This window comes from Sapajus apella, unplaced genomic scaffold (genome assembly GCF_009761245.1).
Source record: "Sapajus apella isolate SASKATOON/1434 unplaced genomic scaffold, GSC_monkey_1.0 scaffold21, whole genome shotgun sequence".
NCBI lineage: Eukaryota > Metazoa > Chordata > Mammalia > Primates > Cebidae > Sapajus > Sapajus apella.
Window position 1 is genome coordinate 5907894 of NW_022436961.1, and position 64330 is coordinate 5972223.

General features: G+C 46.9%; 1 protein-coding gene and 1 long non-coding RNA gene across 3 annotated transcripts; both read left to right on the top strand.

Annotated features, from left to right (window-relative positions):
• The first annotated feature begins 15627 nt into the window (after window positions 1–15627).
• On the top strand, window positions 15628–55504 carry RAB11FIP1 (RAB11 family interacting protein 1). 2 transcript variants are annotated; one of them, XM_032288238.1, is made up of 6 exons: window positions 15628–16071; window positions 39713–40155; window positions 42141–42948; window positions 44556–46454; window positions 47190–47298; window positions 54587–55504. In XM_032288238.1, the coding sequence occupies exons 1-6, from the start codon at window positions 15701–15703 to the stop codon at window positions 54803–54805; spliced, it is 3849 nt and encodes a 1282-aa protein (XP_032144129.1). In that variant the 5' UTR covers window positions 15628–15700; the 3' UTR covers window positions 54806–55504. The 2 variants fall into 2 exon arrangements, with proteins under 2 accessions (XP_032144129.1, XP_032144130.1); XM_032288239.1 differs by lacking the exon at window positions 44556–46454 and having other exon boundaries at window positions 15632–16071.
• Window positions 55505–56212: 708 nt separating this feature from the next.
• Window positions 56213–59080, top strand: LOC116558336. Its single transcript, XR_004271959.1, has 2 exons — window positions 56213–58485; window positions 58527–59080. It is a non-coding gene; the product is annotated as an uncharacterized LOC116558336 (long non-coding RNA).
• Window positions 59081–64330: the final 5250 nt, after the last annotated feature.

The window sequence follows — 64330 nt, forward strand, 5'->3', positions numbered from 1 at the left end:
TCAACTCATAAAAGGCAGATTAGGAAAAGAAATGGCCTATAAATTTATTACCGTGAACAGGAATCTTATCAAAACATAAGATCCCGAGAAAGATATCATTGATGCTTTTATACTATCTTGAAGTTACAGAAAGAATAGGGGCTTGGATCATGGCAAAATAGATTATGGGAGGGAAAGAAGAAGGGGCTGGCTAGCAAAGGTGTCTTGTTATACTGAGGAGACCTCCCAGGTAGGAGCCTTCAGAGAAATAGGTGGTAAATGTTTATTTCAAACCTTTCAAGGTATCAGACTCTCAGGTCATTTGTCCTGGATCCAGGCAAGGAAGGACCTCAGATTTGTGTTTGGTAGACAATTGATAGCAATGCAAAATTCATAAAAGCAAATTGTCTAGTGGAGGAACACTGCCCCTCCTCCGGAAAAACCAGCTTTGCCTCCTTTTGCATATTCATTTCAATATTTCTAGTCTCTAATTGTGTCTTTTCTTTGGATTCACCTTTGAACAGGTTGTGACATCTTACTAGTTTTTCTTTTCTTTTTTTTTTTGAGACGGAGTTTCACTCTTGTTGCCCAGGCTGGAGTGCAGTGGCACCATCTCAGCTCACTGCAACCTCCACCTTCTAGATTCAAGCGATTCTCTTACCTCGGCCTCCTGAGTAGCTGGGATTACAGGCATGCACCGCCATGCCCAGCTAACTTTTTGTATCTTTAGTAGAGACAGGGTTTTTACTATGTTGGCCAAGCTGGTTTTGAACTCCTGACTTCAAGTGATACATCCACCTTGGCCTCCCAAAATGCTGGGATTACAGGCATGGGCCACAATGACTGGCATACTTTACTAGTTTTTCTTAATAATAAGTGAAATAAAATTTTAACATGCTCATTTTTTTGTCTGTATGAGAGTTCATGATATTATCTTTTTTAAAAAATTAACTTTTGGCCAGGCCCAGTGGCTCATGATGTAATCCCAACACTTTGGGAGCCCAAGGCAGGTAGATCCCTGGAGCTCAGGAGTTTGAGAGTAGCCTGGGCAACATGGAGAAACCCCATGCCTACAAAAACTACAAAAATTAGCCAAACATTGTGGCTCATGCCTGTAGCCCCAGTTATTAATACTTGGGAGGCTGAGGCAGGAGTCTTGCTTGAGCCTGGGAGGTTGAGGCTGCTGTGAGCCATGATCATGCAGCCTGGGTGACAGGGCAAGACCCTGTCTCAAAAAAATTAACTTTGAATAATACAAAAAATTAGGTGGATTGTTAATATAAATGTGGAAGGCAAAGCAAAATGCTTTTAGAAGATGATAAAGGAGAATATATTCACGGCTTTGGGGCGGCCACTATTTCTTAGACAGGACATAAAGCACTAACCAAAAAAGAAAAGATTGATCATTTGGGTGTCATTAAAATGAAGAACTGCTTTTCATCAAGAACCACCACCAAGAGAGTGAAAAGGCATGCCACAGCGTGGGGGAGGACACTTGCATCACATTATAGATTTGATATCTATATCTTCATAATGACAAATCAATACAAAGGCAGAAGAAAAATGGGTCAAAGATATGAATAAGCCATTCACGAGAAAACCATATCGAAATGGTGAAAAAGCTTAAGAAAAAGCATACAGCCTCATTAGTCACCAGGGAAATACAAATGAAAACTATTGCACAGCCGCCAGAAAGGTGAAATACAAAAGACTGACAATACTAAGTGGCTTCATCTGCTTGTGTTACTATAAGGAATACCCAAGGCTGGGTAATTCATAAGGAAAAGAGTTTTATTTGGCTGATGGTTCTGCTGGCCATACAAGAAGCATGGCACCAACATCTACTTCTGATGAGGGCCTCAGGCTGCTTCTACGCATGGCAGAAGTCAAAGGGAAGTGTGCGTGTGCAGAGACCGGAGGGAGAGAGAGAGCAAAAGAGAAAGAGAGGAGGTAGCAGTCATTTTTTTAAAAAAACCAGACCATGCCGGACATGGTGGTTCACGCCTGTAATTCCAGCACTTTGGGAATAAGAGGTAGGTGGATCACTTGAGGCCAGAAGCTGGAGACCATCCTGACCAACATGGCAAAACCCTGTCTCTACTAAAAAAACAAAAATTAGCTGGGCATGGTGGCATGCACCTGTAATCCCAGCTACTTGGGAGGCTGAAGCAGGAGAATTGCTTGAACCTGGGAGGAGGCATTTGCAGTGATTCGAGATCGTGCCTCCAATCCAGCCTGAACAACAAAGTGAGACTCTGTCTCTGAAAAACAAAAAAACAAAACAAAACAAAACAGCCCTCACAGGAACTAAGAGAGTGAGAACTTACTACTTCCAAGACTGCACCAAGCTGTCATGAAGTATTGAGGCATCCGCCCCCATGACCAAAACACCTCCTATTAGATCCCACCTCCGACATTGGGGATCACATTTCAACATGAGGTTTGGAGGGGTCAGATATTCAAACCACAGCACAGAGGTTGACAACAATGTGGAGAAACTGGATCTCAAACATTGGCAGGAGTATAAATTGCTATAACCTCTTTAGAAAATTGTTTAGCAATATCCCTTAGTGCTGAACATATACCTACCCTGTGATCCAGCAATTCCATTCTTGGGTGTGGGTGCACACTTATGTCCATGCACCAAAAGACAGAGGAGAATGTAGAACGATTTTATTCCTGATATCCCTGTATTTGCTTCCTGTGGCTGCTGTCACAAATTACCACTAACTGGGTGGCTTAAGACAACAGATGGCTGGGCGAGGTGGCTCACGCCTGTAATCCCAGGACTTTAGGAGGCTGAGGCGGGCAGATCACCTGAGGTTAGGAGTTTGAGATCAGCCTTGCCAACATGGTGAAACGCTGTCTCTACTAAAAATACAAAAATTAGCTGGGCGTGGTGGTGGGCGCCTGTAATCCCAGCCACTCAGGAGGCGGAGGCAGGAGAATTGCTTGAACCTGTGAGGCAGAGATTGCAGTGAGCTAAGATTGTGCCGTTGCAAGATCTCAAAAAAAAAAAGAAAAAGACAACAGATATTTATTCTCTCACTGTCTGTTCTGTGGGTTGAAAGTCCAGAATGAAGGTGCCAGCAGGGCTGAGCTCCATCTGAGGCTCTAGGGAGGTGCTGTCCCTCATGTCATCTGGCTGCTGGTGGCCATGGGCATTCCTTGCTTTGTGGATGCATCAGTCTCATTTCTGTCACCTCCTTCTCAGGGCTTTCTCCTCTTGTTTTTATAGTCTTGCCCTGCCTCGTTCTGTTAAGGACACTTATCACTGGAGTGAGGGTCCTTCTGGATAATCTGAGACGATTGTCTCATCTCAAGAGCCTTAATTTAATTACATTGGCAAAGACTTATTTCTTTTGTACATTATTTATTTATTTATTGTAGAGATGGGGTCTTGCTCTGTTGCCCAGGCTGGAGTGCTATGGCCGTTCATAGGTGTGATCCCACTACTGATCAGCACAGAAGTTTTGACCTGCTCTGTTTGCAACCTGGGATGGTTCACCCCTCCTTAGGCAACTGGTAGTCCCATGCCCCAGGAGCTCACCATATTGATGTGGACATATTGTGGACACCAAATCAGCCTAGTGCATTACAGCCCAGAACTCCTGGGCTCAAGCAATCTTCCAGCCTTAGACTCCTGAGTAGCTGGGACTACAAGTACACACCACCATGCCCCGTAAGACTCATTTCTGGAGAGAGATCCAAGATGGCTGAGCACTAGCAGCTCGGGATTGTAGCTCCCAGTGAAAGCGCAGAGAACGAGAGGACGCCACATATTCAGACGAATTTTTGTTGCTCACGCACCAGGAGATTCCCAGCAGAGGAGCCCCACGGGTCCCCAGCGCGACTCTTGTGGCCGGCGAGGCGGTTTTGCCGCTTCCTTGGTGCGGCAGTTCTTGGTGCAGAGTCAGAAAAGCACCATCAATCTTAACGCCGCTGTTTTGGCCGGAGCAGTGGGTTGCTCAGATTCTAGCGCCAGGAATCAACAAGTTGGACGTCCACTCAGAAACCCAATTATAAAGATGGTAATTATAAAGACCGCAGATGGATAAATCTATAAAGAAGGGAAGAAAACAGCCTAAAAAGGCTGAGAATACCCAAAATCAGAACGCCTCTCCCTCTACAGGGTGATCATAGTTCCTCATCAGCAACAGAACAAGGCCTGATGGAGAAAGACTGTGTTCCATTAGCAGAAGCTGGCTTCAAAAGGTGGATGATAAGAAACTTCTGTGAATTAAAAGAGCTTGTTCTAACCCAATGCAAAGAAACTAAGAACTTTGAAAAAAGGTTTGATGAAATGTTAATAAGAATGCACAATTTAGAGAGGAATATAAGTGAATTAATGGAGCTGAAAAACACGAGAACTTCACGAACTATGCACAAGTTTTAACAGCTGAATCGATCAAGCAGAAGAAAAGATATCAGAAGTCGAAGACCAACTTAATGAAATAAAATGAGAAGACAAGATTAGAGAAAAAAGGATAAAAAGGAACAAGCAAAGTCTCCAGGAAATATGGGACTATGTGAAAAGACCTAATCTACGCTTGATAGGTGTACCTGAATGTGACGAAGAGAATCAATCCAAGCTGGAAAATACGCTTCAGGATATTATTCAGAAAAACTTTCCCAACCTAGCAAGGCAGGACAATATTCAACTCCAGGTAATACAGAGAACACCACAAAGATATTCCTCAAGAAGACCAACCTCAAGGCACATAATCGCCAGATTCACCAGGGTTGAAATGAAGGAGAAAAATACTGAGGGCAGCCAGAGAGAAAGGTCGGGTTACCCATAAAGGGAAGCCCATCAGACTCACAGCAGATCTCTCAGCAGAAACCCTATAAGCCAGAAGAGAGTGGGGGCCAATATTCAACATCCTTAAAGAAAAGAACTTTCAACCCAGAATTTTACATCCAGCCAAACTAAGCTTCATAAGCGAAGGAAAAATAAAATCTTTTGTGAACAAGCAAGCACTCAGAGATTTCATCACCACCAGACCTGCTTTACAAGAGCTTCTGAAAGAACCACTACGCATAGAAAGGAACAACCAGTATCAGCCTTTCTAAAAAATACCAAAAAGTAAAGAGCATCAACATAATCAAGAATTTACATCAACTAATAGGCAAAACAGCCAGCTAACATTAAATGGCCGTATTAAACTCACATATATTATTATTAATTCTAAATTTAAATCGACTAAATCCCCCAATCCAAAGACACAGACAGGCAAAAAAAGCCAAAACCCATCGGTATGCTGCATCCAGACCCATCTCATATGCAAGTATACACAAAGACTCAAAACAAAGGGATGGAGAAAGATTTACCAAGCAAATGGAGAGCAAAAATAAATAAATAAATAGAAAGCAGGAGTTGCTTTAAAGCAACAAAGATCAAAAGTAGCAAAGAAGGATATTACATAATGATAAAAGGATCAATGCAACAAGAAGAGCAAAAGATCCTAAATATATACACACCTAATACAGGAATACCCAGATATATAAGACTTATAAAGAGACTTAGACTCCCACACAATAATAGTGGGAGACTTCAACATCAATATTAGACAGATCAATGAGACAGAAAATTAACAACGATATCCAGGATTTGAACTCAGATCCGGAGCAAGTAAACTTAACTAACATTTATAGAACTCTCCACTTTAAAGACACAAAATATACACTCTTATCAGTACCACATCACATCTATTTACAGGTTTCAATGAAATATTGGTTGGCTGCTTGTTTGTTATTTTCTTCCCTCATTTTTTTTTTCATGTCTCTACTATTAAGCACAATTATAGGCATACCCATTTTTAGACTGCATTCTAGCCCAGGCAATAAAGCAACACCCCCGTTCTCTCTCCATCTTCCTCTTTCTCTTTCTTCCTCTCCTTCATTCTTTTTTTCTTTTTCTTCTTTTTTTTTTTTTAGAAAAAAAAAAAAAAAAAAAGACTCATTTCTAAACAAGGTGGCATTCACAGGTCTGAGGATCAGGACATGGACATATCTTCTGGAGAGCAATTGTTCAGTCCACTGCAGGCCCCAGACTACAGACAACCTGAATGTCTATCAGCTTTAGAATGGAAAATAAATTGTGGTATATTCATACTATGAAATACTATAAACCAATATGAATGAACAAACTACTGCTACAAGAACAGCATTGGTGAATCTCATAAACAGTGCTGATTGAAAGAGGCCAGACTGGCTGGGCATGGTGGCTCACACCTGTAATCCCAGGTACTTGGGAGGCTGAAGTGGGAGGATCACTTGAGCCCAGGAATTTGAGGCTGCAGTGAGCTATGATTGTGCCACTGCACTCCAGCCTGGGTGACAGATGAGACCCTGTCTCTTGATAAATGAATAGCTGGGCGCTGTGGCTCACGCCTATAATCCCAGCACTTTGGGAGGCCGAGGCGGGTGGATTACCTGAGGTCGGGAGTTCAAGACCAGCCTGACCAACTTGGAGAAACCCTGTCTCTACTAAAAATACAAAATTAGCCAAGTGTGATGGCGGGTACCTGTAATCCCAGCTACTCAGGAGGCCGAGGCAGGAGAATCACTTGGACCTGGGAGGCAAAGGTTGCAGTGAGCAGAGATAGTGCCATTGGACTCCAGCCTAGGCAATAAGAGCAGAACTCTGTCTCAAAAAATTAAAAATAAATAAATAAAGCAAAACTAATGTATGGAGATAGAAATTAGGACACACAACTTTTGAAGAGAAGGGGGACTTGGAAGCACTCATAGGCAGATTTCTGTAGGTGCTGATACTATTTCTTTACCTGGGTGGTGAAAATTCACTAAAGTGAACATTTTGGTGGACTTTTTCTGCATAGGATGTCTATAATACATTTTTCTTTTGTCCTCTTTCCTTTATTATAGCTATGCTAGCTTTTAATAAAGAAGTTTGTTTTTAAAAAATTGTTACAGGCTGGGCATGGTGCCTCATGCCTGTGATCCCAGCACTTTGAGAGACCTAGGTGGGTGGACCGCGTGAGGTCAGGAGTTCGAGACCCAGCCTGGCCAACACAGTGAAATCCCGTCTCTACTAAAAATACAAAAATTAGCCAGGGATGGTGGTATGTGCCTGTAATCCCGGCTACTCAGGAGCTGAGACAGGAGAATCGCTTGAACCCAGGAGGCAGAGGTTGCAGTGAGCCAAGATTGTATCATTGCACTCCAGCCTATGCAACAGAGTGAGACTCTGTCTCAAAAAAAAAAAAAATTGTTACTATACAGGTGTGAGCCACCATGACTGACCTATGATGAACATCTGTATATCCATCTATCTATCTATCTAATCTGTATATATATGTACACAGATATATATGTGGAGAGAGAGACAGAGAGAGAGAGAGATGGAGTCTCAGTCTGTTGACCATGCTGTAGTACAGTGGCACAATCTTGGCTCACTGCAACCTCCACCTCCTGAGTTCAATTGGTCGTCGTGCCTCAGCCTCCTGAGTAGCTCAGATTACAGGCACTTACACCACATGTGGTCCACCCACCTAGGTCTGTCAAAGTGATGGGATCACAGGCATGAGACACCACACCCAGCCTGTAACAATTTTTTAAAAACAAACTTCTTTCTATTCTAATTTTTGTATTCTTTTTTAGTAGAGATGGGGTATTGCCATGTTGGCTAGGCTGATCTCAAACTCCCTCCTGACCTTAAACGATCCACCCTCCTCAGCCTCTCAATTGCTGAGATTACAGGTGTGAGCCACTGTACCCAGCCAAAAAATATTTTTTTAATTTAAAAATAGAGCGGGGGTGTCGCTATGTTACCCAGGCTGGTCTTGAACCTCTGAGCTCAAGGGTTCTTCCACCTCAGCCTCCCAAAGTGCTAGGATTACAGGCATGAGCCACCATGCCTGGCCTAAACCTTATATTTTAGAAAGATAATTTATACAGGGTGTAAGTGCTAAAGGTGGCAAGGATTGAATGGACAGATGCGGAAGCTTTGCAAGTCATTTATGTCTGTTCTTTTTTTTTTTTTTTTCTTTTTTTTCAAAGGGCCATGTCTGTTCTACTTAACTTGAACTGCCTTCTATTTATAAGGAATCAGGAGAGCTAGAAATGGTGACACAAAGGTGAAGTACTGGCCAGGTACAGTGGCTCATGCCTGCAAGTCACTGATTTGGGAGTCCCAGGTGGGAGGCTGGCCTGAGGCCAGGAGTTTGAGACCAGCCTGGGCAACACAGTGAGACCCCATCTCTACAAAAAATAAAAAAGTTAGCTGGGCATAGTGGCACACAGCCGTAGTCCCGGCTACTTGGGAGGCTGAGGCAGGAGGATCTCTTGAATCTAAGAGTTCAAGGTTGCAATTGAGGCAGGAGAATAGGGAATTAGGGTAAGTAAGGGTTAAGGTATAAGCAAAAGAACAACAGGTGCAGCCAGCTCTGGGTAAGATTAGGCAGCATCCAGGCCACACCCTGACTCTTGTGATAAGGCTTCAGACTCTGATTGGTTGCATGCCAATCTTTCATAGGGCGTAACCAATGGAGCACCTAGGGGGGTTACCAAATTATTTCAGCTTAATAAAAACCCTAAGGAACATTGCGATCGGGGCTCCTGAGCTGCTTGCTCGTGCCTGTTCCCCCTCTGCGGAGGACTGCACTTTTGCTTCTATAAATCTGCACTTTTGTTGCTTTTTCCTTTTGTTGCTTTGTTTGTGCTTTTTGTTCAATTCTTTATTCAATGCACCAAGAACCTGGACAACTCGCAGTAAAGACTACCCATCTGGCCAGGCGCGGCACGCCTGTAATCCCAGCGCTTTGGGAAGCCGTGGAGGGCGGATCACGAGGTTAAAAGGTGGGGACCATCATGGCCGACATGGTGAAACCCCGTCTCTACTAAAAATGCAAAAATTAGCTGGACGTGGTGGTGGGCACCTGTAGTCCCAGTTACTTGGGAGTCTGAGGCAGGAATATCACTTGAACCCTGGAGGTGGAGTTGCAGTGAGCCGAGATTGCGCTACTGCACTCCAGCTTGGCGACAGAGCGAGACTCCGTTTCAAAGAAAAGACTTCCCATCCGGTAACACAGTGAGCGATGATTGCGTCATTGTACTCCAGTTTGGGCAACAGAGCGAGACCCTGTCTCTAAAAACAAACAAACAAAAAAACAAAACAAGAAACAAAGGTGAGGCACCTATTTCCTGATTTCGAGATGATTCCAAGTGAATAAAGCAAGTCCTGAATAAAGCATAAGAAATAAGCTAGGAAACAGAAGTAATCTGACTAGGAGAGGCCTAAAGGAAGGCTTTGCGCAGTGCGAAGGGAAGGGAAGAGGTGCACATTTTCTACTACACTGTATTCGTGGGATCCAGGGGTCTTCTTTGAGGGGATATGACAAATTGGAAAGACAATACCTTTGCATTATCTGTAACACAAGCTTTGTTCAACAAAGCCGTGCTCTCAAAAAGGTTGCAGGGGAAACGGCTAGCCACGTGCCTGTTGAGATCATTTTCCGTACAGTTTTCTGTCCATGCCAAAGGCTTGCACGCCATTTATGTCTTTTATTTTTTGAGGCAGAGTCTCACTCTGTCGCCAGGCTGGAGTGCAGTGTCCGCAATCTTGGCTCACTGCAACCTCTGCCTCCCGGATTTAAGCGATTCTCCCGTCTCAGCCTCCCCAGTAGCTGGGACTACAGGCACGCACCACCACGCCCAGTTAATTTTTGTATTTTTACTAGAGATGGGTTTCACCACGTTGGCCAGGATGGTCTCAATCTCTTGACCTCGTGATTCCCCTGCCTTGGCCTCCCAACGTGTTGGGATTTTACAGGCGTGAGCCACTGCACCCACCCATTTATGTGTCTTCTGCTTACCTTGAAGACACATTTGCCAGCAATCAGGAGAGCCAGAAATGATGACACAGAGGGAAACTACTGGCTGGCGTGGTGGCTCGTGCCTACAAGCCACTGCTTTGGGAGGCCTAGGCAAGAGGATCGCTTGAGCTCAGGAGTTCAAGACCAGCCTGGGCAACATAACAAGACCCCTTCCTCTACAATAAAAGCTTAAAAAATTAGCCAGGCACGGTGGTGTGTGCCTGTAGTCTCAGCTACTTGGGAGGCTGAGGCGGGAGGATTGCTTGAACCCAAGAGTTTGAGGCTGCAGTGAACTGTGATTGCAGCGCTGCACTGACTGCAGTGAGTCCCGGGACAATCCACCTGGGCCATGGTGTCAACCTCCACATTGCCACAGCGACTGGGGCAAGGGAAAGAGAGCCCGATGTGAGGCACTTGGCCCTGCTTGCCTCTCACTGGCCCCACAAGGTAGGAAGGCCCTTGCTTCTCAAGCCTACACCTGGAAGGTGCCCACAGCCAATGAAGCGGGCAGGAGGCTGAGGCAGCTGGACATGGGGAAGCCCGACGGCTGTTTAGAGCCAGGTGAGTGAATCACCCCATGTGGACATTTGTCACCACAGCCCAGAGTCTGAGGCAAAGGAGAAGGTCAAGGAGCCATTTCCAGCCCCTTTCTACTCCTCCATGGGATAGCACAAGAGCCCACCTGGAGCCCCCAGAGATGGTTTCTGAGCTAGTGTCCCTGCAGGAGGGGGATTGGGGACACTGAAGGGCTCTGGGGAGTGACCGTCAGAAACCAGGGAGGTTTCTCTCCCTGGAACCTGTTTTCTCTGCTCCTCCATTGTGGCCCCAGGGACTCTCTTATGGAGGAGGGGCTTCCCACTGGCCTAGGCTCAGCCCTGCCTTCTCATCAGCTCTAACTGCACAGCTCGGCTGCCCAGGACCATCCAGGTGGCTGGGAGTCCTGGTACTCTCGGCTCTGATGATTTGAAGGAGGGCAGGTGTCTCATGTGTCCAGTCTAACCTGCCAGGCTTGTCCACGTGCTCAGGGCTGACTGAAACTCTTCCTCTTTCAGTTGGAGCTAGAGGCGGGGCAGGGTGGGAGGAAGGAGCAGCCGTCCTGTCCCGCCGCACCCTAGCTGCAGGAGGTATTTACAAACACTCCTGGAACTCAGTGACCCTGCGCTGGTTCAGCCGCCCAGCAAGGCCTGTTCTTTGGGAGCGGGGAGGGGCGGCCACGGTGGAGTCCTCCCAGAGCCAGTGGGGAGCCAGAGGCCTGCAGGGTGCCCACCTTGTAACTGCCCCTGCTGTTGTCCCTGTGCATCCCCCAGCTTGGACTCTGGGTCTGGAAAATGGGTGACTCCTGGGCAGGGAGTCGTGGGGACATTGTGCTCTGGGCTGGGGGAGGGGAAAAACAGCCACCACGGCAGCTGGGGGCAGCAAACCGGCTCTAAGGCATACCTGGTGCTGGAGCTCTGCCACTCCCTTTTCTGAAAAATTTCCAGTTCCTGCCTTGGGAAGCCCCATTCCTTCCAGCTAACCCCTGCCAGTGGTCAGTGTCCCATGAGAGCGGTCTGGATTCCTCCTGGGGAGGCAGCTGTGCCCTACTTCAAACTACCACCTCTGCCTTCACCAGAGTCTATTTGTGTCCCACAGAAACTCAAACACATGAGGTCACAGGTGCTTCCCCACCCTCTTTGTCTTCTAATTGTTTCCATGAGTGGAAGACACGCTTCGTTTCACACTCAGCTGGAGGAGGCTGTCCAGTTAAGATTCATGCCTTGTCGTCTTTATTGGGGGAGCGGCACTAAACCGTGAGTGCTGGAGAGGAGCAGGGACTAGAGCTGGAAAACACTCCCAGGGTGTTTGTTTTTTTTTTGAGACGGAGTCTCCTCTGTTGCCCAGGCTGGAGTGTGGTGGTGTGATCACGGCTCACTGCAACCTCCGCCTCCTGGCTTCAAGCAGTTCTCTGCCTCAGCCTCCTAAGTAGCTGGGCTTACAGGCGCTCGCTGCTGTGCCCGGCCAATTTTTGTATTTTTAGTAGAGACAGGGGTTTCACCATCTTGGCCTGGCTGGTTTTGAATTCCTGACCTCGTGATCCACCCACTTTGGCCTCCCAAAGTGCTAGGATTACAGGTGTGAGCCACCGCACCCGGCCTTGTTTGTTTGTTTTTAAAGACAGGGTCTCACTATTGCCGAGGCTGGAGTGCAGTGGTGCAGTGTATCTTACTGCAGCTCCTGGGCTTCGGCAATCCTCCCACCTCAGCCTCCCTAGTAGCTGGGACTACAGGTAGATACCACCACGCCCAACTAATTTTTGAAGTTTGTTTTATAGAGACGGAGTCTCGGTATGTTGCCCAGGCTAACCATGAACTCCTGGGCTCAAGAGATCCTCTAGCCTTGGCCTCTCAAAATGTTGGGGTTACAGGTGTGAGCTACTGTGCCCAGCCTCCCAAGGTCGGTTTTGAACTGAAACCTATGACTTTGTCCAGCTGGGGTGTAGCAGAACATTGGACTGGTAGGATAACCAAGAGGAAAGTATATACTCTCTGACTTAATTCAGTACCAACTTAGAAAAGACTCTAAGATGGGGAAGGGGTAGGCAGATTGGAGCAGAGGGCGAATAACTGCCAGGTGAAAACGAATGAAGGCATCTGGCTGTGACCTGCCTGCCAAGCTGTTGGCTGCTGGGCTCCTTCTGCTCATACCTGCCTTGCAATCTGAGAACAACCTAACCAGGTCACTGCGCAAAGTTCTCTGAAGCCTGGTTCCCCTGGTCTCACACTGTGGCATAAACTCCTTAGCCTGGTGTTCATGGTGTGATCCCAGCCTGTCTAATTTCTGTCTTATTTCTACTATTCATTCTCAGTGGTCTCCTAAAGGATCCTACACTCCAGCCACAATAGGGTATGTGAAACCCGGAAACGCCACGACTCTCTGGTCCCCATACCTTTGCTTAGGCTGTTCTCCTGTTCTCTCCTCCTGAAACACTCTTCTGATATGTTTCCTCCTTTTTCTGTCAAATCTGATATATCCTTCAGGGCCCAGCTGAGCCCCTCCTCCTGCACAAAAATCCACCTGCTTACAGAAATCGCTCTCTCCTCAAAACACTCAAAGCATCATATTAATCAGGACTTCCTTTAGATGATCATGGTGTGCCTTGGAACCGACTCTCTTTCAGCTTTGTGGCCTTGGTAGCACCTGGCACATGCCTGGCACAAAGTAAGTGCTCAATAAATCGTAACAGGGTCTTTCTCTGTTGCCCAGGGTAGAGTGCAGTGGCACAATCACACTGTAGCTTCAAACTCCTAGGCTCCAGCAATCCTGAGTAGCTGGGACTATAGGTGCACACCACCATGCCTGGGTAATTATTTGGTTTTATTTTTCATCTTTTTGTAGTAATGAGGTCTTGCGGTGTTGCCCAGGCTGGTCTTGAACTCTTGGCTTCAAGTGATCCTCTCACCCTTGCCTCCTAAAGCACTGGGATTTCAGGTGTGAGTCTCTGTATCTGGTCTCAAGAAGCCTTTATGGAAATGAATTGAGCCGTGAGGTTGAATGAGTATAATGGATTATCCAGAAGAGAAAATGGCACCAAAACAACACAGTTCTGTTAGGCTTTCCTGCCCCTTCTATGCCTGCTGGCTCCTTCCCTCCCTCCTCCCATCGCCTTTACATATTTCCAACATGGCCGGGTGCAGTGGCTCACACCTGTAATCCCAGCACCTTGGGAGGTTGAGGCAGGTGGATAACTTGAGGTCAGGAGTTCGAGACCAGCCTGGCCAACATGGTGAAACCCCATCTCTACTAAAAATACAAAAATTAGTGAGTGTGGTGGCTTGTGCCTGTAATCCCATCTACTCGGGAGGCGTGAGAATCGCTTGAACCTGGGAGGCAGATGTTGCAGTGAGCTGAGATTGCATCATTACACTCCAGCCTGGGTGACAGAGCAAGACTCTTTCCAAAAAAAAAAAAAGAAAAAAAAATTTCTGACATACTAAACAGGGCTTTCCCGAACTGCAGCTGCACCCAAGTTTGTGTGGAGGCTGTGAAGGAGACAAGTTGAATAATTTACCACCTGATCCCTGCCCTCAGCAGGGCATAAGAAGTCAAACCTTGGAGAAATATGCGTGAAGCCTTGCAGTGGGAGGTTGGCAAGGACAGTCAAGGGTACAACAGGAAGGCCTGGAGGTAAAAAGTGTCTGGGCTACAGGTTTGTTTGTTCGGGAGATAGAGAAGAATGAGGTAGGGTGGGGCCAAAATGGAATGCCTTGAAAATGTAAGTGTTGGTGAGGAGGGCGGACTAGTCTGTTCAGACCGAAGGTAACGCAGTAGCTGGTGAAGCAGCCAGCAGGTTAGTAAGGCAATGTGCAGTGTGGACCAGAGGAGAGCCTAGAGATCGGAGGGACACAAGTAGCTATCTATGACTGGGGTTCGCGGATCAGGAAGAATCAAGAGATGCACTGAACCCCTGATTGGGAGTCAGGACACTGGGATAGCAGTCCCAGCTCTGTGGAGGGACCTTGGACTTGTCACTTCTCTCGTCTGAGCTTTTCCTTAACTGTAAAACTTTAAAACCTTCCACGTGACCTTTCCAATCTGATGACTCAGTTGAACAGTTGAGCCTTTGAACTAGGACCTGGGAAATGAAGGGAAGCAGCCAATCTAATAGGCATTTAGAACAAGGAGGGGACTACCTGGGAGCCCAGGGATAGAGGCAGGGAAAGACTAAAGAGGGCCTGGCCAGGGAGAAATGGGGAACTGCGGGCTGGAGGCCTGCCTCTGTCCTGATGTTTGATTTGGCAATCCCACTTTCAGTTCCTTCTTTCTTTCCTTTTTCTAACTCAGCCTCACCTTATCTGGTGAGGGGAGGGCAAAATAGGACACTCCCACATTGAACTCATGCCCCCCAGAATACCTTCCCCTGCCCCCTAGAATACCTTCCCCTTTTCGGGTCCTCATAAGATCCTTACCTTCCTCTGCAGCCGCCTTCCTCCAGAGCAAGACTCCGCAGCAGAAGTAGAAAGCGCAGTGAATTGAGTGGGCACCTTCCTTAGCACCCTCATAGTTACCAACTTTTTTTTTTTGAGACAGAGTCTTGCTCTGTTGCCCAGGCTGGGATAGCAGTGTGGCACCATCTTGGCTCACTGCACCTCAAACTCCTGGGCTCCAGAGATCCTGCAGACTCAGCCTCCCAAGTACCTGAGACCACAGGCGCTTGCCACCACTCCCATCTAATTATTTTTAATTTTTTTGTAGAGACAGGGGTCTGGCTGTATTGCCCAGGCTGGTCTCGAACTCCTGGGCTCAGGAGATCCTCCTGTCTCAGCCTCCCAACGTGCTGGGCATGGTTATTTACTGACAACTCACCATAAGGCAGGCGCTGAGCCAAAAACTGTAATGCATTATTATTATTATTATTATTATTATTTTTACAGCAATCCTAGTAGATGATTGTCAGGTGAAGAAATTGAGGCTTGACATTAGGTAATCTGCACAAGGCCACGACTGGCGATGTGGCCCTGGAAATGATGTCTGCCTCCCAAGTCAGTGCTTCGGCCAACTCCTTCCAGCCATGTGACCTTTGGCAGCTGGGGGCCCCATCCTCACCGACCATCTCTCAGATTAGATTCTCCACGCGCCCGCCCCTGCCCACGTGATCCTCCGCCTGCCTGGCCCCGCCAGCCCCGCCCCCGGCGCCCTGGTGCCCCGAGCTGCCAGGGCCGCGGAGGCCGGCGGGGCGCGGCGCAGCAGGTGGGGCGGGCGGCGCGGGCAGGGGCGGGGCCTTGGCCTTGACGGGCGGGGCCTGGCGGGGGTGTGGCCGGAAGCCTTAAAGTGGCCTGGTCGCCTGGGCGTGCCATAGAGGCCGCCAGTCGCGGCGATCTTCTCGCGTCTGGGGTGGCGTCCTCACCATGTCCCTAACGGCCTCGGCGGGCCGGGGCCTGGGGGCCATGTGGTCCCCAACCCACGTGCAGGTGACGGTGCTGCAGGCGCGGGGCCTGCGGGCCAAGGGCCCCGGGGGCACGAGCGACGCGTATGCGGTGATCCAGGTGGGCAAGGAGAAGTACGCCACCTCGGTGTCGGAGCGCAGCCTGGGCGCGCCCGTGTGGCGCGAGGAGGCCACCTTCGAGCTGCCGCCGCTGCTGTCCTCCGGGCCCGCGGCCGCCGCCACCCTGCAGCTCACCGTGCTGCACCGCGCGCTGCTCGGCCTCGACAAGTTCCTGGGCCGCGCCGAGGTGGACCTGAGGGAGCTGCACCGTGACCAGGGCCGCAGGAAGACTCAGTGAGTGCAGGCAGGGAGAGGAGGGCCGGCCTGGGGCGCGGACCCGTCGGGCAGGGCGGCCTGGGCGCTGGACCCTTCGAGAGTAAGCCGGGCAGCAGCGGGGAGACGTTTCCGGACCGAGCCCTCGGCCGGTGCTGGTGTTCTCACCTGGCTTCCCCTTCTGGAGCTGTCCCGCCCGACTCTTTTAGCTTTGGGGCTTTTTGGAAGCAGGGGCCGTATTTGGGCGCGCGTGTGTGTGTGTGTGTGTGTGTGTGAGAGAGAGAGACAGTCTCTCCCTCTGTCGCCTGGGCTGGAGTGCAATGGCAATGGCACGATCTTGGCTCACTGCAACCTCAGCCTCCCAGGTTCAAGTGATTCTCCTGCCTCAGCCTCCCGAGTAGCTAGGATTACAGACGTGCACCACCACGCCCGGCTAATTTTTGTATTTTTAGTGGAGATGGGTTTCACCGTGTTGGCCAGGTTGGCCTCGAACTTCTGACCTCAGGTGATCTGCCCATCTCGGCCTCCCAAAGTGCTGGGATTACAGGTGTGAGTCACCGCGCCCGGCCTGGAGCGCTTTTGAATTTGCTGGACGCCCCTCAGCTTCTGACACACTGTAAGCGCCAAGCGAATTTTAGATGAATTGCAACTATAGGTGAGCAAGTGTTTTCTTACTAAGGTGGGTAGCCCGTGTCTCTGATACGCGCCTTCGCTTGCGTGGAAGGCCTCCGGGTATTTCACTGAATAGAAGAACACTTCGAGCCGAGAATGACTGGGCCAGGGCGCAGGACAGATAAACCGAAGGCTTGAAACCCGCCGACACCCCCGCCCTAAAGACTAACCCGCCTTTGCACTGCGGGTCGGGTCGGGTGGAGGTTGGGGGAGGGGAATGGCATGTGCCGACTGTCACGTGATTGCAACTCCCTTCCCCTACCACGTACTTGCCTAGGGGGTTGGTGAAGAGAATTTGCCCCTCCAGAAGGAATGCTACAGTTGTGTGGTGTGTCACCTGGGCCCGGCATTAGTAAAGATTTCCTAGGGTTGGAGGGAGCCTGCGTGGGCCCTTGGCTGAGCAGAACTGGGCATTGTTTCTCTTTGGAGTTGGTAGATCTCTTCTCTCTGGTCCTAATCCTGGTTGGTGTCTGCTCACCTGTAGCTCCCAAAGATTGTGTCAGGGTATTTCACTTCCGCAGTAAAAACTGGGCAAAAACCATTCACTCCAAGATATTACCAATTTATTTGTTCCTTTATACAGGTGTTTGGAAAGGGTAGTGATTGACCCAAAGGAACGTTTAATTATGTTCATCTAGTATACCAAAGTTAGCCTCGATTAGCTTAGCTGATTACTTTGCTAGACCTTAAATATGCCGGCCTGTCAGCTAGCACCGAAAGCCTACAGTTTAGGAAGCACACTGGTTCACTTTGTGTGTTTTAGATATACATAGCCTTTTAACTTTCCCTTGTGAGGGAGACAGGAAAAGCCAGAGCGAGTTGTCCAGAGGCTCCCTTTGCTGTGGGGTGGGTTCCATTTCAGCATGCAGGCTTGCAAACAGAATATCTGATGATGCACTTAGCTGGCCAAAGATGAATAGGTATTTCTGAACTCAGATAAAACTAGCCTTGATGTGAGGATGGATGGGGTATCTCACAGCATCAATTTACAAGCCATAAGGTGAGCAGTGTTTTCGCTAAGGAGGGGCTGCAACGATGCTGATCTTCATCTGATTAAACGACACTGGGGGTGTGGGCCGGCTTCCCTTCCAGCTGCAAATGGGTGCTGTCGGCCATCCATTGTCTTGTGCCATCCCAACATGTGTGTATTCACTTCCTTCTCTGCCACCTGTTTCTTATGTGGACATTTTATCCTCTTGAGAGGTGGATCACATCTCCCTGCCAGAGATGGAGATGCCAGAGTCCTGGGTCCAGAGCCCACGGCAGCCCTGACTCATTGTTGGGCTTCTCTGTCCCTAAACACCCAAGTTTCCCTATTTGTACAGAGAGCATGTTGCCAGACTTAATTGATGTTTGTAAGATGTGTCTGGGTTCCTGGATTAATGGGGCCAGTGTATTCAAGAGTGATTGAAAAGGTTCTGTAATGGCTTTGTGAGAGATTGAAACCTCCTTGAGCACTCTTTTTTCAGGAAGAGTTTAGCCTCTGCATCTTCATTTTTCTCATTTTCTGCAATGTAACCTTAAACCTACATGGTTACTCCCATCTGTTATGTGAACCGATTACCGCCTAGTCACAGTATTGACATGCAGGAAAATGGTGCTTAGTTGATTTTTTTTTTTTTTTTTTTTTTTTTCTTAAAATAACTGCAAAGGAAGGCTTCTTTGCACCTCTGTGAGTAGATGAAATTGCAAGCTTTCCATCTACAACTTTCTGGGGCTTTCCAAGGTGCTAAGGGTGCTGTCTGATGCCCTGGTGCCCAAGATAGCTGAGATTTAAAGAATAAGATATGCAGGCCAGGCGCAGTGGGTCATGCCTGTAATCTAGCACTTTGGGAGGCCGAGGCAAGTGGATCACAAGGTCAAGGGATCGAGACCAGCCTGGCCAAGATGGTGAAACCCCGTCTCTGCTAAAAATACAAAAATTAGCCGAGCATGGTGATAGGCACCTGTAATCCCAGCTACTTGGGAGGCTGAGACAGAGAATTGTTTGAACCTGGTGAGCTAAGATTAAACCACTGCATTCCAGCCTGGGCGACAGAGCGAGACTCCATCTAAAAAAATAAAGTAAAATAAAAAAATAAGAATAAGATAGGCATTGAAAAGGCGGAATTTTAACGGAAGGAAATGAGTTGTACTAGAAAAGTCATTTGAACTGGTTATTAATGGTTTGACTCCATTTCAGACACTAAAAACAAGAAACAAAAGGTAAAGTCTTAGTCTGTAGATATCTGTGTGTGTGTGTGTGTGTGTGTGTGTGTGTGTGTGTGTGTGTGTCTGTCTGTCTTTGTCTTAATCTCTAGCAAAGAAGAGTTGCTGCAACAGAGTATGACATTTGTTGTGGGTCCAGAAGCTGAAACTCAAGGCGTTAAGAGCTAACCGTGCAAATATTTTCATTTGTTTTCTTGATAAGGCCCCAGTGTCATTTATTCAGAGTCAAGATGTGATGACATATGCTTTTAAAACACCAAACAAAGGCTGACATATAGATAGGATGCATCTAATAGGGAAGAATGTGTGGCCCATTTGTTAGGGAAAATGGAAATGAATTGACTTTGCACTTACACATCTGTTAAGGGCCTGGGGTCTCAGTGGGTCTCAGGTAAATGGGAATTGGTTAAGTATTGTGACTGCAAAACAGACATGAATCTAAGAGGTAGAATCGGGTGACCAACATGAGGGATTCTCTGCTCAGCTCTCTAGTCTCACGTAGTTTGGGATCCTAGACTGATGGAAACCTTTTTAGGGAGCTAGACATGGTGGTTCCTACCTGTAATCCCAACACTTTGGGAGGTCGAGGCAGGAGGATCTCTTGAGCTCAGGAGTTCGAGACCAGCCTAGGTAATGTGAGACCCTCAACTCTACCAAAAAAAAAAAATTAGCCAGACATGTTGGCAGGCACCTGTAGTCCCAGCTATTCCAGAGGCTGAGGCTCATGAGAAGATCGCTTGAACTCAAGAGTTTAAGCTTAGGGTGAACTGTGATCAGGCTACTGTACTCCAGCCTGGGCGGCAGAGTGAGAGCCTGTCTCTAAAAAAAAAAAAAATCTCTGTATCTACCTACCTACCTATGTACCTAGCTGTCTAAATATATATGGCCGGGCGCGGTGGCTCACTCCTGCAATCACAGCAGTTTGGGAGGCCAAAACAGGTTGATCACCAGAGGTCAGGAGTTGGAGACCAGCCTGGCTAACATGGTGAAACCCCGTCTCTACTAAAAACACAAAAAATTAGCCAGGCATGGTGGCGGGTGCTGTAATCTCAGCTATTCGGGAGGTTGAGGCAGGAGAATCACTTGAACCCAGGAGGCAGAGGTTACTGTGAGCTGAGATTGCATCATTGCTCTCCAGACTGGGTGACAAGAACGATACTCTTTCTCAAAAAATAAATAAATAGGGCCGGGCACGGTGGCTCATGCCTGTAATCCCAACACATTGGGAGATGGAGGTGGGCGGATCACTTGAGGTCAGGAGTTCGAGACTAGCCTGACCAACATGGAGAAACCCTGTCTCAACTAAAAATACAAAATTAGCGGGGCATGGTGGTGCTTGCCTGTAATCCCAGCTATTTGGGAGGCTGAGGTAGGAGAATGCTTAAACCCAGAGGTGGAGGTTGCTGTTAGCTGAGATCACGCCACTGCACTCCACCCTGGGCAACAAGAGCGAAACTCTGTCTGCAAGAAAAATAAAATAAAATAAAATAAATAAAAATTCAAATGAAAAACCTTTTTAGAACACTAAGAGCAACAAAATTTGGGAAAATAATTTTTTTTTTTTTTTTTTTTTTTTTTTTTGAGTCAGAGTTTCACTCTTGTTACCCAGGCTGGAGTGCAATGGCGCGATCTCGGCTCACCGCAACCTCTGCCTCCTGGGTTCAGGCAATTCTCCTGCCTCAGCCTCCTGAGTAGCTGGGATTACAGGCATGCGCCACCATGCCCAGCTAATTTTTGTATTTTTAGTAGAGACGGGGTTTCACCATGTTGACCAGGATGGTCTTGATCTCTTGACCTCGTGATCCACCCGCCTCGGCCTCCCAAAGTGCTGGGATTACAGGCGTGAGCCACCGTGCCCGGCAATAATTTCTTAAGAATAGATTAAAACAAATATTTATGCAGCCTGCTGACTAGGCTGTTGTGTAACTAAATGCCATGAAACTTAATATTTCGAGTCTTCCCCACATGAAGAGAGTGGGTGATGAAGGGCCATGTTCTTATATCTATTAAGACTCGAGGGAATTTGGTTGCATATGAAAGGAGTTAGATATTATAAAGGCTTAGATACTTTGAAGAACTGCAAGTGTAATAAGATGCTGAAATAAATTGCCAACAGAAATGTGGGTTATATATATATAAAAAGCAAGGGCTAGACAGTTGTTTTTCTGGAAGAGTTGGATGCAGAGAAATGACATAGATGACCATAGGTGTCCATAATTCACATATTCTAAGCAATGGGTGTTTGTTTTTATACCTTTAGGTTTCCTAAGCACATTTAGATTTTGCTTAATAGGTTGGAAAATTCCAGTAATGTTATTACTGATTACATTTTTCTTTTCTTGGAATTTCCCCTAAAGATAATATTGAGCCTTACTGGAAAACTCCCCAGGTCTCACAAAGCCACAGTCCCCTCCCACTCCAGTGTAGGAAACTGAGATAGCTCAGTGCCCAAGCCTGAATTCTGTGTAACTTCTAGAATAAACAACCCTAACCTACTTATGACAAAGGAATGAAATGACTAAAAAGGATGAGAGTCCTTCAGAGTTGTTCTGGTGATGTGGAAGATATTCCATCATGTTTTTTAAATGGTATTGTTTATGATTTCGTTTGTAAGGCGTTCAGTTAGTATGGAGAAAGTTCTGCCTGCATTTTTTTCCCCGTTCTTGTTTATAAAGTTCGTCTTTTTTTTTTTTTGAGACAGGGTCTCACCCTTTCCCAGGCTGGGAGTGCAGTGGCGTGATCACAGCCTTGACCTCCTGGGTTCAAGCAATCCTTCCCCATTAGCTTCCTGAGTAGGTGGGACTACAGGCGTGTGCCACCATACAGAGCTAATTTATTTTTGTTTTCTTTGTAGAGATGGGATGTCACTGTGTTAGAGGCTTTGCTTGAACTCCTGGGCTCAAGCCATCCTCCTGCTGTAGCCTTCTGAAGTGCTAGGATTACAGGTGTGTGCCACTGCGTGTGGCCTTATCCATTCTTGTAGTCAATATTTTTTAATGCCTACTATGTGCCAGGTGCTGGGTATACAGTGTAAACAATGGTGAAGGAAACAGGGATGATTCCTGCTTTCAGGAAGCCCAGAGCCTTGTGGGTAGCGGGCACTAAACAAATGAACATGTAATCCCAGCACTTTGGGAGGCCGAAGTGGGAGGATCACCTACAAAAATTAGCCCAGCGTGGGGGTGTGCACCTGTAATCCTGGCTATTTGGGAGGCCAAGGCAGGCTTGAACCTGGGAGGCAGAGGTCGCAATGAGCCGAGATTACTCCTGCACTCCAGTGTGGAAGACAGAGTGACACTCCATTCTCAAAAAAAAAACGAAAACAGAAAAACAAATGAACTCACAAATAAATTACAGCTAGTGCTCGACTTACGACCACAATTGGTTCCAACAGACGGGTCGTAACACGATTTGGTCGTAAGTTGAGTAGGCTATATGTACAGTACTGTGAAATGATGTTATAAAAATCTTTAAGTCATATTTTATCATAATTTTCTTTCATTATTGTTATATGTCATAATTTTCTTTGTTCATTTTATGCCATTTGTATCATCTCTACACCATTTTGTTTCTTATTTTTACATTCGTCAGGTTTAAGTAAAACACTGCATTACCAGTACAACTGGCTTAAAATTTGCAAAACATACAAAATTACAAAATACAGGTGCATACAAAAATACAAAATACAGGTGTAAAAAATACCATAGGAAACATTTTCCCAATTGCAAAGCATATCAAAAGACATAAACATGTACGAAACATTTTATTGGCCGCTGGTGCTTGGCTGCGAATCGTTGATGTTGTCATCTGAGGCAGCAGTTGGGGTTACAGGAGTTGGTTTTTTCATAAACATGGTGAGCTTTGTCTGAATTGTATGTTTCTTTTTTTCTTCATAAATTTCACCATACGGATGAAACACATCATGCGCCATCCGTTCAATCCTTGCAAATCGTTCGATGTTTGGATCCATTGCTTCGAAATGTATAAGAAGTTTATTGGGAGGGGTTTGATGAAAAATATCCAAGACACAAAACACAGATTGCTGTACCGAGTCTGGGATAACAGTTGAAATGGTGCACGTGGAGATGGTAGTGCTGCCGGAAGCTGGTCTGCACTGTCGTACGCCCAGCTGGGCAACGTTTGCGCTGCCAGACGCGGAGCAGTCGTGGCTAGCGATTGTGGTCGTAAAGTCGAATGGTAGTAAGTTGCATAGGTCGTAAGTCGATCAATACCTGTATCACATATTGTGATAAGTACTGTGGAGGAAGAGGACAGGGAATTATAGAAGAAAAGGGAAGGAAGGACATGATTTAAAGGAGACTGCAGGTATCCTCTCTGAGGCAGACAGCTGAAAATGAAGAGGAATTTTCTAGTGAGGAGTGGAGGAAGGGGCCTGGTTGGGGAGGAGCAGACTGTGCAAAGGCCCTGAGGCAGGAATACCTGGGAAGTGGGGGAGTGCTTACGTAAGATGAGGCTGAAGAGGAAGGCAGGCTTTGCTTAGGAGGAATGGGAAGCCACTGAGTATTGAAATTAAAAGCAGTGGGGGCTCACGCCTGTAATCCTAGCATCTTGGGAGGCTGAGGCAGGTGAATCATGAAGTTAAGAGATAGAGACCATCCTGGCCAACATGGTGAAATGCCATCTCTACTAAAAACATAGAAATTAGCTGGGTGTGGTGGCACCTATAGTCTCAGTTACTCAGTAGGCTGAGGCAGGAGAATCACTTGAATGTGGGAGGCAGAGGTTGCAGTGAGCTGAGATAGTGCCACTGTGCTCTAGCCTAGCAACAGAGCAAGACTCCGTCTCAAAAAACAAACAAACAAAAACAGTGGGTTAGGCTGGGCATGGTGGCTCACACCTGTAATCCCAGTACTTTGGGAGGCCAAGGTGGGTGGATCACCTGAAGTCGGGAGTTCAAGACCAGCCTGGCCAACATGGTGAAACCCTGTCTCTACTAAAAATACAAAAATTAGTGGTGTGGTGGTGGGCACCTGTAATCCCAGCTACTCAGGCAGCTGAGGCAGGAGAATTGCTTGAACTTGGGAGGCAGAGGTTGCAGTGAGCTGGGACTGCGCTATTGCACTCTTGCCTGGTCTTGATAAATAAATAAATGCGATGGGTTGATGCGGTTCAATTTATTTGTCAGAGATCACCGTGGCTCTTGGGTAGAGAATGAATTTGAAGCTGGCCTAACTTAGAATTAGAGGAAATGGGAGGCTGTTGCAGTAATCTAGATGGTAGATGGTGGTGGCTTGAACTAGAATGATGGCTGTGGGGGTGGACAGAGGTGGGTGGATTTCAGAAATATCTTGGATTGGATATGGTAGGGAGGGAGGGAGAGGAAGTAATAAGAATGAACACGTAAAATCAGGAATGCTTGTTGAAAGTGAATCAGGAAGTGGCGTCTGTTTTCTTTCCCTTACAGTCACTGTGATACCAGGGTGATGTCACCATTACAAAGACAGCTTTGGGCTGTGACACCTGTGAGTAGAGTCTTCTGTTGGAGTGAATTAGTAGGAAATGCCATTGAAACCAGGGCGTGTATGTATGTGTCTGCCCGTGTTTACTGATTCAGTATGGCCAAGTCTTTGTCTTGTTACAGCAGAGCTGCTGTGATCTCATTGATGTGCTCTCACACCACAGATGAAGTCACTGCTTTATGGAATATAGGCGAACATAATATATAACAGTAGGAAAGCTAGACCCATAAATGAAAACAAATCCCAGTAAGTGAACCAGTTAAATGTTTTTTGGATTACGAAAGGTAAGTGTGGAAGAGAGTCCTGTGCCTTTTTCATTTTACTGAAACTGTCTTTGGTTACAAAGACTTCTATTGTATTTCTATAACTCCCATCAGAGGAAGGTTTTTATAAATAGTATCTGGTATGTGATTTTAATTGTAGTTATTAACTTAAAAAATGTTATAATTACATTACAAGCAATCCACATGCTTATTAAAACGCCATCAACTCCAACATGCATTTGCTGACACTACTCTTCCTCTCCATTAACGATAATCTTAGATATCCATTAAGATACTGTGGTTTTCATTGCTATACGCCCTGGAAAATTGTGCTTCTTACCCTATACTTTTGAAGGAGGGACAGCTAGCTCTGGCTTAGCTCCAGAAGGATTCAGAAGCTCTAGCTCTGAATAGACAGAGTGATGGGAGGTCCTTTTAGGACTTATCTTCATCTCAGAGCACTTCCCTAGGTGGCCTTTGGCACAGATCTCTAGACCTAAGGGTCTCTGAATTCCAACAAAATTAACACCCAGACCCTCGTATTGGCAAAGAGAGGGGTTCTGCTCTCCACAAGGTGTCCAGGCTCAGCTCTCAGGCGCCAGCTGGCTCAGGAGGAGGCCAGGCCTGACTTTGCCCTGTTTTCTTCTGGGACAAGGACCATGTCTGTCGTGTCCTTTGCTGTGTCACCCAGCACAGCAGGGGCTCAATAAACGTGTCTTTGAAGGAGGCAGTGGTTGTGGTTCCTGTAGGCGCAGGGCAGGCAGTAGATTGCCTGGGTGACCATGGAGAAGCGTTTAATCTTACATTTAATCAGGTAGATTATAGACTGGGGATGTCTGAAGTATGAAATCAAAGCTCTGCTTCTTTCAGTTTCCCAGTTTGGGGTATGGCTTCGTGGTCAGTGCCTCTTTCTTCCTTCCTTCTTTTTTTTTTTTTGTTGGAGTTTTGCTCTTGTTGCCCAAACTGGAGTGCAATGCCGCAATCTCGGCTTATTGCAACCTCCGCCTCCTGGATTCAAGCGATGATTCTCCTTCCTCAGCCTCCTGAGTACCCTTTTCTTAACACTGAAGAAGCAGGTTACCTTCTGCGGCTTGCTGGCTAATGATGCCTGTGGCAAAGGAGGCAGTTTTCACCACTAATGAGACAGAAATTCCTCTCCTGCAGGGAGACGCCTGTTGATAATCTGTTAGAGGAAAATCAAGGGCTTTAGTCTCCAGGGTGTTCCTGAGGGACACATTTAGGAATGCGCCTGCAGAGAGAAAAAAGGCAGTGGTAATTATCTTTTCCTGAATGCTGGCCTTTGAATGGAGTAGAGGGAAGGCATTTATAAGAAACCCCCCAAAAATATTTCTAGAGGTATGACTGCCACACACACTTCACTTTTTAAAAAGGACATGGCTAGCCTCTACGTAGAACAATGAAGGCCTCTAGAAAGCCTGGTCTAAAGAGGCCTCTGGTTCTTATAAAAGAATGGGCATCCTGTGTGAAATACAGTAGCAGCAGGCTGGGGCCCCGACGTTGCTTCAGACTGCCCCTTTTCCATTCAGAGACTGTGACATGTGGTTCACCAAAATAGAACTTTTCATTTTTACTAATCATTTGTTATTGAAACAGAATTTAGAAACGCTTTTGGTGTTACCGGGTGCAGTGACTCACACTTGTAATCCCACCAAGGTGGGCGGATCACTTGAGGTCAGCAGTTTGAGACCAGCGTGGCCAACATGTTGAAACCCCGTTTCTACTAAAAATACAAATATTAGCCAGGCGTGGTGGCATGCACCTGGTATCCCAGCTTCTCAGGAAGCTGAGGCAGGAAAATCACTTGAACCTGGGAGGCTGGGGTTGCAGTGAGCCGAGATCACGCCACTGCACTCCAGCCTGGGTGACAGAATGAGACTCTGTCTCAAAGGAAAAAAAAAAAAGAAATGCTTTTGGTGTAATTTTTTCCCCTTCCTTTGGACTTACCTTGCTTATGGAATAAATCACAGTACTCTGCTCCCTTGCCAGGAACTCTCATAGAAAGAAGTATGGGAGTTTGTGTGGTGAGGAGGGGCTGAGTGTTCTCTGATGTTGGTCATACTGAAGTTTGTTTTTCTTTTGTCCTGGTTAAGGGATGGTGAACCAAACTATTGCATTTTCTTTTGCCATTCTTTTTTTTTCTTTGAGACAGACTCACTCTGTCACCCAGGCTGGAGTGCAGTGGCGTGATCTTGGCTCACTGTAACCTCCACCTCCTGGGTTTAAGCAATTCTCCTGCCTCAGCCTCCCAAGTAGCTGAGATTACAGGTACATGCCACCACAACTGGCAATTTTTGTATTTTTAGTAGGGATTGGATTTTACTGTGTTGGTCAGGCTGGTCTTGAACTCCTGACCTCATTATCCACCCACCTCAGCCTCCCAAAGTGCTGGGATTACAGATGTGAGCAACTGAGCCCGGCTTCTTTTTCTATTCTTAAAGTCTCTTTGTGTGAGGACCCCCTGTTGCCACGAGACACTATTCTTTGACAGAACAAATAAATGCATCAGTGGCATTTACATTTGAGCAAGAGGTGAGATACTGGATTTGATGGTAGGAGAGTAACATGTGTGGCTTTTTGAGATTGGTAAGTCACAATGGTGAGTGTGGTAGACATGTTTAAAAATGAGTTAATTTTTCTAATTTTTAGAGAATTGTTAAAGATGCTTGGTATTTCCTTTAGTGTTCACCTACAAGAAATTTCATATTAGTTTACACTTAGAAAACCTGTCTTGATTCATAGACTTAATTATGCCATCTTGGCACATTTCCGAGAGTTCAAGAGCCCTCTGTTTCTTGTCTCTTTCTTCCCTGCATAGAAACCCTGAAGGGGTCCATGAGGATCATGACATTGCTCGATAAGTTCCAGAAAGTATACATTGAGGGGCCAGACGCAGTGGTGGCTCAGTCCTGTAATCCCAGTACTTTGGGAGGCCGAGGTGGGAGGATCACTTGAGTCTAGGAGTTTAAAACCAGCTTAAGCAAGATGGTGAGACCCTGTCTCTACAAAAAATAAAACATTAGCAGGATGTGGTGGCACACACCTGTAATCCTAGCTACTGATAGGCTGAGGTGGGAGGATTGCTTGAGCCTGGAAGGTCGAGGCTGCAGTGAGTCATGATGGCATCACTGTACTCCAGCTTGGGCAACAGAGCAAGATCCCATCTAAAAAAATTAAAAACAAATATATATATATATATATATATATATATATATATTTTAAAGTACACACTGATCATTTTTTATATATTTTTTAACTTTGGAAATTCAGCTGGGCGCAGTGGCTCATGCCTGTAATCCCAACACTTTGGGAGGCCAAGTGGAGGGGGTTGGATAACCTGAGGTCAGGAGTTTGAGACCAGCCTGGCCAACATGGTGTCTCTATTAAAGACACAAAAATTAGCCAGGTGAAGTGGTGGGCACCTATAACCCCAGTTACTCAGGAGGCTAAGGCAGAAGAATTGCTTCAACCCAGGAGGCAGAGGCTGCAGTGAGCTGAGATCACGCCACTAAACTCCAGCCTGGGCAATAGAATGAGACTCTGTCTCAAAAGATAGAGAAATAATTTTGGAAACTATATAATACAAACCAATTTTGGAAGTGAGTCTTTTCTGCTCCCTTCAAATGCAAATCATTGTTATTTACATTTGGTGGGTAAGTTAGGGTAGTTAGGAATATGGTCTGTCGAAACTGTTAATATCCTAAGTTCCCCTCTGATAACCTCTAAATGGGTAGATAAACTATGGCATATACCCACTTCACAGAATATCATTTAGCCATTCAAAATGATGTTTGTCAATTATAAAAGGCAATAATGTATAATGTACTACAAAGAAAATTGCATGTGTACAGCTAAGTAGTAATTATAGCTAAGACTTATGGCCAGGCACTGTTCTAAGCACTTTACATATATTAAACCACTTAATCTTCCTAGCATTCTTATGAGGTGGGTGGTCCTAACCTTGTTTCAGAAGAGGAGCCTGGCCCACAGAGAGGTTAAATATCTTGCCTAAGATTTCTCAGCTGATAGTTGTTAAAATGTATGGGGAAAAAAGACTTCAAGAAGATTTATAAAAAGGCAATAGTCAGATTAGCGTGGGACTGAGTCAATTTTTGCTCTTTTTTTTTTTTTGAGATGGCATCTCGCTCTGTTGCCCAGGCTGGAGTGCAGTGGCGTAATCTCGTCTCACTCCACCCTCCGCTTCCCAGGTTGAAGCAATTCTCGAGCCTCAGCCTCCCGAGTAGCTGGGATTACAGGCGCGTACCACCACACCAGCTATTTTTGTATTTTTAGTAGAAGTGGGTTGGCCAGACTGGTCTTGAACTCCTGACCTCAAGTGATCCGCCCACCTTGGCCACCCCAAAGTGCTGGGATTACAGGTGTGAGCCACTGCAGCTGGCTGTCATTTACCAGTTCTTAGAATTCAGTTTGGTGCCTACAAACAGCCTTTCCATGATGCTGAAGGGGCTGTTTTAGGGTTTCGGGCCAAAAAACGAGCCATGACCCATTTGCTACTCTCATGATTTACCAGTTTTTCCAAGTAGCTGACAATGGGCAGAGGGCAAGGTCTAGGTAGGCAAGGTTGGCTGATGGGTAATTCTGTGTTCAGAGTTAGATGATGATGACAAGCCACCTTGTTCAATACCAGCACTCATTAAACTGCGTAGCTTCTGGAAAGTACACAGCACAAACGTTTTATAGGTCATAAACATTTCTATCTGTTTGCTGTGCATTGCTTCTAGGTGACCAGAAGGAAAGACTGGACATTTTACCCATATGGAATAACTCCTTTTCAGACCCTTTTTAAAAGATGTTCTCAACTGCTAACCACATGATTTTTAGCCTAATTTTTTATTTCCCGGGGAAGACAGTTCATGAACTGCTTTTGAAACTACTTCATCTAAGAAAGATTGTGTCCTCTGTCCCACACTAGGTCCAGGGTGGTTCTGTTCTTCCTGCTTCTTTCCTCACTTGAAGCCATCATCCCCTGTGTCACGATGCCTGGTTAACGTGCAGATGACTCACTCTATAAGTCAGGGTTGGGATTTTGTACAGCAAAGGAAGTAGGCAGTCCTCACTGGATGTCCAGACTGGATGCAGAAACAACGATCCCTTGAAATGAACACTGATACATGTAAAGTGTGGAAGTAATCCAGAGAGCTGGTGATGCTCTTTGCCTGGCCTTTCCTGGAGACTCCTGTGTTTAATATGGGGATGCAGTATTTATTCACTTGCTGAACAGGCCCTCGATCGGTAGTTCTGAAACCTTATTTGTATGTGAATTGTTATTTGTGATGAATTGATACTTCAGCAGGAGTTTCAGCTAATTAATTTCTCTCATTGCCCCAATGTAACAAACGCTTTGTGATCTTGGGTGAGCCTGTTCTCTGTCCCATCGCAGGGTCAGCTTTTTAGTCCTCTTCATTCTCTGTATTTTCAGCGTCTGGTGTGTAAAAACATTGGAACTGAATCTCTGACGGCATCATTTCTCTGTGTGTGTCTGCTCTCCAGAATGTTTTAAAGGGAGAAAACATGCTCATTTCAGCTGCAGAAAGATTATTTTTAAGACATACCAGTCAGTCCTTTATCACAGTAATCGCGAATGCCTGCATGGGTGCACAGGAAGGCTTTTCATTTCCCAATAGCAAGAACCACACTGCCCTGACCCCGCCACATTCCCACAGAAGGCTCCTGGGATGGGATCAGCTCTGGGTGTGTTTGAGAAGCCAACTCTATGTTCTGAGGCACACGGCCCTCAGAATGGGGTATGTTGGATGGTCTTAGCTCTTCCAGAAGGACTGAAAATCCCGGGAGATGCTACAGCATGGATCCAGGCACCAGCTCCCAGCGGGCTACCCGGGAAGTGGGCGTGCCCTGCACCCTGCTCTTGTGTGTGGGCGTAGGCTTGTGTTTTTTCTGCGGGGTACTTAGTTCATTCTTTTTCTGTGTTCCCTTATTTCTCTTCATAAGACATCTTTTTGAAAGTGTCGAAAGTGTAAATGACTTTTTGTATACTTTTAGCTGTTGTCTTTTCTTGGGTTTGTCTAAAAAAATAAAATCCCCCAAAACAAAAACCGCAGAGTAGCCTGTCTGGATAATATGCAGTTCTGCTTGTCTATGGCGAGATCACCACTTGGGAGGGTGTTATAAAACTGATAATAGTGGTTGTCTCTGGCACGGAGACAGAGGGGCGTGGAATCAGGAGGGGTACGAAGATGGAATTTTTCATCCTATACCATTTTGTGGAATTTGAATTTTTACCCAATGCCTGTTATTACTTAAAAATATAGGCTGGGTTCAGTGGCTCACACCTGTAATCCCAGCACTATGAGAGACTGAGGTGAGAGGATCCCCTGTGGCCAGGAGTTTAAGACCAGTCTGGGCAGCATAGCCAGACCCTATTTCCAAACAAAACAAAACAAAAACTAGCTGGCCTAGCGGTTCACACCTGTAATCCTGGCACTTCGGGAGGCTGAGACAGGCAGATCACTTGAGGTCAGGAGTTCGAGACCAGTCTGGCCAACATGGTAAAACCCTGTCTCTACTAAAAATACAAAAGTTAAGGCCGGACGTGGTGGGTCACGCCTGTAAGCCAAGCACTTTGGAGGCCAAGGCGAGCGGCTCACCTGAGGTCAGGAGTTCAAGACCAGCCTGACCAACATGGTGAAACCCCGTCTTTAAAAAAAAAAAAAAAAAGGGCCGGGCCCGGTGGCTCAAGCCTGTAATCCCAGCACTTTGGGAGGCCGAGGCGGGTGGATCACGAGGTCAAGAGATCGAGACCATCCTGGTCAACATGGTGAAACCCCGTCTCTACTTAAAAAAAAAATACAAAAAATTAGCTGGGCATAGTGGCACGTGCCTGTAATCCCAGCTACTCAGGAGGCTGAGGCAGGAGAATTGCCTGAACCCAGGAGGCGGAGGTTGCGGTGAGCCGAGATCGCGCCATTGCACTCCAGCCTGGGTAACAAGAGCAAAACTCTGTCTCAAAAAAAAAAAAAAAAAAAAGTACAAAAGTTAGCTGGGTGTGGTGACACATGCCTGTAATCCCAACTACTCTGGAGGCTGAGGCACGAGAATTGCTTGAACCCAGGAGGTGGAGGTTGCAGTAAGCCGAGATCATGCCACTGCACCCCAGCCTGGGTGACAGAGCAAGACTCTGTCTCAACAAAACAGCAACAACAACAAAAACTAGTTAGGTGTGGTGGCACATGCGTTTAGCCCCAGTTCCTCAAGAGGCTGAGGTGGGAGCGTGGCTTAAGCCCAGGATTTCAAAGCTCCTGTGAGCTATGAATGTGTACTGCACTCCAGCCTGGACAACAGAGCAAGACCCTGTCTCAAAATATGTGTGTGTATATAGTTTTTAGAAATTTTATGTCACTTTCTACATATCCAGAGATCCTTTGAATTCTTACAGGACTGAGTTTAATGATAAGTAATAATAATTTGCTTATCGAAGGGATCATTTGGGTTTTTTGTTGTTGTTCTTTTAAGATGAAGAATCACTCTATCGCCCAGGCTGGAGTGCAGTGATCTCGGCTCGCTTCAATCCCCACCTCCTGGGTTCAAGCAAGTCTCTGCCTCAGCCTCCTGAGCAGCTGGGATTACAGGCACCCACCGCCACACCCAGCTGTTTTTTGTATTTTTAGTAGAGACAGGGTTTCACCGTCTTGGCCAGGCTGGTCTTGAACTCCTGACCTCATGATCCATCTGCCTCAGCATCCAGTGCTGGGATCAGAGGCGTGAGCCACCGCGCCCGGCTGGATCATTTGATTTTTACTTTTGATAGGTGGCAAGATTTTTTCAGAATATGGGCTTAAAAATAAACTTGCTATATTGGGATTATGGTTCTCTTTCTCTGCACTTTGGACCAGGGAAATGGACCCAACCCTGATTTCTGAGATAATTCAAGCTTTCTTGGCCTATGTGAAAGATAATACAGGAACACACCCATGCCACCATCACATGTGGTGTTGCTATGCTGGGAATTTATTATTTATGAGCTACCTCTGTGAGGTGCAGGAATTAAGTGAACTGAAAACACATGGGCAGAAACACTTAGAAACTGAGTTGATCTTAAATATAAAAACCCACAGATCTGTTCTTCTGGTTTGGGATTTCTTAGAGTGAGATATTCAAGCACTGTGGCTTTCACTGTCTTATGAAAGTATGCTGTATCAGACATCCCTTGCTTAAACTGTTTTTGAATTTGAGGATAATGTTGCTAGTAAAAGAAATAATTCTTGGCCGGGCACAGTGACTCACACCTGTTATCCCAACACTTTGGGAGGCTGAGGCAAGTGGATCACTTGAAGTCTAAAGCTCGAGACCAGCCTGACCGACATGGAGAAACCCCGTTTCTACTAAAAATACAAGATTAGCTGGGCGTGGTGGCACATGCCTGTACTCCCAGTTACTCGGGAGGCTGAGGCAGGAGAATCGCTTGAGACTGGGAGGTGGTGGTTGCAATGAGCTGAGATGGCGCCATTGCACTCTAGCCTGGGCAACAAGAGTGAAACTCCATCTCAAAAAAAAAAAAAGAAAGAAAGAAAAGAGAAAGAAACAATAATTGGTCGAGTGCGGTGGCCTACACCTGTAGGCCCCTATGGCTGAGGCAGGCAGATCACCTGAGGTGAGGCGTTCGAGACCAGCCTGGCCAACATAAAATTAGCCGGACGTAGTTGCTCATGCCTGTAGTCCCAGCTACTCAGGAAGCTGAGGCAGGAGAATCACTTGAACCCAGGAGGAAGAGGTTGCAGTGAACTGAGATTGCGCCACTGCACTCCAGCCTGGGCAACAGAGCAAGACTCAGTCTCTCAAACCACCCCCCCAAAAAAACCAAAAAAACCCAAAACAAGTCTTGTTTTCCTTTCCAGCTTTTATACATAGGGCACAAGATTTGTAAAACTTCTGCCTTTTTGCCTGGGCTGTTTCCCTGCCAGCCTGTGATTCAGCCTGTTTGACATCCTTCGGTAGCCCCTTGGCTGTGCCTCGCTACGTGGTATTTGGTTTTAGGTTTGCTTGTGAAATTAAGCAGCAAGAACAGTTGGTGACATTTTTATTTGTACTTCCTAATGGTGTTAGAAGTTTCCAAAGCAAATCCCACTGTAGGGCCCGGGGATTGGACCTGAAGATCAGGGAGCGTTCTGGAATTGGTTGTAGCTTTCCTCAAAAACCACTAGGAAGTGCAAACAAAACCTCACTGATATACCTTTGGAAAGGCAAGGCTGGCCCTTGGAATTGTCAAGTGGCTGCGTTGCAGGAAAGGGGTCCTGATCCAGACCCCAAGAGAGGGTTTTTGGAGCTCCCGCAAGAAAAAATTCAGGGGAAGTCTGCAGTGCAAGGTAAAAACAAGTTTATTAAGAAAGTAAAGTAGTGAAACTACAGCTTCTCCAGAGACAGAGTAGGACGTTCCGCCCTAGGTACTATGCTTATTTTTATACAGGATAAAAAGATCATGGAAAGATGTGCCCTGCTACAGGGGTTTGTGATAAGGGATTAATTTCCTTAATTACTATTTTTAGTAATTTTGCAGTAATCAATATTATTATCTTTAAAGCAAAATTAGGAATGCCTTGTTCTCCAGATATTGGGACATTAGGACCCTCCCAAGTCTGAGTTTGTTTAGTAATCATTATCAGTCTGTTCCCTTAACTGGAAACATCTAGAAGCTAGGAGTACCTAACTTTCTGGGACTGCAGCCCAGCAAGTCCCAGCCTCATTTTCCTAGCCCTCACTCAAGATGGAGTTGCTCTGGTTTGAACGCCTCTGACAGCTTCTTTGGAGGCCTGTTGCATTTTTGCATCCCCAGGGAGGGTTAATAGAAGGGGCTGTGTGGAAGGGCGGTGGAGAAGGCCTGCCTGACGCTCCTGCCCCGGGTGGGGAGGTGAAGCGCGCTGCCCACCTGCGGTTGACGAGGTCATCGAAACCTCCTCAGTCAGCATTTAGCAACTTCTCCTTTTCAGGTGCCTGCAATTGGTATTTACAAAAGCTAAACACCCTTCATCACCAAGGCTACCATGTACCACATGACTGTCAGAAAAATACAAGTAATCCTCTCAAAACCGAAGTGACAAATATGCAAACTATTCCAGGCCAGGCCCTGGAAAGAGGATTGGAAAGATACTAGGCTGGCAGGGGTGACTTTGTGTATAAAGACCTTGCATCTTGCACTTGAGCCTGGGAGTTCAAGGCTGCAGTATGCTATGATCCCACTACTGCACTCCAGCCTGGGCAACAGAGTGAGACTCTGTTGCAAAAAAAAAGAAAAAAAAAAAAGACCTTGCATCTTGTTAACAGCTACCACTCCCTGCTTGCCCAGCTCTGGACTGCGTTTATAAAAACCATAAGAGATTTCTCTTCTAAAGGTCCAAAATTATAGCTCATGTAATTTTATCCTTTCTTGGCTGTATTTTGTGAATTCATTTTAAGTTCTTGATGACTTTGTGTACATACTAGCCTTTAAGTCATCTTAATGATTTACAACTGATGGCAGGCTGTGTTTCTTCCCTTTCTTCTTTCTTTCTTTTTTTTTTTTTTTGAGACGGAGTTTCACTCTTGCTACCCAGGCTGGAGTGCAATGGCGCGATCTCGGCTCACCGCAACCTCCGCCTCCTGGGTTCAGGCAATTCTCCTGCCTCAGCCTCCTGAGTAGCTGGGATTACAGGCACGTGCCACCATGCCCAGCTAACGTTTTTTGTATTTTTAGTAGAAACGGGGTTTCACCATGTTGACCAGGATGGTCTCGATCTCTTGACCTCGTGATCCACCCGCCTCGGCCTCCCAAAGTGCTGGGATTACAGGCGTAAGCCACCGCGCCCGGCCTTTTTTTTTTTTTTTTTGAGATGGAGTCTTGCTCTGTCGCCCAGACTGGAGTGCAGTGGTTCGATCTTGACTCACCGAAACCTCTGCGCCTCCGCCACCCCTAGTGATTCTCCGGCTTCAGCCTCCTAAGTAGCTGGGACTACAGGCACGTGCCACCACACCCAGCTAATTTTTGTATTTTTAGTAGAGGTGGTGTTTCACCATGTTGGTCAGGCTGGTCTCAAACTCCTGACCTCGTGATCTGCCCACCTCAGCCTCCCAAAGTGCTGGAATTAGAGGCATGAGCCACTGTGCCCAGGCCTGTTCTTTCCTCTGTGGACATTTAAATTAGAAGCTTAAATGTTTCTCGAAAAGAATTTAAATTTGAGGCCTCCTTTCTCTATGTTACAAGAGATGGCCTGTCAAAGGTAAATTAGTAGAGAATTTAAAGCAGGAATCTTGGTACAGGGGAGAGAATAGGAGCTTTAGGGAAACTGATTTGGAATCCTAGCTGTACCCTATAATGGTTGCAAGACTTTGTGCTAATTTTCAGACTTCTGAGCTTCAATTTCTTCATCTGTAAAATGGGTATAATAACCACTCCGTGTCGTTCTTGTGAGGCTGAAATGAGGATATTTCTGAGCCTATGCAGTGTCGGTATACCATAGGTGCTATTTAGGTGTTAGGTTTCTACTTTCCCCTGCACCTTCCCTCTAAGTGTTGAAGGAACCATAGCAGTGGGGGCAGGGATCCGCCCTGTGAGCAAGCTGCCAGCCACAGCTGAAGGGGAAAGAGGAAGTTGTGCTCATTTGGGCAAAACCATCATTTCCTTAAAGCCCACAACCATTGGCCCTTAAATAGGTCACTGAAAAGAATATCAGAATGTGAGATCTCAGTTTGCAAGGGCGACCTGGTGGACAACTCTTTATAAACCAGGTATTTGGAGTTATTTGTCCCATTGTATGGTCTTGCTACTAACTGGGCTTACTTTTTTTTTTTTTTAAGAGATAGGGTCTCACTCTGTTCCGCAGGCTGGAGTACAGTGGCGCAATCATAGCTCTTACTACAGCCTCGAACTCCTGGACTCAAGTGATCCTCCTGCTTCAACCTCCTGAGTAGCTGGGACTATAGGCGTGCACCACTGCACCCAGCTAATTAAAAAAAATTTTTTTTTTAGCCGAGCTTGGTGGCTCATGCCAAAGTGGGTGAATCACTTTGAGTTCAGGAGTTTGAGAGCAGCCTGGCTAACATGATGAAACCCCATCTCTTCTAAAAATACAAAAAAATAGCCAGGCATTGTGGCACACGCCTGTAGTACCAGCTACTCAGGAGGCTGAGGCCGGAGAATTGTTTGTGTACAGGAGACAGAGGTAGCAGTGAGCGAAGATCATGCCACTGCACTCCATCCAGCCTGGGCAACAGAGCGAGACTCTGTCTCAAAAAAACACACGTATACATATGTGTATATATACATGTTTTTTAGAGAAGTGGGATCTTGCCTTGTTGCTTAGGATCTTGCCTTGTTGCTTACACTGATCAGTGAGATCAGTATAAGCAACAAGGCAAGATCCCACTCTTGAATCCAACCAATCCTCCTGTCTCAGCCTCCCGAAGCACTGAGATTATAGGTTTGAGCCATTGTACCCAGCCTGGCTCACATTCTTACAGTTCACTAAAGGTATAGGGCTCTTAGATGGAAAATGAATGCCATGAGGAGATTTCCTTTTTTGGAAGCTTGTCTCTCAGTGGAGCTGGACTTATATCATGTCATTTGCCACATCTTGAAGTAGATTGCAAATGACCAAGTGTAATACTTGGATAGTGTTTGAAGTGTTCCTTTTTCTGATTATTAAGCTAGGGAAGCAGGCTTCCTTTTCAATTCCCCATTTGTTTTATTGTGGTAAAACATATATAAAATTAAATTTACCATTTTATCCCTTTATTTTTTTTTTTGAGACAGAATTTTGCTCTGTCGCCCAGGCTGGAGTGCAGTGCACGATCTCAGCTCACTGCAACCTCCGCTTCCTGGGTTCAAGCGAATCTCCTGCCTCAGCTTCTAGATTAGCTAGGATTATAAGACGTGCCATGATGCCTGGGTATTTTTTGTATTTTTAGTAGAGACAGGGTTTCACCATGTTGGCCAGGCTGGTCACAAACTTCTGACCTCAAGTGATCTGCCCACCTCGGCCTCCCAAAGTGCTGGGATTACAGGTGGGAGCCACCACTCCCGGCCCCATTTTTAAGTGTGCAGTTCAGTGTCATTAAGAACATTCGTGCTGTTCTGTGACCATAACCACCATCCATCTTCAGAACTTTTAAATTTTCCCCAACTGAAGCTCTATACCCATCAAACATTAATTCCTCATTCTTTCCTTCCCCTCTGGCAGTCACCATTCTACTTTCTGCCTCAATGAATTTGACTACCCCAGGAACCTCACATAAGCAGACTCATAAAGTATTTGTCATTTTCTAACTGACTGATTTCACTCTTTTTTTGAGATGGAGTCTGGTTCTGTTGCAGTGGCATCCTCTCACCTCACTGCAACCTCTGCTTCTTGGGTTCAAGCAATTCACCTGCCTCATCCTCCTGAGTAGCTGGGATTACAGGCACTCACCACCACGCCTGACTAGTTTTTGCATTTTTAGTAGAGACCGAGTTTCGCCATGTTGGCCAGGCTGGTCTCGAGCTCCTGACCTCAGGTGATCTGCCTGCCTCTGCCTCCCAAAGTGCTGGGATTACAGGCGTGAGCCACTGCACCTGGCCTGATTACACTGTTTTTAAAAATTCTTTATTTGTATTTATTTATTTTTAGAAACAGGGTCTCACTTTGTCACCCAGACTGGAGAGCAGTGGTACAATTATAGCTCACTGCAACCTCAAACTCCTAGGCTCATGTTGAGCAGCTGGAGCTATAGGCGCATACCACCTTGCCGGCTAATTTTTAATTTTTTATAGAGATGGGGTCTTGCAGTGTTGCCCAGGCTGGTCTTGAACTCCTGGCCTCAAGTGATCCTCTTGGCTCAGGCTCCCAAAGCTCTGGGATTAATATGTGTGACCCACCATGCCCGGCCCCCTCCCCACCTTTTTTTTTTTTTTAATTCTGTCTTGTATGTTTTATTACTCCCTAGCAAGGACTATTCCTTACTACAAACTTGATTTTCTCTGAGATTTAATTATACATTTGCATGCCACCCTTCTTAGCTGTTTGTATATGATAATTTGCTTTATTTATTTATTTTTTTTGAGGTGGAGTCTCACTCTGTCACCAGGCTGGAGTGCAGTGTCATGATCTCAGCTCACTGCAACATCTGCCTCCTGGGTTCAAGGGATTCTCCTGCCTCAACCTTCCGAGTAGCTGGGACTACAGGCATGTGCCATGACACCTGGCTAATTTTTTATATTTTTAGTATAGACAGGGTTTCACCATATTGGCCAGGCTGTTCTCGAACTCTTGACCTTGTGATCTACCCACCTGGGCCTCCCAAAGTGCTGGGATTACAGGCGTGAGCCACTGCGCCTGGCCCTGATCTTTGCATTTTTACTCTACTGAAGGAAAACTTCAGTCATTGGAAGTGATTCCATGGAATATTTTTTTTCTTTATTTTTAGAATGAGCTCTTTATTGAGTCAGGATTTTACATTATTATATGCTAAGTACAACACCAGATCCTATCTTTGTCTAGTACATGTCTTCTTAAAAATAAAAGTGCAAAATAAAATAAAACGAACAAAAGAAATACAAATAAAAGTGCAAATTCTGCCCTTTACCGGTGCAGTGGCTCATGCCTGTAATCCCTGCGCTTTGGGAGGCTGAGGCGGGCAGATCACCTGAGGGTCAGGAGTTGGAGTCCAGCCTGGCTAACATGGCGAAACCCCGTCTTTACTAAAATACAAAAATTAGTCGGACATGGTGACCAGTGCCTGTAATCTCAGCTACTCAAGAGGCTGAGGCAGACGAATCTCTTGAAGCTGGGAGGCAGAGGCTGCAGTGAGCCGAGATCACAACATTTCACTCCAGCCTAGGTGACAGAGCAAGACTCTGTCTTAAAAAAAAAGAAAAAAAAATCTGCTTTCATTTGGATCTCCCCAAAGAGAAGCCCTAAGAATGCATGCATGGAACAGATTGCTGGTAGCAGAGAAGAGAGGCCAGTTCATGGAGATTGTGAACATTGTTGCGGTCTCTTCCATTCAAATGTAACTCCTCAGCCTTTCTCCTTTCAGGTGGTATAAGCTGAAGTCCAAACCAGGAAAGAAAGACAAGGAGCGAGGAGAAATTGAAGTTGACATCCAGTTTATGAGAAACAACATGACTGCCAGCATGTTTGACCTTTCCATGAAAGACAAATCTCGGAATCCATTTGGAAAACTGAAGGACAAGATCAAGGGGAAGAATAAGGACAGTGGGTCAGACACCGCCTCTGCCATCGTCCCCAGCACGACACCCTCAGTCGACAGCGATGATGAGTCTGTGCCCAAAGACAAGAAAAAGAAATCAAAGATCAAGACCCTGTTTTCCAAGTCAAATCTGCAGAAAACGCCCCTTTCCCAGTCCATGTCTGTCCTGCCGACTTCAAGGCCAGAAAAAGTGCTGCTTCGTCCCGGAGACTTTCAGTCCCAGTGGGAGGAAGATGACAATGAGGATGAGTCCTCCTCGGCCTCAGACGGTGAGTTTCTGCCTCTTCTCTCTTGACCTCTCTTCCTCCACTTAGCCTGCTTTGTTCTGAGAGAGAAGAAGCGGAAAAATCTTAAGATAAAGAGTTTAATTCAGTTCCTCACTTACAAAATCATGGTGGTGGTGATGATGATAATGGCGAGTAATCTTGGTTAAGATGCCCTCTCTGACCAGGTGCAGTGGCTCACGCCTGTAATCCCAGCACTTTGGGAGGCTGAGGCAGGCAGATCACCTGGGATCAGGAGTTCAAGACCAGCCTGGCCAACATGGCGAAACCCCATCTCTACAAAAATACAAAAATTAGCTGGGTACGGTGGTGTGTGCCTGTAATCCCAGCTTCTCGGGAGGCTGAGGCAGGATAATTGCTTGAACCCAAGAGGCAGAGGTTGCAGTGAGCCGAGATCGCACCATTGCACTCCAGCCTGGGTGACAGATCGAGACTTCGTCTCAAAAAATCAAAACCAAAAAACAAATGATGCTCTCTCTAAGGTCAGGCATGGTGGCCCACTCCTGTAATCTTGGCACTTTGGGAGGCCAAGGGAGGCAGATCTCTTGAGCCCAGGAGTTCAAGACCAGCCTGGGCAACTTGGTGAAACCCTATCTCTACAAAACATACAAAAATTAGCCAGGTGTGATGACACACACCTGTAGTCCCAGCTACTCAGGAGGCTGGGGTAGGAGAATTGCTTGAGCTCAGGAAGTAGAGGCTGCAGTAAGCTGTGATCATGCCACCACACTCCAGCCTGGGTGACAGAATGAAAAAAAAAATGTCCTCTTTCTTTTCATTTTAAATATTTTTTGTTTGTTTATTTTAGAGACAGGGTCTGCTCTATTGCCCAGGCTGGAGTGTAGTGGCGCAATCATAGCTTACTGCAGCCTCCAACTCCTTGGCTCAAGGCATCCTCCCACCTTGGCCTCCTGAGGAGCTGGGACTATAGGTGTGCACCATCACACCTGGCTAATTAAAAAAATTTTTTTTTCTTTTCCTTTTTTTTTTTTTTTTTTTAGAGATGAGGTCTCACTATTTTGCCCAGGCTGAAACTCCTGGCCTCAAGCAATCCTCCTGCCTCAGCCTCTCAGAGTGTTGGTATGACAGGTGTGAGCCACTGCACACGGCTGAGATGCCCTCTCTATTTCTAAGCCCTCTGGTTTCTAAGAATGCATAAATTCCCTTTCCAGAGTGTTTGGCTCTGTAACTGATGTCCATTAGTACAAGCTTTTAGAGCTAACAGAACGAGTGTCTCCAAGGTTGTTTTTTTTTTTTCAAGAGCAAAACCATGGAACCTTATAGTAATTCTGCTATTTCATTAATTCATCAGGTAGTTATTTAGTTCCTGTGATGTGATTAACCCTCATGGGATATAGCCTATCAGGCTCTTGTTGCCCAGACTGGAGTGCAATGGCGCAGTCTCAGCTCACTGCAAACTCCATCCCCTGGGTTCAAGCAATTCTCCTGCCTCAGCCTCCCAAGTAGCTGGAATTACAAGCATGCGCCACCACGCCCGACTAATTTTGTATTTTCAGTAGAGACAGGGTTTCACTATGTTATTCAGGCTGGTCTCGAACTCCTGACTTCAGGTGATCCGCCCTCCTCAGCCTCCCAAACTGCTGGGAGTACAGGCATGAGGCATTGCACCTGGCATAATTGCATATTTTGAACTTCAATTTCAATGTCTCAATCCCTCCCATTGGCCAGATTCTGCTACTATGAAGAGTGCTGCCCTTTTCATTGGTTTAATCCAGGGTTTCTCAGACTCAGCACTGTGGACAGTTTGGACAGGTCTTTGTCATGGGGGGTGCTGTGCTGTACATTTTAAGATGTTCAGCATCATCCTTGTCCTCCATCTGCTTAATTCTGCACACCCCCTCCAAGTGTGACAACCAGAAATGTATCCAGACATTGACAGATCCCCCCATGCTGCAAACCACTTGTTTAATGTCTTATCCCCTTTCTGTTCTTCGTTTTTCTTCCCAAAGTCATGTCACACAAGAGAACAGCGAGTACGGATCTTAAGCAACTGAACCAGGTCAATTTCACCCTTCCCAAGAAGGAAGGACTTTCCTTTCTTGGTGGCCTTCGGTCTAAGAATGACATCCTTTCCCGCTCTAACGTCTGTATCAATGGGAACCATGTTTACCTGGAGCAGCCAGAAGCCAAGGGTGAGACCAAGGACAGCAGCCCGTCTTCCTCCCCATCCCCCCAGGGCTTCAGGAAGAAGCATTTGTTCTCATCTACCGAGAACCTGGTGGCACGGTCTTGGAAGGAGCCTGCTGAAGGAGGTGGACTGTCCTCTGACAGGAGGCTCTCCGAATCTTCCACCAAGGACTCCCTGAAGTCTATGACCCTGCCGTCCTACCGACCTGCCCCTCTGGTCAGTGGGGACCTCAGGGAAAACACGGCCCCTGCAAGCTCGGAGGCCCCAAAAGAAGCCAAAGAGAGCAAGAAGCCAGAGAGCAAGAGGTCTTCTTTGCTGTCTCTGGTGACGGGGAAGAAGGACGTGGCTAAGGGTAGTGAAGGTGAAAACCCTCTCACCGTCCCAGGGAGGGAGAAGGAAGGCACGCTGATGGGGGTTAAGCTGGGGGAGGATGCGCCCGGGCCTGCTGAAGAAGCTGTGAGAAGATCCGAGAAAGATACTGCGACTATTGTCTCCAGACCGGGCAGCTCACTGAACCCCTTTGAAGATGTGGAGATCACAGAACTGGAAGCTGAGCCAGAGGCCAAGTCTGAACCGAAACCTCCAATTCCCTCTGCAAGGGCTCCCCAGACCAGAGCTGTCAAGCCCCGGTGAGTTTTGGCTCTTCTCATGCAGGCATTTCTACCTTGCCATTGGCAGTTTTCAGGCTTACGTTAGACCAGATCTTCCTGGTTCCATGACATCATAGTACCTGAATATGCCAGAGGTGTGCTGGTCTAAATTATTATTATTATCTTTATTTTTTTTTTATTTTTTGAGATGGAATCTCACTGTGATGCCCAGACTGGAGTGCAATAGCACGATCTTGGCTCACTGCAACCTCCATCTCCCGGGTTCAAGTGAATCTCCTGTGTCGGTCTCCCGAGTAGCTCAGACCACAGGCACCAGTCACCATGCCTGGCTAATTTTTATATTTTCAGTAGAGATGAGGTTGGTTTCACCATATTGGCCAGGCTGATCTTGAACTCCTGACCTTGTGTCCACCCACCTCAGCCTCCCAAAGTGCTGGGATTACAGGCGTGAGCCACCGCACCTGGCCTAAATTCTTATTTTTTTAACCAGTCCCTACTGCCAGCCTGGCCTGCCCTGTACAAATTACAGTGATGTTTCCTAGCCCAGAGCTACTGCCCAGCAGGCATGGTCTGTCATCTCAGTCAGATTATCAGATCTCAGTGGAATGCAATGGTTTGTAGCAGATTCTGGGTGTTGTGAGTTGGAAATGCTGGGTTTGCGTTGTGGTGTATGCAGAACCTGTGTTTATGAAATTGTTATTGCACGTCTGCCCATGAGCCAGATCCTGTCCTGCCTCCTTGCACTTTGACTCTGGTTTCTGGCACGAGAGACCCTCGGTCCTCTCTCAAGTGTGCCTGTGACAGTTCTCTGTGTCTGCTCTGCCGATTCTTGTAAGAGCTGGGGTGAGCCTTGGGAGGTTCCGTTTTTTCTGTGTGATCTCATTCACACTGACAATATTTCTGTGGTTTGGGGGGGTGAGAGATTTTTTTAGCGATTCTGCTTACTTTGACATGCACACATACACACTGTTCCTCTTAAACATCTGTGCCTGTGGCTTTGTGTTATATCTTTAACCACTTTGAACTTTTTAGGTGTACTTTGTCCTGTAATAATCAAATGCCCCAGCCTTGTGTTAATCACCACAAGAAACCAGAGGCAGTTGCTTTCCTGGGATCTTTTCATCTCTATTGCAACAGACCTTTGTGTGGCAGATCTGCTGGGTTATAAAAGTGTCTGTTGTGTATGTTAAATGTTAGTGTTCTTTTTTTGGAGACAGTCCCCCTCTGTCTCCCAGGCTGGAGTGCAGTGGTACAATCCTGGCTCACTGCAACCTCCGCCTCCCAGGTTCAAGCAATTCTCCTGCCTCAGCCTCCCGAGTAGCTGGGGCTCCAGGCGTGCACTACCACACCCAGCTAATTGTTGTATTTTTCAGTAGAGACGAGGTTTCACCATGTTGGTCAGGCTGGTTTGGAACTCCTGATTTCAGGTGATCCACCTGTCTCGGCCTCCCACAGTGTTGGGATTACAGGCATGAGCCACCGTGCCCGGCTGGTGTTCCTTTTTTAACTTCTTAAGGTACTGCCCCAAGTGTAAAGACGTTCTCCCTGGCGAATGACTTGATTTTTGTGTGCTTTGTCTCTCACGATGCATCTGCACTGACTTGCAGATTTTGTCCTTTTTGCAGACTGGAAGTGTCTCCGGAGGCGCAACCCACAGCCAGGCTTCCTTCCCCAACTGACTCCCCTTCCTCCCCTCCTCCTCTCCCTTCTAGTTCTGGCCAGGCACCTGTCCCCTCTGCACTGGGACGTGGTACAGACACACAGTCCTCTGAGAGTCTTTCTGTCTTCTCCTCTGTCTCATCTCCCATAGCAGCTCCCATTTCCACATCTACTCCAATTGAAAGCTGGCCTCCCGCAGACAGGGGCCAGGCCAAGTCTGAAGAACCACCCTTGCTCCCTGAGGCAGAGTGGCAACGGGAGAGTGTAACACGAGTTCTAAATTCCAGTTCTTCTGCCCTGGGACCACTTTCCGAACAGCCACCCATTCCAGAGAATAAAGAGGCAGAAGATGCTCCGATGGGCAGGACCTGTGAAACAGGCACAGAGAAGAACACCGGTAGCCTTGAGTCAGAGGAGTCTCTCCTGGAGCAGCCTGAAGTGGGACAGCAAAAGGGAGAACTTCCGAGGTTTCCCTGCAGAAAACAAGACTACAGCTCAACATCTGGAGAGGCCCGAGAGGTACCGTCTGCCCTTTCACTCAGCAGTGATGGAGCGGCGAGCCCCGCTGGGGAGCTTGCGGCAGGAGGAGACCGAGACTTAGAGAGTCAGGCTGGGTCTCTCGCGGAGAGCAAACCTAGGGATGCAGTTGAAGAAGCGGCGCCCCCTCTTCCGGTGGGAGAATGGGTCCCCTCCATTGATTCCATGATGCGGAAGCTGGAAGAGACGGGTCTGAACCTCGGTGAGGACCAGAAGAAAACCAAGAAGCGTGTGTCGTTCTCTGAGCAGCTCTTCACGGAAGAGGCAGTGGAGAGAGCCGCCCCACTGGTGGAAGAACACAGCAGTTGTCCCCAGGAGCTGACTGCTGCATGGGCTGTCGCTGGAAACCCATCTGACAGGGAACCTCCTGCTTCTCCCCATGCAGAGGTCTCAGAGAGGGAATCGGTGACCACGCCTGGGCCAGCGACTTGCGGTACGCCAGCCTCCCTGGCTGATCACCTCCTCCTCCCCTCCCAGGAGGATAGTTTCTCCGAAGGCCCCATGAGAGAAGCAAGCTCAGCAAAAGACACACCACTCTTTAGGATGGAGGGAGGCGATGCCCTTGTGACTCAGTATCAGAGCAAGGCCAGTGACCACGAAGGTTTATTGTCTGATCCCTTGAGTGACCTTCAGTCTCCCTCAGATTTTAAATCTCCAATCATGGCCGATCTGAACTTAAGCCTTCCTTCCATTCCTGAAGTTGCATCGGATGATGAAAGAGTAGATCAGGTTGAAGATGACGCTCAGGCTAAAGATGATGGAGAGACAGCAGAGTTGTCAACTCTGGACGTAGGAGCTTTGTCCCCAAGCATGATACTCCCTTGTCCAGAGAAGGGAAAGGAGCCGAGTGGCGAGGCAGATGGGTTGGTGCTGGGGGAGAGCCTGCGTGATTTCAGGCCACAAGCACCCCAAGCATCTGTGACAGCTCCTTCAGAGCAGACCACAGGGTTCGGAATTCACAAACCACATCTTGGCAAGAGTTCAAGCTTGGATAAACAGCTGCCAGGCCCCAATGGTGGCGAGGAAGAAAAACCAATGGGAAATGGGAGTCCAAGCCCGCCTCCTGGCACGTCCCCGGAGAATCCTGTACCCAACCCCTCCCCTTCTGAGACCTTTCCTGCCACACACTCTTTCACCAGCTCTGCACATTCTGACACTTACCACACTAGCACAGCAGAATCTCAAAAAAAAGCCACAGCAGAGGGCTCCGCTGGTAGAGTTGAGAATTTTGGCAAGAGGAAGCCACCCCTCCAGGCCTGGGTCTCACCCTCGGAGACACATCCAATCTCAGCTCAGCTGAGCGCTGGAACAGCGCCAGCCAAGCACAGGTGAGCAATGGGGGAGACTGTCTTTGTGATGTGATGTGAGCAATGTCCGCTTGGCTTTCTACCTGCAGAGGTTACGCTTTCTAACCACACAGACGTTCTGATGTGACAACCTGCTGGTAGGACTGCCCCTTGTGGTGGGAATACCTCAAGACACTGCTGTGTTTATAGCAAGGACATAATAGTCTTCAAATAGAGTTTAGGAATTGTTCTGCACAGTCAGATTTGAAGCTGTCACATTGCACAAACGCAATGCCGCCAATATCTTAACAGTCTCAGAACTGACCAGCACTGAGCGGTAGTAGCATCTAGCAGTGTCAAAAACTTCACGCACTGCCTGTCGTGCAGCTTACGTGTTTGTTCTGAACTCTCTTCACTGTAGAGGAACAGAAGCCTCTGCAGAGTTGCACAGTGAATGCCTAGGCTCTGGTAGCTTCAAAAAAATAAGAGATTGCCTTTAATGTTCTCCTGATGTTTGTGACAAGACCAAGGGTCCCGTTGAGGACATCAGGACACCTGGGCAAGGACGTGCGTTGCAGGCTTGCATGTGGCAGCCCAGTCCTGACTGCTTTTGTTTCCACAGGAACTGAGCCATTGGAGTGCGTTGGCCCAGAGATGAGGACAGCGTGTGACCCACCTGCCACTTGTCTGACTTACTGGCTGCCATCTTTTCGGTGGGCAGTTGCTCAGTTTTGCCATGACAGAAAGGTCTAAAGATTCTTTTCCCCTTCTCTTTAGACCTCATCCTGTGAAGCCAATGAACACAACAGCTACCAAGATTGCTAACTCCAGCTTGGGAACTGCGACCATCATCAGTGAGAACTTGAACAACGAGGCCATGATGAAGGTATGTCTTCTGGGAAGCTGGTGCATTTGTTAAGGATTGACAGAGCACCCATTTCCATAGTCACCATCGTATACCTCTCCCTGGGCAGCCAGTGGTGGCAGGAGCCACTTAGCCGTACCTCTGGAGTCTTTGGATAAACTTGGGAAACTTCCAGACATTCCACTGGATAATTTCTGTATTACCTTATACTTGTTTAGTTATTGTTAAATTTTTGTGTCTCAAGCAACATGATTGACAGTGACCCTTCTTTTTTTAAAAAGTTTATTTAAAACTTCTCCTTCTTAACAGAGATTGGGCTTTGTGATGTTGCCTAGGCTGGTCTTGAAATCCTGGGCTCAAGTGATCCTCCCACCTTGGCGTCCCAAGGTGCTGGGATTACACTCGTGTGTCACCACACCCAGCCTGGCCCTTTTTAATGAGAAGATGTCACCCACAGTCTGGCCCGTTCACCTCAGGGATTTTCTTCCCACATTTCCTTTCTTTTGGCAAGAATGTAAAATTCTGATAATTGCAATCATTACATATATACTTTTTTGGTAACTTCATTTTGAAATAATTCCAAATGTTAAAAGAAAGCTGCAAGAACAGTACAAAGAGCTCCTTCAAACCCTTCCTCCCAGTTCACGACAAGTTAACATTTGACCAGATTTGCCCAGCAGTCTCGACCTCTCTGCATCCTCTCCCTCCCCTTCTCTCTTGCTGGAGGTACTCACACAGGTGTCGGCATTTTTTTTTTTTTTGGAATCATTTGGAAGTAAGTTGGGTACCTCATGTTCCTTTTAACCCTAAATACTTAAATGAGTAATTCTTAATAGTAAGGACATTCATCAAAATCAGGCAACTTTTTTTTTTTTTTGGGACGGAGTCTTGCTCTGTCACCCAGGCTGGAGCACAGTGGCATGATCTCAGTTCACTGCAACTCTGCCTCCTGGGTTCAAGCAATTCTGCCTCAGCCTCCCAAGCAGCTGGGACTACAGGTGTGCACCACCATGCACGGCCAATTTTTGTATCTTTAGTAGAGACTGTTTCACTGTGTTGGCCGCACTGGTCTCGAACTCCTGACCTCAGGTCATCCGCCTGCCTTGGCCTCCCAAAGTGCTGGAATTACAGGCATGAGCCACTGTGCCCGGCCTACCTCATGCTCCTTTTACCCCTAAATATTCCTAACAGTAAGGACATTCATCAAATTCAGGAAATTTCTTTTGATAAAGGGTCTTGCTCTGTTACCCAGACTGAGTGGAGTGACGTGATCATGGCTCACTGTAGCCTCGACCCTCTGGGTCCAATCAATCCTCTCACCCCAGCCTCCCAAATAGCTGGGACTACAGGCGAGCACCACCATACCTGCCTAATTTATGTATTTTTTGTGGAGATGGGGTTTTACCATGTTGCTCAGGCTGGTCTTGAATTCCTGGGCTCGAGTGATAGGCCTGCTTAGGGCTCCCAAATTGCCGGGATACAGGCAAGAGGCACCATGCCCAGCCTGTTTTCTGTTTTTCATTATGAATTAACACTACAGTCAACAACTTCCTATATGGAAGTTTTTCTTCTCCTTTAGATTATTTCCTTAAGCTAAATTTCCAGGAAGTAGCTTGCTCATTTGGAGGCTCTCTTCTCTTTGAAAAGCATGGGCTAACATTAAAAAACAACTCCTCACAATACAAAAGCAGCCTCCCAGATGAACTCTACCTGGGAGTGTCTTCATCCTGCCCTTTCTGGTTCTCAAATCTGAAGGATTTAGAATACTGCCTTGCTGCAGATCCCTGGTCTTCAATTCAGTATCATCTGGGCTAGAAGAGAGTGATTTACTGAGGGATGGTGACCTTTAGGGGCAAGGATGTGTGTTGTATTTCAAATACGTAGAGAAGGACTTCCCAACTGACACTGGGAGCTGCAGTCTGTAGAAATAAACCTTAGTTTTATTTAGTTTGGAGCTGCTAAAGTTTACTTTCATCATAGATTTTACAGTCCCATGGACTCTGGATATTGAATAGTTTATTGATTTATTTTTTTGAGACGGAGTTTTGCTTTTGTTGCTCAGGCTGGAGTGCAATGGCGCCATCTTGGCTCACTGCAACTTCCGCCTCCTGGGTTCAAGCAGTTCTTCTGCCTCAGCCTCCAGCGTAGCTGGGATTATAGGTGCCTGCCACCACACCCAGCTAATTTTTGCATTTTTAGTAGAGATGGGGTTTCACCATGTTAGCCAGACTTGTCTCGAACTCCTGTGCTCAAGTGATCACTCGCAGTGAGCCACTGTGCCCAGCCTTGTTTTGTTTTTTAATGGAGATGGGGTCTTGCTCTGTTGCCTAGGCTGGTGGGCAATGGCTATTCACAGGTGCAATCATAGCTCACAGCAGCCTCGAATTCCTGTGCTCAAGTGATCCTCCTACCTCAGCCTCCCAAGTAGCGTGGACTACAGATGCACCACCATGCTTGGCTGAAAGTGTTTTTCAAGTGCTGGATGGTTGATATTCCCTCTGGCTGCATTGCATATCTGCCAGTAAGCGCTGGAATAAAGGTTCACAGGAAGCTAGAAGTCCAAGTTTTTGGTAAAAGAAGCCAAGTAATCATAACTGATGATTGCTGAAAACAAGTTAACATCTTCTTACCATCTTGCCTCACTTTCTCTTTCTTTCTGTTTTTTTGAGATAGAGTCTTGCTCTGTTGCCCAGGCTGGAGTGCAATGGTGTGATCTTGGCTCACTGCAGCCTCCACCTCCCAGGTTCAAGTGATTCTCCTGCCTCAGCCTCCCAAGTAACTGGGATTACAGGCATGAACCACCACACCCAGCTAATTTTTTTGTATTTTTAGTAGAGACGGGGTTCTATTATGTTGGTCAGGCTGGTCTCAAACTTCTGACCTCAGGTGATCCACATGCCTCAGCCTCCCAAAGTGTTGGAATTACAGGAGTTAGCCACTGCGCCCGGTCCCCACTCTTTCTTTGTAGGACACACTGACAGGGAAGGTGGTAAGCATTGGTCTCAAAATTGTCATCCACAGCCAGAACTGTGTACCTACCACATTTCAGCCCTAGCCAAAAAATCTATGTCAACCAGCTTGCCTGGCTCTGTGTGGTTGTTGCAGATGGAAGAGGCAGCACTTGTCTTCCTGGAGTTAATGATATTTATCAGGAAATGGGATAAAATGACAGCATCACGGGGACGGCAATGAAAATTAGTCATTCAGCAGCTTCCCATCCCTCTTCCTTTTACTGTGGAATGCAGTGCAGCGCCAAAGAGAAACAGACACCTTGTTTCTGGGAAGTTAGCAAGACCTTTGGCTCCCATCTTATTCCCTCTTCAAAGCTCATTTCATTCAGGGGCTTACCTCCTGGCCCTAAGAGAATAACTTAGCTCAAAACAAAGGCAACTGGCGCTTATTTTGCTCATGATTTGTAAGCCTGGCCGCGGCCCCGCTGCCTGCCTGCAACACATCTCTTGGTTCTGGACCTTGCCTAGTAAACATTCAGAGTAAATAGGGGATGTTTCCTGGAGGCTCAGCTATTGGCTTGCCACATGATAGATGCTTTGTGTTAAGGCATAAGACAGTATTTATAAAGATAACTACTCTGGAATGTTGCAAAGTAAGAGAGATTTAAGGGAAAGAAATTGCATAGCTAAAGTTATGAAACGTTAGCTGGATTGTTACTACAGTGATTTTTTTTTTTCTTGGTGGTTGTTTTAGGGCCTCCATCCTTTATAGATGATTTATAACTGGGAGTGTATTATTTACCCAGGTGGCTTTAACATTTCCGTTTTAAAATAGTAAAGCCAACGTGATCCAAAAATCATCTGTGATATGGAAAAAGTTGGATGCACATTTGAGTGTATGTCATTATCACAACTATGTAAAAGGAAAGGTCCAGGGTAAGAATCCTGGTGGGAAACACATGACAATGGGCACTGTACTTTCCTGCATTCCTGGGTATTTTCTCTGCGCTTCTCCAAGACCATTACTCACTTTTTATAAAGCTGGATTGTTTTATAATTTTCTTTTTTCCCTTTGAATTACAGAATCCAAATTAAATAGCTGTTTGATAGTTTGTATGAAGTACCTTTTTTTTTTTTTGAGACAGAGTCTGGCTTTGTCGCCCAGGCTGGAGTACAGTGGCATGATCTCGGCTCACTGCAACCTCTGCCTCCCAGGTTCAAGAGATTCTCCTGCCTCAGCCTCCCGAGTAGCTGGGACTACAGGCGTGCCACCACACCTGACTAATTTTTTGTATTTTAGTAGAGACAGGGTTTCACTATGTTGGCCAGGATGGTCTTGATCTCCTGACTTCATGATTCCCCCGCCTCAGCCTCCCAAAGTGCTGGGATTACAGCTGTGAGCCACTGTGCCCGGCTCATATGAAGTACCTTAAGTGTGTACACATTTTCAATTCTAGGCATTTAACTTAAGGAAGTACTTAGAGATATGGCCAAAGATTTATGTTCATGCATTTTGATAAAAATGTTATATATAATTATACAAATTGAAAACAACATAAATATCTAGCAATAGAGGAATAGTTAAAATATAATGGGATTTTAAGTATCCATTAGAAAAGCAATTTTTGCTAAAATGTTATGATGGAAAAAATGCTTACTAATAGTAAAAAGCTGTAAAACTCTATGTCGTATGAGGCTGACATTATAAAACATATGAAGAACCCCAGGAAGGCTGGGCATGGTGGCTTATGCCTATAATCCCAGCACTTTGGGAGGCTGAGGCAAGTGGATCACTTGAGGTCAGGATGTGACTTCAAGTTCGAGACCAGCCTGGTCAACATGGTGAAACCCTGTCTCTACTAGAAATACAAAAATTAGCTGAGTGTGGTGGTGGGCGACCTGTAATCCCAGCTGCTTGGGAGGCTGAGGCAGGAGAATCACTTGAACCCAGGAAGCAGAGGTTGCGGTGAGCCAAGATCGTGGCATTGTACTCCAGCCTGGGTGTCACAGCGAGACTCTGTCTCAAAAAAAGAAGAAGGAAAAAAAAAAGAATCCCAGGAAACACCTTCAGGTGTCAGCTTCTGCATCCTTCTTTCTGTCAAACTCCATGCAGAGTATCTTATGTATTGAGACTTTTTAAAAAAAAATAAGATTCTTTTATGACAGAGGTGTAATCTAAAATCCCTTGAGGACATATTCTTTGCCATTATTTACTGAGGTGAATTTTTTTCCTTGATATGAAATGTAAGGCCGGGTGTGGTGGCTCATGCCTGGAATCACAGCACTTTGGGAGGCCAAAGTAGGAGGATCACTTGAGCTCAGGGGTTCGAGACCAGCCTGGGCAACATAGCAAGACCCCATCTCTGTGGGGGAAAAAAAAAGATATTAAGTACGTTCACATTGTTGTGCAGCCAATCTCCAGGACTCTTTTCCAGACATGCACCTTTTCAATGATGTATTGTTTGGGAAGTCACATCTACAGTGACTGAGGCCCAGATGAAGTACACTGTGAATGCATGCCTTCAAGGTTTTTAAAAAACAAAGATTAGGGGAGAAGCAGATTTTGGAAAAGCGGTCCAGCGTCTCACCTCTGAATGTGCAGCCTGGGTGGGGTGCAGCCCGCTCTGTCTATGGAAATGTTGGTGTTGTGTCTAAGTTAGTACCACCATCATCGTGCTTCTGTTCTGGCCGGGATGGGAGGGCTGGGATCCCTCCTCTGACTTCCGGTCGTGTCCAGGCGGTTCACATCACTGGACTGAACTGGGGCTCCTATCCTGTCACTGAGGAGCGAGTGTTGATTCCTGGAGAAGGTCGTCTCTTAGTCTTCCTGGTAGACAGAGAAACCGTTAGACTCTTGGGCGCTCAAGCTATTCCTGCCTCAGGGTTCTGCCAGCAAAGTCATCTTGATTATTTAAACATGTAGATCTCAGGCTACAGATTTCAAGAAAAGTTACTTTTTTTCTTACTGGGGACTTGCATAGCGTGTGACTTTTCATTTAAGCTTTACCTGGCGTCTCCTCACGGTGCAGCTGCTTGGGCTTGCAGCTGGACTCCAGGGGCCCCAGATTATAAATGCTGATAAAGCACAGTGACTCGACCGGGTGCGTGCTCTCTTTGGGATTGGAACACTGAGCTCTGGGACAGGCCGCTGTGTACCCAGGGGTGTGCCTAGATGGTCATGGGTGAGGATGGGGCACGGTGGCGCCTGGCTCTGACTGCGCATGTTTCTCAAGTATGAAATGATGTGAAGTGGGGTCCCTGGGTGTCCACCGCATCCACCTGCTCACTGAGTCCTTCTGAGCACAGCTTCAGCAGGAGCGGATGGTCTGGGCTGGACCTCAACCTGCTGCCCTGGAAGGAGAGTCCTTGCCCCCGTACCTTCTGTCACGGCTGTGTCAGCCCTTCCCCACATGTACCTTCTGTCACGGCTGCGTCTTCCTGGGCCGCCTCTGGCTTGGGGCTCATCTCTAGCCCTGAGACCAGGTGTTTGGTTTTGCGAGCTCCTAGTGTTCTCAGAGAAGTGAGCACTCATTTGGAGGACTGAGTCCTCCCGCTATGACATTGCTTAAAACCCAAACCCTGAGTCAAGCCCAGAGTCCTCACCTGTGCGCCAAGTATGGTTTTTTAAAAGGTCATACAACAAAATAAAACAAAACAAACAAACCAAAAAACCAAGGAAGAACATGTTAACAAAGGCCATCTGTAGCCCACAGAGGCTCAAATATGTGCTATCTGGCCCTTTCCAGAAAACTTCATTAGTCAATAGCCTGTTTTCGCTGTGAATTGAAAACAGATTCCCTGGCTGAGCTCAGTGACTCATGCTTGTAATCCCAGCACTTTGGGAGGCTGAGGCAGGAGGATTACCTGGGGTCAGGAGTTCAAGACCAGCCTGGCCAACATGGTAAAAACTTGTCTCTACTAAAAAATACAAAAATTAGCCAGGCATGGTGTCGTATGCCTGTAGTCCTAACTACTCAGGAGGCTGAGAAAGCTTGTACATTCCCAAGGCTTTATTTTTAAATGCCATTGTGCCTCTAACTAGGTTGTAAATATTTTATGCCCACCAGAGACGTGGTCGTATATCCGATCCTGAGCCCGAGATTCTGATGGCACAGGAGGTATTCATCGCTTGAACCTAGGAGGTGGAGGTTGCAGTGAGCCAAGATCGCGCCACTGCACTCCAGCCTGGGTGACAGAGTGAGACTCCGTATCCAAAAAAAAAAAGAAAGAAAGAAAACGGATTCCTAAGAGACCCAGATCACTAGTCATGCTTTCCCTCCTTTGTACTTCTTTTAGGTTTTAGATTTCTGTGCTGCTTTGATAACTCCTTTTTTCCAACTTGTTCCTTCTCTCAAAAGAAATACAGCCCCTCGGACCCTGCATTTGCCTACACGCAGCTGACCCATGATGAGCTGATCCAGCTGGTCCTCAAACAGAAGGAAACAATAAGCAAGAAGGAGTTCCAGGTCCGCGAGCTGGAGGACTACATTGACAACCTGCTCGTCAGAGTCATGGAAGAAACCCCTAACATCCTCCGCATCCCAACCCAGGTTGGCAAAAAAGCAGGAAAGATGTAAATCAGCAGGAAAAAACCACCAAGATGTTTCTGACAGTTCGCTTTCATCTGCTCCCGGGGTCAAGGACTTGCTCTGCCTGATAACCAGCCAGCAGGCTCCAAATTGCCATCTCCCTTGCGTGTTATCGGCAAGAGTGAATTCTACCAATGGAAGCCAGGCTAATGATTACAATGAATCTTTTACTGTACATTCCCAAGGCTTTATTTTTAAATGCCACTGTGCCTTTAACTAGGTTGTAAATATTTTATGCCCACCAGAGACATGGTCATAAGATCTGATCCTGAGCCCGAGATTCAGATGGCGCAGGAGGTATTGATGTATTTTAACACTGGGGTTTTCTTTCATACTGAGATTTTTTTTCAGTATGTATCCTACAGTTCTTAAAGCTTACCTGAGAGCTTTAAATGAGAAAAGGACCACACGATTGGTGCTGTGTTACATATACGTACTTTCTTGGCTTTTGAGTAGCTCAGGTATGGCTTTTGGCTGCAGATGTTAAATTTTGATACCATGTAAACCTACCCAGCTTCTCAGACTTGGATCTGGTTTTTCGATGGGAGCAGAGGCATTTAGAGAAAGCCTCTGAGTATGCCTTTCAGGGTTTGAACAGGCAGCCTTGTCTTAACATCAGCTTCTACTACTTGCTAGCCTTAAAATGTGCTGTTTAGATCCAGGGCCCTTCCACTGGAGATAGGAAAAGTAGAATCCCGGAACTTAAAAGAATCACTTTTTATTCAATTTGATGAACTTGGTTAAAGCACCTCCTTATGATAGCGGGTTCCTGCTGGCTACACCAGCCTGTTCAGAGCCTTGCTGGGGGATTGGGTGGTCCACACACTCGCTAACACAGTTCTGGCAAGTGTGGAATGATGTCAGTAGGATTACTTGGCCCTTTCCCCTGTGCCTTTGCTTGGTGCCCTGGTTTCCTCAGCAACACTCCTTGTGAGCGGCAGAGGCAGGGTCCATCAGCTCCCCAAGATGAAGAAGCCCCTTCAGGCCAGCCTATAATCCCAGCACTTTGCAAGACAGAGGCGGGTGGATCACTTGAGGTCAGGAGTTCGAAACCAGCCTGGCCAACATGGCAAAACCCCATCTCTACTAAAAATACAAAAATTAGCTGGGTGTGGTGGTATGTGCCTGTAATCCCAGCTACGTGGGAGGCTGAGGCAGGAGAATTGCTTTAACTTGGGAGATGGAGGCTGCAGTGAGCCAAGATTGTGCCATTGTATTCCAGTCTGGGCAGGAGTGAGACTCCATCTTAAAAAAAAAAAAAAAAAAAAAGAAAGAGGCTAGGTGCAGCGGCTCATGCCTGTAATCCCAGCACTTTGGGAGGCCGAGGCAGTCAGATCACGAGTTCAAGAGATGGAGACCATCCTGCCAACACGGTGAAACCCCATCTCTACTAAAATTACAAAAATTAGCAGGGTGTGGTGGTGGGCGCCTGTAGTCCCAGCTACTTGGGGGGCTGAGGCAGGAGAATCACTTGAACCGGGAAGGGGGAGGTTGCAGTGAGCCGAGATCTTGCCACTGCACTCCAGCCTGGTGACAGAGTGAGACTCTGTCTGAAGAAAAAAAGAAAGAAGTCCCTTCACTGTGCAGGGGACAGGAGACCATGGATTGGACCCCAAAGGGATTGAACTGCATCTGTATGTCTGTCCTTTGAACAGCTTCTGTCCCTGCCCAAAAGGAAACCCAAATTATTTCTCGGATACTGGGGAAATTGTAGTGAAGGGCTTAATGTAGTTAATAAAAGATAAAAGTCAGTAGAAAACAGGAATGCCTCAGCCTTCAAATAGTTGCTTCTTTTCCATTTCCTTCATGAATAGACACCACCATTTTACCCCCTTGTTATAAAATTGTGCAGAGCAAGAAGATGATACTTATTTTTGGATTTGTATTTTTGAAACTAGATTTATAAACTTTTTTTTTTTTAAACTAGGATACTTGCTTCCTTCTTAGCTAAAAGCACCAGTTCAGATTTTTCAGGTAATTTTGTTGTTACTCACTTGAGACTGGAATTAGAATGTTTCTGGTATTGCTCATTTTTTTCTCCTGGCTGTGATAGAATCTCATCAAATCTTGACATCTCTCTTATGGGAGGAATATCACAGGCCGATATCGTGGGTGGGGGTGGAGATGATAGCAGTTATTAAATCCGGAATCTCTTTTATATATGTCCTTGTTACACTGAGGGTAAGAGGCAAGATTATCGGCAGCGGAATCCCATTGCAGGATTTTGTTTGCTGTGGCATTGGTTTTATTAACGCACTTTAATCTGAAGGATGATACTGTAACTTGATTTATCTAATTAGCTTTTAATTATCTACCGCTATTTTATTTAATTCTCTCCTACAGTACTGGGACCGCTATAAACTTCTCAGATGACTTGTATTTTTGTAGTGCTACGAAATTTATTTACATACTTATAAAGAAAACTGTATAGTCACTTGAACTCTGGAAATGTACATGTATGGCTGGACGCGGTAGCGGTAGCTCATGCCCGTTATCCCAGCACTTTGGGGGGCTGAGGCGGGCGAATCACTTGAGGTCAGGAGTTCGAGACCAGCCTGGCTAACATGGCAAAAACTCATCTCTACTAAAAATACAAAAATTAGCTGGGCGTGGTGGTGGATACCTATAATCCCAGCTACTCAGGAGGCTGAGACACAAGAATCGCTTGAGCCAGGGAGGCGGAGGTTGCAGTGAGCTGAGATCACACCACCGCACTGGAGCCTGGGCAACACAGCGAAACTCTGTCTCAAAAAAAAAGAAAGACAGAAAATGTACATGTATATATTTGTCCCGCATTATGTTTTTTACTTGATATAAATGTATTTTTACTGTGATAACCCAAGTGCACTGGGGGGCAGGTGTGCTCTGCGTGGTTCTTCCTCCAGTGGAGAGCTGGTGTGGAGACCTGCAGTGTTTGTGAGGATGGTGGTTTGGACATGTCTGCAGCTGGGACCTGGGGCGTGTGACTCGGTCCACATGAGAGGGACATCTGGGTGGAGGAGTGAATTCCTGTGCTCTGAAATGCCACTTGGGAGCTCTGGACAATGAAGGACAATTGACTCAAGGGTGCCTGGCTTCTGCTGCTGCTGGGAAAAAATTCAGTTTATAGCATTCCTGCACCTCCCAAAGTAGATAAGCTGGAAGTCATTCAGTTAACAGCTGTCCCTGAGGAGTCAGTTTGTGGGAGGCGTTATCTAGGAGAAGCTTTACCCTGCTCTGAGCCATTAGCAGATATTAGTGAATTGGGGCACTGGAGAATCCTACGAATGGGCTATGTCTCAGAAGAGCTAGGACCTCTTTCCAACTGCTGCAGATGCCCACGGGCCCTGGGAGGTGGCTGTGCTCTGGAGAAGCCAGAGCAGCTCATTTCTTGGCCTGGCCTGGCTGCCTCCAGAAAGAGCAGTCAGGACTTGAGGGAAGTATCAAATTCATTACCCATAAACTGCAGTTGGAGACCAGCTTTCTGAAATGGCCAGCCTTTGACCAATTGTTTCAGATCATCTCATTCCTCAGGCTTTGGCAGGTGTCCTGCCCTCCCTCTTACTCCGGTGTGTTCACCTCGTCAAGAAGGCAGAGTGGATTCGGAGCAAGTTTGCCCTTTGCCATGGTGACAGCTGTGGGCCCTGATTGGTGAGGGCTATGAATAATCCTGTATGAAGGAGATACAGGTGTGTGCGCACGTGCCTGTGCCTACCTGAAGGAGATACAGGTGTGTACGTGCCTATATGAAGGAGATACAGGTGTGTGTGCACGTGCCTGTATGAAGGAGATACAGGTGTGTGTGCACGTGCCTATAAGAAGGAGATACAGGTGTGTGCTTCTCAGTTTTGCTAACAGTGGGAGTTCAATGGGGCAGAGACAGAGGACTGGCCATGATGCTCAGCCACATACTGTAGAGAGAGGCAATTTGATGTTAAATGACACGCCATCCTCCCTCTCTGGGTCCCTTCTCCCAGTCAACTTTTTTCTTTTTCTAGAACTACTCATTATCCCTCACGACTAAAAAATTAATTGCCTTAGGTGGAGAACTTAATTTCTAGTATCCACACCAAACTCAACTCCGTGGCTTCTCCGTATCTACTGTGTGAGCTGCTTAACTGACGCACCCTTCCTCCAAATGAAGGATTGCTCAGCGTTTTTGGATTCTAGAATTTATTATTTCCTGCTTTCTTTCTTTGGGACTTCTGAATTTCTTTGGTTTTGTTTTTAAGAAGTAACCCAAAATTTCCTATAACACTAAATAAAATGGTACTACCTTTCAAAGATTTGTGTCTGCAGTTTGGTATGGGTGCGATAAAAATGTCTTTTGTCTTCCTGGGAAACCTCTTGGTGGGGGTGGGTGTTGACCAGTGTTTCTCATCCTATGAGGGTCTCTCACTGGGATTTCTGCTGCTGCCATCTTGCCTGGTGCCCAGGAGTCCCAAGGCCCTTTTTCTCAGTAAGGACTGGACATGTCCGGTCCCTTTGGACGCACCCTTCATCTTGGCCTAAGGGATCATGGCACTGGCCAGAGAAACCTCGTTGGAAGGAGCTGTCCCCTTTTCCTTTGCAGCTGAGCAGAGGAACAGAGTCTTTCCTTAGTTCCCATCCCCACCAGGCGCACACACAGGTTCCCACAGAGTGATGTCTTCACTTTGGGGGCATGAGTTGAATTCAGGCTGGGCTCAGACCTGCCCCATCTGGGAACCAGGTCCTTGTTCAGTCAACTTAGTTGGTCCATGTCTGAATAGAGGGTATTAGGGCTGCACAGGAGTCTCCTCTGGAGCTCATCTCTCCAAAACCCCAGGCCTTATCTGAGGAGGTGAGAGGTGTGTCTGCCCAGCAAGCAGTGCACATGGTCCATATTCCAAGGTCCAAGACCTTCTGGAATGGAGGCGATGCTTTTGCTCTTAGAGATGAGTCATGTTGTAGAGAGATGGGCGGTGCCTGTGAGACTCCTAGGCTGGGATGGGGGAGCTTCCCTGAAGGCCTCCCTGCTTTTGGAGAAGTCTGGTGATCCCAAGTGGACATTGACCGTCATATGAAGTGACATGAAGACAATTTCTCTTAATAAAACAGCCCTCTAAAATAAATAAAATGGTACTACCCTTCAAAGGAGGGTCTTCAAAGAAGGAAAGTTTAATTACACAAATAACCCTAACTTTTCTGTCTCAGATTTATCCCCCTTGCTTTGGAGTTCTCCCTATGTGGTTCCTGCTACTGCCACCAAACCCAGCCCTCGCGGCCAGGCTATTGTATTTTTCAAATTCCAGCCCAAGGAGGGAGACACAACCATCTTTTGAGTCCCCTTAGCCTAGTGGCTAATAATGGAAAGCAAAAAAAAATAAAGGCCAGGGACAGTGGCTCAAGCCTGTAATCCCAGCACTTTGGGAGGCCGAGGTGGGCAGATCACCTAAGGTCAGGAGTTTGAAACCAGCCTCATCAACATGGAGAAACCCTGTCTCTACTAAAAATACAAAATTAGCCCGGTGTAGTGGCACATGCCTGTAATCCCAGCTACTCAGGAGGCTGAGGCAGGAGAATCACTTGAACCCCGGAGGCAGAGGTTGCAGTGAGCTGAGATCGTGCCATTGCACTCCAGCCTGGGCAACAAGAGCGAAACTCCACCTCAAAACAAAACAAAAAAACACCAAGCCAGGTGCTGTGGCTCATGCCTGTAATCCCAGCACTTTGGGAGGCTGAGGTGGATGGATCACCTAAGGTCAGGAGTTCAAGACCAGCCTGGCCAACATGGTGAAACCCTGTCTCTACTAAAAATACAAAAAGTAGCTGGGCATGTTGGTGCATGCCTGTAATCCCAGCTACTTGCAAGGCTGAGGCAGGAGGATCACTTGAATCCAGGAGGCAGAGGCTGCAGTGAGCCAAGATCATGCCATTACTCCAGCCTAGGTGGCAGAGCAAGACTCCATCACACACACACATACACACATACAAACACACACAAGGGAAATAATCACAGGATAAGTTACATGAACAACATAAACAGTGAACTTTCCCAAATCCAGAATTCTGAGTTGAAGTCAAGCCCTAAAGCTCCAGGGGCTTGGTAGGCGCCCAGCTACTCAGCCAGGTGGCCCCAGTTGTTCTTAGGTGACCTGAAGTTCATTGTGCTCCATTCTGGAAGAGCAATAGAACCTGCTTCTCCTCCCACTCTGCTATCTGCTCACTCACTCTAGATTTTTCTTTTCTTTCTTTTTTTTTTGAGACAAAGTCTCATTCTTGTCGCCCAAGCTGGAGTGCAATGGCGCCATCTCAGCTCATTGTAACCTCTGCCTCCTGGGTTCAAGCAATTCTCCTGCCTCAGCTTCCCAAGTAGCTGGGAATACAGGTGCCCACCACACCCAGCTAATTTTTGTATTTTTAGTAGGGACAGGGTTTCACCATGTTGGCCAGGCTGGTCTCGAACTCCTGACCTCAGGTGATCCACCAGCCTTGGCGTCCCAAAGTGCTGGGATTACAGACATGAGCCACCGCACCCAGCCCTGACTCTAGATTTTTCTAAGTAACATCATAACATGTTTGTTCTTGGAAAAGAAAAACATCCTAATTTCCTCACCACCCAGAGGTAACATTGTTGTTTTGACTTGTTCCAGGAATTTTCCTCTCATAAATGGCTACACTTTAAAAGGAAGGTAGAATCACCCCGCATCTCCATGCCTCTCGGTGGCTGGCGGCTATGTGTGTTCTGTGACAAGGACTGATAGGATTCCCAGGAGAATCTTTCCTGGCTAACAATCCCCTTATGCAAAAAAAAAAAAAAAAAAAAAAAAAAAAAGGCTGCAACAGTCACAAAGGTCCCTTCCAGCCCCGGTTACAATCATAGCCACCTATGGATCAAAATGGGGACTTGCTGGGGGACACCCTGCCCACCCCCAGCCAGGAAAACCGTCACTTACAGGGCGTGGTTACCATTCTTTATCTGAGGCCAATGGTCAGCACAGCAGCTTTCGTTAGCCCTGGGACCCAGTCTCTTAACAAAGGGAGCCTGTTCCCTGGGCTCCTCTGCGGGCATCAGCTTTTGGGCCCTGAAGTTTTCCCCTAATGGGAAGTCATGAGCTGCCACTTCTGACTTGAAACTGGCTTCCTCGAGCCCTTTGAGGGCAGGGTTTTCCAAAGCCAAAAAGCTTCCTGCGGGAATATGTCCTTACTTGGCCTTTCGACTTTGTATTACTTTATACAGAAGCCTGTATTTTAAGCCCGGGAAAGAGTCACCTTGGGGACACCATATGGCTCTCACAGAGTTGAGAAAAAGCTGCCTCTGTCCTTATGGACAGCTCACTTCAGCCTAGACCTTGACTACAAAAGGAAGCCCCGCGCTGAGATGTACTGTTTTTAATCAGTCTCATCCAGGTAATAATGTCTCCACTGTACCGCTGAGCAAACAGACCCAGAAGCGGCAGCGCTCTCCTGCCTAAGTCACACTGTGAGTTGTTAAGACAGGATTCGATCTTATGGCCGGGCACGGTGGCTCACGCCTGTAATCCCAGCACTTTGGGAGGCCGAGGTGGGCAGATCACCTGAGGTCAGCAGTTCAAGACCAGCCTGGCCAACATGGAGAAACCCCATTTCTAATAAAAATACAAAATTAGCTGGGTGTGGTGGTGCATATCTATAATCCCAGCTACTCAGGAGGCGGAGGCAGGTGAATCATTTGAACCTGGGAGACGGAGGTTGCAGTGAGTCAAGATTGTGCCGCTGCACTCCAGCCTGGGTAACAAGAGCAAAGCTCCGTCTCAAAAAAAAAAAAAAGAAAGGAGTGGATTTGATCTTATAACCTGTCTGACTTGTAGACCTAGAACAAGGGTCAGCAAACTACAGCCTGCCTCCTTTTTTTGTATAGCCTTCAAGTCAACATGTATAGCATGGTGCACACCTATAATTCCAGCTTCTTGGGAGGCCAAGTAGGAAGGACTGCATGAGCCCAGGAGTTTAAGGCTGCAGGGAGCCTGGGTGACAGAGTAAGACCCTGTCTCCAAAAAATAAAAGAACCAAAACAACAGTATTTTGTGACACATACAAATTATAAAGAAGGCTGAGTGCACTGGCTCACACATGTAATCCCAGCACTTTGGGAGGCTGAGGCAGGCAGATCACCTGAGGTCAGGAGTTCAAGACCAGCCTGGCCAACACGGTAAAACCCCGTCTGTACTAAAAATACAAAAATTAGCCAGGCATGGTGGTGGGCACCTGTAATCCCAGCTACTTGGGAGACTGAAGCAGGAGAGTTGCTTGAACCTGGGAAGTGGAGGTTGCAGTGAGCAGAGATCATACCACCACACTCCAGCCTGGGTGACACGGCGAAACTCCATCTCAAAAAAAAAAAAAAAAAAAGAAATTGGAGGGCCATAGCAGGGCTGGGGTGGGCCCTGAGGAGGCGTCTTGGCCGGAGCAGGATGCGCCCAGAGGCCATAGGCTGCCTGCCTGCCTCATGTCCGTCGGCTGCCCCTCCCCTCTCTGCGCCCAGTCCCTGGCAGGGCCAGAGAGGTCACCACCATGGTCCAGTGGGGGCCTGGTGGGAGTCCAGTGAAGGGAAGCCGAGAAGTGGGTTCTGGGGAGGAGCTCACGGTGCTCTCAAGGGACGGGGAGATGGAGGCCGAGTTACTCTGCTCATCACTGGAGGCCCGGGCGCTGCCTTTCTAATGTGGCGGTTCAGCTCTCAGCTCTCACCATTGCCAGTTTGATTTTGTTTTCCCTGGGTCCTGAATGCCCAGAGACTCAGCAGAACGTCAGTCAGTGCTGCTCCCTTTAAAGCACTTCTGATCGATCTCTGTAAGTTTAGCTACTGTTCACTAGTTGTTGCAGAAATTGCTCTTACTGAAGTTAAACAGTGTTAGGAATGTATGGTACAATTTTTCAAATAAAGATTGTTTAATATAAGTTTTTTTTGGACGGAGTCTTGCTCTGTCACCCAGGCTGGAGTGCAATGGTGCGATCTCAGCTCACTGCAACTTCCACCCTCTGGGTTCCAGTGATTTTCCTGTCTCAGCCTCCAGAGTATCTGGGACTACAGGCACTTGCAACCATGCCCAGCTAATTTTTGTATATATTTTTTTAAGTTGAGACGGGGTTTCACCATGTTGGCCAGGATGGTCTCCGTCTCTTGACCTTGTCATCTGCCCACCTTGGACTCCCAAAGTGCTGGGGTTTTGGGCTAATGTAATTCTTACAAATACATGCTTTCCACATCTCTGGGTCCTCCAGAAGTACATAGGGTAAGTATTGTATTTTCATCGGGCGCCATGGCTGACACCTATAATCCCAGCACTTTTGGAGGCCAAGGTGGGTGGATCACCTGAGATCAGGAGTTCAAGACCAGCCTGACCAACATGGAGAAACCACATCTCTACTAAAAATACAAAAATTAGCTGGGCGTGGTGGTGCATGCCTGCAATTCCAGCTACTTGGGAGGCCGAGGCAGGGTAATCGCTTGAACCTGGGAGGCGGAGGTTGTAGTGAGCCAAGATCGTGCCATTGCACTCCAGCCTGGGCAACAAGAGCAAAATTCCATCTCTA

Bases quoted from the DNA above. Each gene is read 5' to 3' on its own strand.
- RAB11FIP1 (XM_032288238.1), top strand. From the start codon at position 15,701: ATGTCCCTAACGGCCTCGGCGGGCCGGGGCCTGGGGGCCATGTGGTCC. The intron at 16,072-39,712 runs GTGAGTGCAGGC...TTCTCCTTTCAG, and splicing joins CAGGGCCGCAGGAAGACTCA to GTGGTATAAGCTGAAGTCCA. The intron at 42,949-44,555 runs GTGAGTTTTGGC...TCCTTTTTGCAG, and splicing joins ACCAGAGCTGTCAAGCCCCG to ACTGGAAGTGTCTCCGGAGG.